General features: G+C 43.4%; 1 non-coding gene and 2 pseudogenes across 1 annotated transcript; 1 reads left to right on the forward strand and 2 right to left on the reverse strand.

Annotated features, from left to right (window-relative positions):
- Nucleotides 1–20,436: 20,436 nt before the first annotated feature.
- Nucleotides 20,437–25,144, reverse strand: LOC123613382 (transcription factor SPT20 homolog pseudogene; annotated as a pseudogene).
- Nucleotides 25,145–63,923: 38,779 nt separating this feature from the next.
- Nucleotides 63,924–64,030, reverse strand: LOC123612332 (U6 spliceosomal RNA). The gene has a single exon (XR_006719547.2). It is a non-coding gene; the product is annotated as a U6 spliceosomal RNA (small nuclear RNA).
- Nucleotides 64,031–69,455: 5,425 nt separating this feature from the next.
- The window catches only part of LOC141576341 (transcription factor SPT20 homolog pseudogene), a 2,967-nt pseudogene continuing 333 nt past the window's right edge, over nt 69,456–72,089 (forward strand).

The raw sequence follows: 72,089 nt of genomic DNA on the forward strand, positions 1-72,089 counted from the left end.
CTGGTGTACAGCAGAGTTTTTTATATATATATATTCCTTTTCCTGTTCTTTTTCATTATAGGCCATTACAAGGTATTGACTATAGCTCCCTGTGCTATACAGTAGGACTTTGTTGTTTATCTATTTTATATATAGTAGTTTTTATTTACAAATCTCAAAGTCCCAATTTGTCCCTCCCCACCCCCTCTTTTCCCCCTGGTAACCATAGGTTTGTTTTCTATGCCTGTGGGTCTGTCTCTGCTTTGTAAATAAGTTCATTTGTGTCCTTTTTTCAGATATAAGTGATATCATATGGTATTTGTCTTTCTTTGTCGGACTTACTTCACTCAGTATGATAATCTCTAGGTCCATCCATGTTGCTGCCAGTGACGTTATTTCATTCTTTGGTATGGCTGAGCAGTGAGGCAAGTGGTTTATAAGTCACCACATGAAAGATCGCTCTGGCAGCTGGGCGAGGAATGGCTTGGATGGAGTGAAAGCAGAAGGAGTTGGGAAGCCTTTGCAGTCAGGGTGGGATGTGGTAATAGTTGAGCAGGCAGGTGGCCCCGGGGTGGTGAGAAGGGGGTGAATGTGAGTTATGTTTGGAGCTGGAGCTGTTTGAAGGGCAGTGGGGTGAAGGATTAGATGAGGGAAAGGAAACAATCAAGATTGGTCCAAATTATTGGCTTAACAAGAGGGTGGGTTTGGGGTCCATTTCCTGAAATGGAGGATACTGGACAAAGACCAGTTTGGCAAATTGAGTTGTTAAGAGTTTCCTAGTAGGGCTCACATTTTGGTGATCTGAACTGGCGTGGAAGGTGTTCAGTCTCTAAAAGGTGGTGTGGAATGAAAATAAGGCTGAAAAGGAGAGAGAGAGAGAGGAACAGAAGTGAGTGTGAGGTTTGCCAGAGATTATTTGTCACGGGCTAATTTATCTCTGATAGAAGGGGAACAAATTCTACTTCAAAGACAGGTCATTACAAACCAAACTGACTTCTTGCAAAGTGCACCATCACAGTGTGTGTCCCCCATACACACCACACAGGTTTCAAAGGTTGTTTGCAGTTGTGATTTGCGGAGAACAGTGGCTCCAATCGGCTGCACGTTGGAGTCTCGTGGAGAGGGCTTTAAAAAGACCACTGTCGAGGTTTCACTTGAGAACCAGTAAATTATACTTTTTGGGAGTAGTGTCAATTATCAGTATTTTTTTGGAAAGCTCTCCTCAGGTTATTCCAACATACAGCAACAGTGTGAAAAACCACTGGTAAAAAGCAATTTAAACATGGCTCGTGACATTTAAAAATGACCATTTTGATAAGCTATTAGCCTTCAAGCAACGATTCTAAACTAAGCAGTACCTTGCACCCAGATAAGGCGCACTTCGTCTAGATTTTCTTGAGTGCTTTTTCGTACCACAAGGTATTTAGTGTGTCCATCATTCATCCACCATTTTTCCAGAAGGAAATCTCCCTAAACTAAAACTCACCATTCAATTCATCTCCAAAATACCAGTTGATGGATGACTTCATGTATTCCTTTTTGGCTGATTGATTCTATTAGAGATGGAGCCAGCACTACCCATGAAAAATTGACAAGCTTTCCTCACCACTGTATCAAATGGAAGCTTCTGGTCGGCCTCACTTTGGAACCGTCAGAGGCTTGCAAAGCAAGCTGGTTTTGTGGTCGAGCGTTTCACACAACTTGGCTCAGGTCAGAGCCACGTTCATGGGAACCCTGCCGCTGCCGGACTATGAAATTTCCTGATTAAGGAAATGAGAGGAAATAAGTCATTAACTAGCACCTACACCCAGCACACCAACTCGGGGAATTCTTTTTTTCTTTCTTCAGGGGAATTAAAAACAGAAGATGCTGCTGTTACCAGCATCCCCTGAAATAAGATGACAAAATCAAAGATGAACATTGAACAGCTGTTTTGGAACTGATTCTGGGAATAAACAGAAAGCTGCCTATGGTTTCGCCACAGTTAAAAAGCAGATTCTCTGTGATTCATCTGAGGTCTATAGCCTGCAAACTGAGCCAAAGAAATGATGCCAAGAAAAGACAATGACAAAGGGAGAGGCTTAATCATCATGACGGTTGCAATTATAATTAAATGTAAACTTGAGAAGAGGATTGCTTCACTTTTAGTAAGAAGGCCAAGGTTTGAGGGGAGTCTACAGCAACTGGATCAAAGGCTGTTGTTCAGTTTCTCTCCCTACTAAGAGAACTCCCCACTTTAAGTTATCATTAATATTTATAAAATACAAGAAGAGAACATAATATTATTTTAATAGCTGGTATGAGAATTCTTAAATGGTTCCAGTTCTTTCTTCCTTTTTCTTTTTCTTTTCTTTTCTTTCCCTTCCTTCCTTCCTTCCTTTCTTCTCTCTCTCTCTCTCTCTCTTCTCTTGCCTGCCTGCCTTACATTTTTAAAATAAGCCTGTTTAGAGTAGAAGTGTGAACAGAACTACAGAGCTGCCTGGCACAAGCCAAGGAAAGGAATTTCTGTTTTGAACCAGAGAGGAAGAGGAAAGGGAAAAGTGAAACAGAAAAAGGGGGGTGAGCATCATGGCTGAAGGTTAGGGGATGGACTGTGTGTCCCCAAACTGTTAGTAAAGTTCTAAACTTCCGAAATGCTTGCGGTGGGAGGCGAGCTGGGAATCTTGTGCAGCATCTGGTGAAGGCGCTGACCTTTGGCAAGGAAAGGAATCAAGAAGACACACAGGAACAACAAATCAGGACCACGAAATAGAGACTTGAGAATTTGCAGAAACTGTGGGGAGGGCTGTGGACTCTTGTTGTGCAACTGGGTGTTTCAGCCAAGCTTACCTTAATCTGCCCCGGCCAGACAGTCTTCATCTGGGATCCATTTGCCCGGAGTGGGAGAAGCTATGTGGCTGTGAAGCTGTGAATGGTTTTTCATTGTGTTCTGTTCCCTGTATCTTAAAGTCATACCTGGAGTGATTAGGAAGTGTCATTGGGGGAATGTGAATCCCTAATGCACCCTTCCCAACTCTGACTGCATCAGGTGTCAATCCAACAGGTTAGATAATATCCATCATCTGACCAACCATCAGTCCACCTATTACCTCAGGAGGCATGTAGCCCCTTCTATGTTTAAGGTGGTGTACTAGGTTTTGGAGGTAAACAAATATGAACAAGACATAGATCCTGATCTCAAGGACCTTAGTCTAGTAATGACAACTGTAATGGGTTGAATTGTAGCCCCCACCCCATTAGGGTGAGCCCTTAATTCAATGACAGCATCCTTAAAAGTGATGAAAAAGGAAAAGATACAAAGAAAAGACGGCCATGTGAAAATGGAGGTAGGGAGAGATTAGACTCATGATGCTACAAGCCAAGGAATGCCAAACGTTGTTGGCAGCCACCAGAGACTAGAAGAGAGGTGTGGAATGGCTCCTCCCTCAGAGCCTTTAGAGGGAACAACTGGCTGATACCTTGATTTTGGACTTCTGACCTCCAGAACTATGAAAGAATGAGTTTCCGCTGCTTTAAGCCGCTCAGTTTGCGATTATTTGTTATAGCAGCCCAAGGAACTGAATACAGCAACTTGTGCTGAAATAGCTAGGCGCCGTTACCAAAAGAAGAGAAAATGACAAGCGTTGGTGAGGATGCAGAGATGGAACATTTGTGCACTGTTGGTGGGAATGTAAAATGGTGCAATTGTTATGAAAAATAGTAGGATCCTAAAAAAATAATAAAACTACCGTGTGATCCAGGAATCCCATTTTTGGGTACAAAAGATTCAAAGCAGTGAAAGTAATCCACCCAAATGTCTATTGACAGATAAATAGATAAAGAAAACTTGGTGTGTATATGTGTGTGTGTGTATACACACACACACACACACACACACACACACACATACATAAATACACACATATATATATCAGCCTTAAAAAAGAAAGAAGTCCTGTCACATGCTACAACATGGATAAATCTTAAGGACATTGTACTGAGCAAAAGAAGCCAGTCACAAGAGGACAAATACTGTGCGATTCCACTTATATAAGGTACCTAAAGTAGTCAGAATCATAGAAACAGAAGTAGAAAGGTGGTTACCAAGGTCTGGAGGAATTGGTGTTCAATAGGTATAAAGTTTCAGTTTTGCAAGATGAAAAAGTTCTAGAGATCTGTTGCACAAGTGTGAATGTACTTAAAACTACTGAACCACACACTTAAAATGATTAGGATGGTAACCTTAATGTTATATATATTTTTAACCACAAAAAATACTTGAATACCAGGAAGAAAGGGGTAAATGCCACAGTTAAGTATAGTAAAGTGCTTTGAAAATTCAGATGGAGAAGAGCTGACTTAAAGACGGTGGGAGTGCAGGGCAGGGAGCAGTTCAGAGGTTTTATGGCAGTGACAACATTTCTGATAGATCTTCAGGGAAAAAATACGATTTTGACATTCAGGGATGTTAGCTGACACAGGGTAGAGAAGAGCACCTGCATGCAAATGACCAAGTTGAGTACCGGAGATGAGTGTGGGGCCCAGGACTGCTGCTGGCCATTACGGTGCCTTTGTGCAGAGTAGAAAAAGATTCTGCTTTCTCCTGGGGCCTGACATGGCAAGCAGAGGGATTTCAGCTGGGGATCTGTTTGCAGCTCAAATTCAGCAGAACAGTATTGGCTGTCCTGGGTCCACACAGCGATAAGAAACTCAGTCGGAGAGAAAGATAATGAGCTTAGTTTGGGGCATGGTGAGTTCGGTGGGTCAGCAGAACATCCAGGCAGAGATAGGAAACAGAAAATGGAAAATGTAGGACCAGTGTTTGGAAGGAAGTTTAGGATCCAAAGTGTAGATTGGGACATCACTTTCATGGCATTAAAACTTTAATAAATTGGTCATCTGGTACCAGTTAACTCCACATATACTATAGAACATTGGTGTGGCCACCAAGGAGGCAGACAGCGCCCTCTGGTGGAAATGTGAAAACACTCATCAATACCATCCACACAGACAAGAGTACATAATTTTGAGCAAACACAATTCAAGAGCATTTTTCTTTGAATAGATATCCTTGCTGCCTGGAGTGCCACATGGGTCAGTTTAGCCCTGCCTGTGGCAGACATCCGGGCATCCTTCTCCTCCCTGAAACTGTATTCCTGCGGAGTGTCTGGGTCCAGCAAGAAATCATGTACACTGTTCACACGTCATTCCATTCTCTGGTGCTGAGGACCGAGCAGCAATTCCAAGAAGCCCTGTTACTCTGCCCCTTCCAGCCTAGAGACCAGCCAAGCTTGGAGACGTAGTGGCTTAGCTCCTTTGTCCCTGGGTCTCACCTGGTCCCTGGGAGGCACAGAGCCCCTTCCAAGAAGAAACTTCATCCACTCCATCTGATCCTCCCGAGGGGAAAGGGGAGAGAATCCACTTACTGGAGGAGGAAGAGAACTCTGATTCTTCCATTCCCTCGCCGAATGTTCTTTCATATTCTACTGCTCCCCGCCCCCACCCCCGGTAGAAGGTGAGTGAGGGAGTCCATTGTGTTGGTTTGCCCTGAATCCCGCCAGAGACCGTCCCTGACACTGAGGGTGGCAGGTAGGAGCAGAGGGCTTGAAGGCTGCAGGGTGCCACTGCTTTACATTTCATATCTAACCCGATCCTCACAAACAGTTCTACAGAAGTGTTATTATTTCCCACTATATAGTCGAGGGAACTGAAGTTCAGAGAGGGCACATAACTTTTCAAAGGTCACACACTAGTAAGAAATGGACCCAAGCAGAACTATTTTCCTAAATGAAATATAACTCACATGCCACAAAATTCAGTGGTTTTTAGTATACTCCCAAAGTTGTGCAACCATCATCACTATCTAATTCCAAAACATCTTCATCACCCTAAAAAGGCATTCTCTACCCATTAGCAGTCACTCTTCATCGCCCCCCGCCCCATCAGTCTACTTTCTGTTTCTGTGGATTTGCCTATTCTGGACATTTCACACAAATAGAATCATACAATACGTGGTCCTTTGTAACTGGCTTCTTTCACGTAGTGTAGTATTTGTTGTAGCCTGAATCAGTACCTCATTCTTTTTTACGGCAGGAAAATATTCCATTGTGTGGATAGACCACATTTTGCTTATCCATTCATCAGCTGATAGACACTTGAGTTGTTTTCACTTTGGAGCTATTATGTATAATGCTGCTCTGAACATTCACGTACAAGTTTTTGTGTGAGCGTATGTTTTTATTTGTCTTGGGTACATACCTAGGAGTGAGATTTTTGGGTCATATGGGAGCTCTCTGTTTAGCTTTTCTGAGGACCTGCCAGACTGTTTTCCAAAGTGAGTACATCATTTCCCTCTCTCACCAGCGATGTGTGAGGGTGCCACTGTCTCCACAATTGCATAAGCAAAACTCATTTTTTTCTTTTTTTAAAATGGAGGTACTGAGGATTGAACCCAGGACCTCGTGCATGCTAAGTATGCGCTCTGCCACTGAGCTCTATCTCCCCCTAAACTCATTTTCAAATTCATTTTCTTGCTCCCTCCCTTTTTCCCTTAAATATGTATTTATTGCTTGCTGTGTACCAGGCACCATGCCCAGCCCTGGGGATTCAGATAAATGTGCCTCTATACTCGAGGAATCCTCAGCCCAGGGCAGACATAGCATATTTATCTTCGCATGGTGTCCCTGCCTTGAATGCTTTGCATGGATGTCCCACCCTCAGGCATTACTTCTTGGAAAATATAAACTGTAAAGTTTATGCTAATTAAAAAAATTTTTTTTTACTTAGAATGACAGTAAATAGCAAATAAAAAGCACCATTCCAAGTTGAGAGAGGCTGTGGAAGGAAGGAAAAAGCTCTATATTTTAGTAGCTCAAATAGCACTCATTTGCTGCTTTTTGAAACAGGCTATCCCACATTTTCATTTTGCACTGGGCCCCGCAAATCCAGGCTCTGCCCCTGGCTGGGTCCTCCAGCAGGAGGGCACTACCACGTTACAGGCAAAGGGTGCGGCCATGGGGAGGGGTGAAGAATTGGGTCCCCGTGTGATTTACCACACCATGCATTCAATAACCTGGGAAATGCGTTATTGTGTGAGCACAGGAGGCAGCAGAGGGTCCTAAGAGGCTCAGATCTTTAACATTTCTTCTCAAGAGTGATAAAGGATGACATTGGATTTAGTAGGAACCGTTGACGCTCTGCAGATTCTGTTTTAAATTTATAAATGAGATAGAACTTGGAGCCAACCGCTAGTTCATCCCTCAACTTCAAACACAGGAAAGGCTTAGCTGGTCTTGCGCGCTGCTGATATCCTTAAGAGGGTTGTTTTGCTAAGGAGACTGTAAGTCACTCTGATTAGATAGCCCCTTGAGCTGTAGGGAAGCCTTGGTGGAAGAGAGAGCATCTGACTTCTTCCCTGTCTCATCCCATTGATATTCTTTCTTGACATGAAACTTCTTATCTGACTTCTATCAGTTTTGTTATAAACGGACTTACAAATTTGGTGGAAAATGCAGGCGTGTGTGCAAGGTCACTTAGCTAGTAACCAGAAGACCTAAGGTTAGAATCCATATCCCCGTACTTTTCCTTTGATTTGGAAAGAGAGTCACTGTATTTTTATAGAGTGTTAAGTCATTTTTGTAAATCTCATTTGGGGGCAACAGATTTTTTTTTTTTTGCCTTTTTTTTCCACTTTAGTTACTGAGATGTAAACGTCCATCTGCCCAAATGTTTAGTGTGTGCAAAAATATTATCATGGATGGTTTTTAAGACTTTGAAAAGTTCTTTGTTGGCAATTCTATTAACCATTAGATAAGAAATGAGAGAAACAAACCCACTGTCAGCTTAACTCAGCTCTTCAAAAGAGCTTCACTTAGGAATATGTGTTTCCATCCCAGAAATGATTAGTGGATGGTTAAATTACAGGAGGAGGCAGAATTAACATTTTGAATGAAAGGGTATATAATGAGAGAGTTTGAAGTGGAAGAAAATTGCTCGCAAATAGAATAGGATTTTGAACAAGAGACAAACTGGCCCAGCTATTTATGTACATTACTCGCTTCAGTCATTATATTTTGGGCTCCTTTTCAGTTCTGACCAGTCTTTCTTAACCTGCTGAAGCCTTAAACTTTACCGTCCAGAGTTACACTGTGAAAAATAAAGCTACGTTGTCCTGAGGTGTGTGGCCAATTTGGTGGCATAGGAGCAGGATAAAGCTAGTCCGTCTGCCTTCTCTCTATCCTTCCTCTTCTCATGACTGGGTCCGTGGGGAGATGCCTGTGCTGAGGGCCTTCACCCACAAGGTCAGAAACAACCTTTAGGTTCTGCGGCCCCGGAGAGCCAGGCAGAACTCTGGCTCATGACTCACAGAAGCTCTCAGAGGCCAAGGGCATCATCTAGGTAAAGCCAGGCAAGCCAGGTCAAGTGTAAGGCTTTTCAGCGTCTTGATGTGAGACAACCACTTTGGGACTTGGTCCTGCTGACATGGTGGTCGTAGAAGTCATTGAAAACTCTCAGGGGCAAAATGCTGGAACATTTTTTTCACTTGTACTTTCATCCCTTACATATGGAGGAAATATTTAGCATCTGCCAGCCAGGGAACGCCTATGGGGGCCGCTCAGTTGTTCTGGCAAATCCACACACCTGGAAGGGTGAGGGGCTCAGGAGTGACCCTGGGCAGTGAGGATGGGCCGGTGGATAAAGACTTGCCTTTTTCGGGGGTCTGTTGAAGATCTGATGAACATGCAGATCTCAGGCAGATCTTCTACAGGCTCTCAGCTGAGTCCCTGTGTGGATGAGCCTTTCTTGCTAAAATGATAACTTTCCACAGTGACCTACCCATGCCCATGCTGTCACCTCAGGACCCAGAAGGAACTGAACCTAAGACCCAGCATTTGCATCTGTTCAGAAAAACGAGATGAGGGAAAAATTATAACTCCATTGCAGGTGCTCTCAAAGGACACTGGCAGACACAAAGCAGAAACAGCCTGTCAAAAACACATGGGAGTCGACTCCCAGGATCTCCTAGGGCATCCATGAATGACCAGATTTATTCCTTGATGACTGATCCAGCTGCTCAAGGGCAGAATGTCCTGACTTGTGTGGACCTGGACCCACAGATGGACATCCTGCAGGCTGCACTTGTCTACCCCTGGCCAAAAGGAGGGACTGAGAAAATGAAAAATAGCCCTGCTGGCAGCTAGGTTGTGATGTTCCCAACTGAAGATAAATAGCGCTCGTGGGAAATAAATAATGTCCAGAGAAGGCCGCTCTGACCATGTTTGGAACTAGAGAGAACCAAGGCCACTCCTCAACCAGGGAAGTGATTAGCAGTCCCTCTCCTCCTCTGACTAACAGGATTCTCTGTAGATCCTTTACCAATGACAATTCTAGCCCCTTCTTAATCTTGCCACCTCGCAAAGGAAAACGAAGATGCCCAATTATTGTGCTGCTTCTGCCTCTTGACAACAGTGAATTCAGAATATGCCCCTGCTTCCTTAAACTCTTCTCAGAACCCCTCACCGCCTGCCTAAATCCTGTAACAGCTCTTCCTCACTTCCTCTCACTCCAGTGCCCTGTGGCTCCCCGGGGGAGTGACTTCTTACTGGCTGCTGCGAGCTAACTGGAGCCAACTGGGTTTTGACTATGGTGAGTTCCTGCGGCTCTTCCCTTGGTGGGCATCTGCACTGGCCTCGCTGCTTGCTGCCATCCGATTAGAATCAGAAGAGAGCCTATGGAAAAGAGGACAAATGCCACTATCTTCAGATGTCTGCTACTTCTTCTCTCCCCTTTCCCTGTCTTTGCCTTCATTAGATGGAACTGATCTGTGAATGACTTCTTTTGTATACATGCAAAATAGCGTGCTAATAGCTCCCTATCTAGTATGCTTCTGAGTCAGTTTGCACTGTGGTCGACATTTTCTGAAGATGTGACAGTAACAGCAGGGTCTCCGTTGTGACTCCATATAGTTGATACCTTAAGTTCAGTATCATATATCTCCCTTTAAAAAATGTCCCTCCGCTGTTTCTTCCGTCCTGGCCTCCGGCTTTCCAACAACTTGCTTGCCTCTCTCCTCTCTACAGCCCACCAGAAAACAAACAAATGCACAAACATAAACCCTCCAAACTCCCAAACTCCAAAACGACATCAAAATCTTCCCATTTTATTAGGCAGAGCAGTTTATCTCACTCAAGCCTCTACCTCAGCGCTCAGCTCTTTTGTAGATCTAAGGACTCAATGAACGAGAATGGAAACTAATCTGAATATCCAGTAATAGAATAGTTAAGTATAGTGTGTCAGCCTAGTGGACTATCTTGCAGCTGTTAAAAGAGGAAACTAAGGCAACCTAGAAACAAGGAAAATAGTTTATGAAACAATTGCTTATAGAAATTAACTATAATACAGTGGACAGTGTGATTACAACTAGGTAGCAGTCAGTATGTGTAGCTCAAGGCTGAAGCTGGGTGCCAGAGGGGTTTACAGGTATGACTCGATGATGTGAGCGGTAGGCCCACCAAGGCTCTATCTGAATGAGGGATAGAGGAACCTGACGGAAAGGACTGGCGCTTGTGAATGGGGTGAGGTCAGCAAGGCCCTGGCACAAAATTTAACAGAGTGCTAAGCAAACGGACAAAAAAACTTCAGTAATCAAGATAAAAATATTTTAATGCAAAAAAATATTTAAAAAATGTGAATTAAGGCAAAACATAATTTTTGATACTATGGTGGACACAGTATCAAAATTTTAAGTGAAGTTTCAACCCTACATTTGCCTGACTCTGAGAGTGAGCACCTCACTTGCCTCAGCCTAGTCCAGCCCTGGTGAGGATAATGACTAGCTGTGTAGGACCACCGGCTGTCTCCCACCTCTAGGACCCAGCCCCCCTGAGAATAAGGGCCACTCCTTACTAACCCCCAAAGGATGGAGAGTCCAGGTGCACATACTTGGTTAGGGAATGGTTGATCAGAGGGAAGACGTTTCCAAATGTCAACTAGATCTTCCAGGGGCTTGGGCTGGGACAAGGAGATACAGCAAATAAAAGTGCCCCATCATGCAACTCTCCATAAAGAGCTCCTCTATGAATGTAACCTAGTTGGGTGACTCATGGAGATTCTTAGAGTGCGAAACGGAGACATGTCTATGAGTCAGAAGCAGCAAAGGACATCACTATAGCAACCTGGGTCCCTGGGGAACCACTGTCCTTGTAGGAGCATAGGAGCAAAGGCTGAAGAGGCATGTTATGTTTGTGCAAAAATGTATGTGGGGAAACCCAGAACCCCCCAAGGAGCCGGGAGGCAGGCATTTAGAGATGGTAATTCTGTATATTCTGAAGATTGGAGGTGGGGGCTGATCTAATTGACGTTCAGTTTTATAATTGTTGTAAACCTATCGAACAGCCAGCCTGGGGTGGCTCATGAAAAATCAGATACTGTATGCAAATTTGCAAGGACTAGAGAGCAGTGGGTCAGAGAAATAGTGTAATGATTGTGTGAAGCCTTTTAAACTTTTTCTTAGTGTTTCTATGTGATCTTTTCAACTAATAAAAAGGAAAATGAAGTAAATATCACATCCCTGAAATTACATGCATAGAATGCAGAACCTGGCACCATAGCCTGGAGTCCAGCAAACTTAAATTATTGTCCAACCCAGGTTCCTGTGCCCCACGCACAGTGAGGCCAAACAAACTGAAATGCTGCAGTTTGGAGCAGAGAAAGGTTTACTGCAGGGTTAAGCAGGGAGAATGGGCGGCTCATGCTCAAAAGGCCTGAACTCCCTGATGGTTTTCAGGGAAGTGTTTTTATAGGTAAAATTTGGGGGAGGCCTGCAGGATGTGTGACCACCCTCTGTTTGCTTGGTGGTGCGGTAACAGAGTGGTGTTCTCGAAATCTCAGTCATCAGCCTTTTGGTTCCAGCCAGCCTGGGGTCCACGTGCTTGAGCTCAGCCTGAAGTTAACATCCTTCCCCTGGGTGGGGCCTTAGTTCCCGTGGAAGAACTCAGAGGAGATACATTGCTATGTATATCCCTGGAGGAGGAACCAGGCCCTGCTTTATTGCCGACTGTTGTTTTTTGACTGCTCTTCCTTAGTTTCTGTGTTCCTTCCTTTCCCTGATTAGTAACTGTCTGAGTTTGCCCTTTGCTACTCAGGGACGATCTAGGAGGCCAAAGCCTTTTTCCTACAAACAAAAAATGGGAGACCTGGAAAGGCTTTGTGCCCGGGAGGGCCCCATAGGTTCCTGCTCAGTTTCAAAAGGACAACATCTCACACGATTATCTGAGCCTAAATATGTGAGGTTTTATCAAGATCAAGAGCTTGGTTTTCCTAATAGTGTCCTTACTAGAAAACAGTAGGGCAAGTCTCTATGACGATAAAGTGCCTGTAGGATGAGGCCTAAAATAAGCATTCTGTATTAAAACAAACTAACAACAACAACAAAAAACCATGGCCATTGATTCTAATGTGTAGGCAAGATTGAGAACTCTTGAGCCCAGTGCTGTCCAACAACTTTCTACAGTGACAGAAGTGTTATACCTGCGCTGTCCGATAGAGGCGCCACTAGCCACACGTGCTCTTGAGCACTGAAACGTGGCACGTGGGACTGAATTTTTACTTTTGTTCGATTAAATTGAAATGTAGGTGTAAACAGCCACAGGTGACTCAGGGCTCTTGTCTTGAACAGCATAGCTCTTGTGCAGTGGTGCTCAGACTTCGGCTGGTGTCAGAGTTCCCTGAGGAACTTGGTGAAAATACAAAGGTCCAGGTTGCGTCCCACTTCAACAAGCCTCGGTCTGTGTCCCTTCTGAGCTTGCCAGCAGATTTCTTCCAGTGTGGCATTTTGCAAACTTTTGAGGCATCTTAGCAAAGTGCAGATTCTGATTCAGTAGGTCTAGGATGGGGCCCTGAGTCTGCATTACAAACAGGCTCACGTGAGATGCCAATGCAGCTGGTCTGGGGACCACACTGTGGTAGCATGGCTCGAGATTTGAGTTGTACTTGTTTCTTTTTAAGGTCAATTCCTGAGTGGATGCTGTCAGCATTTTCAAATGTTCTACTCAGTGAAAGTTTTTTTAAATTGATTTTTAAATTTGAGATATAATTAACCTAACGTGTCAGTTTAAGGTGTACAACATACTGATTTGATGCACTTATTAAATATTGCAGTGTGATGATCACCACTGTAGCTTTAGCTCATACCTCCACCACATCACATAATTATCATTTTTTTTGTGGTGAGAACTTTAAAGATCTAGTCTCATAGAAATTTTGAAGTCTTTAATACAGTATTGTTGACTATAATCACTATGTTGTACATTATATCTCCTGACTTATTCATCTTCTAGTTGCAAGTTTATACTCTTTAATAATAGCTCCCCAGTTCCCCCACCAGGGGAAGAGGTGTTTGGGACATCAACTACTTTTTCACTTCCCTCCCCCTGTTCAGATCAGGCCAGCTACATTTTATCCTCTTGCCCCAATTCCCGACATGTTAGAAATGCCAGCATCACTCTAAAGATTAGGAAGAGGTAGAAATCCCAGGTAAGTGGCATCCTGATCTTACCTATATTTTCTGCAGTGCGTTATTTTTCTTTCATAATTTATTACCTGCTCCAGAAAAAAAAGAGGGCCTCTGTGTGTGTGTGTATGTGTGTAGAGAGAGGCAGTTAATATGCATTGTGAGAGCATTGTGAAAATTGACTAGTTGCCAGAAATTACCATCACTGAAAAATGAAAGCTCTGCACAGTTGATGGCACTGAAATGAGAGTTGACCTGCATTTGCCAATATTTAACAGTTACATTTCCTAGAGATATTAGAAAAAAAATCCCTAGAATTATTGCTGAAACTTGACAATAAATATAGATTCGTGATTAGTCAATAGAAGAGAAAAGGGGATTTTTAGTGGGTCAGAAACAGTACATTGTCTTAACATGGACTGACTTTTTAAGTCTCAGAAAGTTAAATGGATCTTTCAATGGGAAATAATGGGCACCCTCTTTTTCTTTTAATGTGATTTTCTTTTTTTCAGTTCTTTTTTAAAATTTATTTTTCATTTGTGCTTTATTTATTTATTTATTTTGGCAGAGAGGTAATTAGGTTTAGTTTATTTTTAGTGGAGGTGCTGGGGATTGAACCCAGGACCTCGCGCATGCTAGGCACGCACTCTACCACTGAGCTGTACCCTCCCCCTGGCACCCCCTTTTTATTTCCACTACTGGTGTGTTCTACAATGTCACCCATACATCGGGCAGCTGCTCCTTTCTTAACAACACTCCAAGCCTACGAAACTCCCACTTAGATAAAAGAACCTAATTCTGCATTGTGCATCCCAATTACAAGCTGCTCCAAATTGCAGATGCAGAATGGAGGGTGATGTGAAAAGGCCCGTGTCTCCCTCAGCCTGCCTGTGGGGAAGGGAATGTTGTCCCCCAGGTTCTGTCTTCTTGGACCCTGGAGCTGGCCCTGGGTGGAGAGTCTGTCTGACCACTGTTGCTGGGGTCGCCTGTACCTGTATATTGGTTGAGACTTCCAGAAATGATCACTGCCCACCTTCCTGCTCTTCCTCTACTTTCTTGGCCATGCCTTCTCAGCCAGCTTATTCTTTTCCTGACCTGTAAATGTTGGCATCTTTCAAGAGTCAATTCTAGGATTTCTCCTTTATGCATTTAGCTGTTGTGTTGCTCAGCACACACGTTCCGGACACTTGCTTCTTAAACTGTGCCTTCTGCTGTTCCGCAGTGTCCCTCTTCAGTCTCTTGTAGGTCTCTTTCATCATCACTTCCTCCTTTCCTGGTCATAATATTGCCGTTTCTGGTTTTTATGGCATTGGCCTTGCTGTCTCTTCATTTTTTATAGCTTACCATATAACTGTTTTTTTAAACTCATTTTGACATTTTCAATCTTTTGGTAGCACTAAGTCCGTTTGCATTTACTGAAATGACTGGTATACTTGGCTTTATTCCTTTTGTGTTGTATTTATGCCCTATTGTTTGACTTTGATGGTTCTTCTTTTTCCTTTTTCTTATTTTTTTTTCTGGTTTTATTAATTTGCTACCCCTTCTATGTTTTACCCTTATTAATTTGGACATTCCATTGTATTTTTCCATCCTTTTAATGGCAGCTTGTTATTCTCTGGTGGTCTTAATCAATTGCATATTCTGTTACCATTATTTGAAAATAAGACCCCTCAGCTATTTTTCTCACCAAGACTGTCTATTTTCCCCTGAATCCCCTTCCCCAATAAGATGATATTGTTAGACTATTTTAATTTCCCTTCCCCTTCTTGCTCCAAGTAAGAAATTTCAAGTGCTCTTTCTCCACTCTACCGCCATGTTCACCACATCCAATGCCTAGGTTTTTCTGACATAGTTTAGTTCTAAATAATGATTAAAATTGCCTTTGCAGCAACCTCTTTTGTTTTAAGGATCCTTATCTAGTACTCATGTTACATATCCCAAGAATTTGTTTATGATTGATTTAGATTAAACTACATATTACCTATTTTCAGAAATCCAATCATTATCCATTTAATGTCAACTTCAGTATTTCAGGCCTCTGTTTTTGTTCATTTGTTGTTTGGTTAGAATGATTTCTTGAGTATTTTTTTCAAATAGAGCATGGGGTTGTTAAACTTTTTTAATTCTTAAAAAATTTGTTTAAATGTTTTTTATCCTGATGGATGAATGAAATACTGGCTGGGTATGGGATTCTTGGGTTGCAGTCCTTTACTCTAAGTAGTCTCTAGTTGTTATTTCAACATCTTCTAGCTTCTGGGATTTCTAGTGTCTGTGAGTCTGTTTCTGTTTTATCAATAAGTTTGTGTCATTTTTTAATATTCCATATAAAAGTAATATTCTATGATATTTGTCTTCCTCTGTCTGACTTACTTCACTTAGTATGATAATTTCTGGATCCATCCATATTGCTGCAAATGGCATTATTTCCTTCTTTTTTAAGGTGGAGTAATAGTCCATTGTGGGTATGTATGTATATATATCTCACAACTACTTTATCCAGTCACCTGTTGATGGACATTTAGCTTGTCGCCATGTCTTGGCTATTCTAAATAGTGCTGCTTTGAACTTTGGGGTGTATGTATCTTTTAGAATTAGAGTTTTTGTCTTTTCTGGATATATGCCCAGGAGTGGGATTGCTAGATATGGTAACTTTAGTGTTAGTATTTTTACGGAAACTCCATACTGTTCTCCATAGTGGCTGCACCAATTTACATTCCCAGCAAGCCTTTCCCTCCTTCTTAACCCTGTTTTTGCTTGCTATGTCTCCTAGATCTATCCTCCAAGTGTCTTATCTTTTTCTCCTTATAAATTCCATCTTTTTGTATTTTTGAGACATTATGCCTTGAGATATTTTTTCTCCTTCACCCCGATTACTCACTCTGGCCATATTAGTAGCTAGTCTCTCCCTTAATTCATCTAATGTGTTTTTAAGTTTGAAGCCATAGCATCTATTTACAGAAAGTTTGCGATTTTTAAAAAGTTGTTATCTGTCCTCCTCTAGCAGTTCTGTTTTGCTGGGTGCCTGTCCTGTTTTATCTTCTTCCTTCTGTCTGCTGGGAACTCTTAGATCTCTGTTATTTTTCTTTATCTACTGTACTAAGACAATTTGGGTATCACCTGTTGTGCACCAGGGCTTGGAATAAATTGTCATCAGCTTTATTGGGGGAAAGGAAAACTTACAAGGGCAAGGTAACAGGACAAGAGAAAGCACAGGTCCCTTTCCTTCCATCATCCACTAAACCCTCCTGGATACACAGCATGGATTTATGTACCAGTAGAGGAACCTGTACCTGTGTTGCTCTCCTGTTATAGAGTGCACATGAGAAAACAACCTTATCAGTGAAGGGACAGACAAACTGCTTAATTGCCAGGCAGTCTGGAGTTGGACACTGGCTATTTAAAGGAGTTACCTGGGAATTCCACTTGCCAGCACTTGAAGTCTACTGGGGGACACTTCTCCATGTTCCTCCTGTTTGTGCATGTCTTTTGAGCAGAGACACTGACAGCCTTTATTTTGAACTAACTTTCCAAGGAAGTTTGTATAGTGAACAGCCTTAGGAAAGAGAGAGAGTATCTCCCTAACGGAGCCAAAGACAAACGTGTTTGTTACCTGTAATAATAAAGATAATCTCTCTCTCTAGAGCAAAATTTGGGCTTGTTTGCAGCCCTTTAAAAATATTGTTATTTCCTAAGCTTGGGTTTTCCTCCTGTGACACACATCCACTGCATTTGCAGTATTCATTGCACACCTCTGTCTTGTCCCCAGGGGACTTGGCTGGGCAAGTCCTCTGTCTCTGACCCAATATTCTGGTGTCTTCTGCCAGCATCCATGAAATTAAGGCTAACTTGTTGGTTCAGAAGCAGCATAAAATCTCAGACCTTCACAGTTCTCGACAGAGCTCATTAGAAGTGACATGCCCTCCCATCAGAAAGCTGAGTTCAGTGGAAGACTGGCTTTCCCACCTGCTCCAGCCCCAGCTGATTTGTGGTCCAAGCAATCCAGAGGAAGGCCACTTGGGGATAATGCTTATTCAATACAGTGGATGACTGGCCACTACAGGGTGTTTGGTAATTCCTGATCTCGATATGGAGGAAGCCCCAGTCTATGGAAGGGCTGTCTTCCAATGATTTATTTATAAGTATTTTTCTAGGTTGAATTTGTTCTAACACCAGTGCTTAAATATAGAATCTCTAATGAGTAAGCATTTCACCAGAGTTTACTCCTAAGCAATCCCACATGCCCTTTTTCACTTTTAACATTGAAGTCATAAAATATATTTTTCTATTCCTTTCCTAACCAAATAAAAAGGAACATTTTCAACTAAAAAAATAAATATTCTTCTAGGGCAATAACTTTATAAATGGCAGTTACACCTAGCCCTAGGTATTCCTAAACTAGCTGTCTAAACCTACTAAACAGGTTCAGTTTTGTGGTTTAAGACCGTGGGTTCTGGAGCCAAACTACCTGGGCAACAGGCCTCCTGAATTTCAAATCCTGACCCTCCCATTAGCTAGATGTGGGACCTTTGACAAGTGACACAACCTCGGCTTCCTCACTTGAAAATGGAGATAACAACACTAACTACCAATAGGGTCATTTTGAGGAGTAAATGAATAATCCATGCCTTGCAAACCACTGCTTTCCAAGCTGCTGTGATCACCATTCAGTAATCTGGCCACTATGTACAATGTAAACAAACTTGATCATCACCTGTGGTCTTGTTCGTGTAACATATGCTGTTGGAGATGATGCTTATTACCTACTTTTTTTCCAAGGGAGGAGCTTCCCTTAGAGTGAGTATTCCTAACCTGGAGCCCATGGACACTTTCAGGGGACCCCTGAACTTAATGAGAAAAGAAAATGCCTTATGTCTTTATATTCTCTGACCTCTAAGTGAAATGTATATTTGCTACAAATGAATACCAGTAACAAACCATAGTAATATTAACAGTGTCTATGAATTTGTGTCGAATAGAAATCACAGATGTTTTCATATATTTCAGATACATGAAATACAGCAGATACCTCAGAATATCATTCCTGCTCAGCACTGCTTTGAAACAAGGGTAATTAGTAGTCCCACTGCTAAATCTTACTATTTAATGCATTAACAAAGAAGCACATTTATTATTTATCATAAATTTATTTATTTATACTTTCAGGGTTGTATTTTAGTGTAATGGGCTTCCTTTCTAATGCCTCATTATTATATATTATATATTATTATATATATTTAGATATTATATTTACTATATATAATGTAGTATAATGTATTCTTTTCTGCACATAAAAATGTTACTCTGAGAAAGGATCCATAGTCTTCACCAAATGCCAGAGGCCTATTGCCCAGGAGTCAAGAAGCTCTTCATTAGAGCAAAAGTGGCCTTGCTCTGCCCACTCAGTTCCCCCCAGTCAGAGAGCCAGACCCGTGGGGAGGGGTCTGAGGTTCTCCGGCTGTCTGTGAGTGAGTAGAAGAATCTCCCTAATACACGGTGCAGTACTAGGAAACTGGCTTGGCCCAGATCTAAATTATGTCCTTGAATATATGAGCAGCACGTAAGAAGAGGATATATTGACTTCTGGCTGGCTGACTCCTGAATCTCTTTCAAATGGAGATGTCAGTTATTAGCTCCCCTCAAACACCAACATATCGCTAAGTGACATTTCACCCCCATGTCAAGGTCTTCCCAACCAAAGGATGAGCCCAGTGGGGACAGGTCTATGTCTTGCCCTCAGTGAGGCAGTGGAGAGGGTAGTGTGGTAAAGGACATGGTCTGACCCCATAAGGCTTGGGTCCAAATCTGAGAGCTGATACTTCATAGCTGGGTGACCGTGAGCAAATTCTTTAAGCTCCCAGTGACTTGTTTCCTCATCCTTAATTGTGCCTTCCTCACATGGTCCTTGCAAGGACTGAGTGAGTTGAAATGTAAAAATCGAACAGTGCCTAGCAGGTAGAATAAAGGGAAAAAATCCTGTATTTTATAGCTTAGGTGTTTTTCAAAATGCAGTTAAAGCAGCTAAGTTTGACGTTTTCCCTGCAGATCAAATACTGAGGTACTGGACATGAAGGATTATGTTATTAGGTTTTATAGAAAAAGACATTAAACTACCGAAAACACTAATAAGGCTCCGTCCGGGTTGTCTTCTCCCTTGCCGGGAAGAATACTCAGCTTTCTCTAATGAACAGGTGGTTGTGGTGCTATTTCAGGAGGCAACTCACAACAAAAACCAAAGACGATATTGGTATCAGCTGAGAGGTGGCAAGTGGAACCAGGACCTTGGAGACTGTCTGGCAAGGAACCTAACATGATTTTGTTACTTTTAAGAAATAAAAGTGTCTCAGGACAATTGGGAATTTTCCCCAAGACTTTCTCAAAACAGCAATCTAGAATGGAATGATAGCTTTTTAAACTTAACCTTTATAAACAAGTACAAAATCTCTGTGCAGATATGCATACTGGACTTCATGAGCTGGGCAGTGTTTCCTCTCTGGAGTCCTGTTTCCATCATCTCCTTGGTCTGTGTCCTGACCTCTGCCTCGTGGTAGGGTGAGGAGCCACCAAAATCTTGACTCTTCTGCTACTTCCCGTTTTCTCTATTGTGTACCCATCTTTAGAGCTGTAACATTCATTATTCTATTGTGACTTTGTCATACGGGGAATTTAGCTTAAATTGCTAAAGGATAAAATGATATGAATTTTGATTAAGATCTAGATTCTGAAGAGATATTTTACTTTTCTATGGTATCTGTATTCCCCACCCCCACCCCCTACATGGGGCCTATCACAGTAAAAGGTACGTGGGAAGTCCTCCCTACACAGCCGTTTGAATGAATACGTACTCCGCGATTTTATTTCAGGGGTGACACTCTTCCTGCTTCATCAGTGTGGCCCTTGCCACAACCTTCGTTGAGGTTCATTAGAAGGAAACAAAGACCACCAAACGGTAATCTGAAACACAGCTGAATTTACTCGCAGGCCTGGGAAGGGAACACGTTACTCAAGCACAGTTCAGCTGGGGTCTTCGAGCACTACTTGTAAGAACCACAGAGAGGACGGGGGGAGGAGGTACATCCTATCGAGTGAGATTCTGAGTTCAGCTTGGCTCCTGACATGGGGCATAAACTCTTCTTTGCAGCTGGTCATTGCACTGGTTCACTTCGTAAAAGTGCAGGCACCATTCCCGAACATGTCCAGGGTGGGCTACATAAAGCTTTAATGGGATCAGTGTCACCCCGATGGCATATCTGACGTGTTGACTTCAAGTTGCCTGAATCTTTCCTTAACAGGATCGGCAGCACCTTAGTACAGCTGCGTTAACCAAGTAAGAAGCACCGGTTACCCGTCTCTTCTCTCCTCTCTGTTGGAACTGCCAGACCAAATTTCCTTCTTCTCTCAGGACAAAAGGCAGGAAACATACATGTATACTTAGAAAAAATAATTTTAGATAGACAGGTTGTCCTTCAAACTTACAACAGACCAAAATGTAAGAGGCACTCAAACAGACACTGGTACACAAATGTTCACAGCCACATTATTCACAATAGCCAACAGGTGGGAGCAACTCAAATACACATCGGCAGACAACAGATAAAAAGATGTGGTGTACACAAACAAGGGACTGCCGTTCTGCCGTAAAAAGGAATGAAGTACTGATACGCGTTACAAGGTGGATGAACCTCGAAAACATTATGCCAAGAGGAAAGGGCCAGACAGAAGAGGTCGCATAGTCTTTGATTCCATTTAGAGGAAAAATCTAGAATGAGGAAGTCCCCAGAGACAGAATGCAAATTGTGGTTTCCAGGGCTGGGGGAGAGGAAGATGGAACTGGGTGCTGAATGGGTGCAGAGGTGGCTCTTGAAATGAGGAAAAGGAGTTGGAAATAGACAGAGGCGGTGGTTGTACAACATTGTAAATGCAGGAAATGCCACTGAACTGTACACTTTAAAATGGTTGTTTCTTATGTGAATTATATCACAGTAAAAAAAAAAAAAAGGGGAAAAAAGGAAAACAGAAAAGTTCAAGGATCTTTTGAGTCCCAGGGAAACGAGAAAGAAGAAAAGAAGAAATGAGCGAACAGGGAGAACAGTTGTGATGACCAACCAGGGAGGGAAGGGGGGTCCACTTTAGAATCTAACAAGGCTGAGGACATCTGACAAGTGAACAAATACACTCATTTCCAGATGTTTAGCTGCAAATAACCCAGAGTTCTACAAACTGTAAAGGATTTTATAAACAGAGAAAACAGCTTGTCCCACAAGCACCTTCTCAAGGCCAGTGACTGCAGCCTGGAGGAGACCTGGGCTCTGTGGGTCACCGAGCGCAGATGGAGCCTCTTAAAGGGCTGGGGACCACCACACAAGCAGGCGCCTCTAACCCATCCCGCCTATTTGGAGATTTCCCATGGCCTCAATATAAGTGACAAGCATCATTTTGGGGGCGTTTTAGCTTTTCCCCCCCAAAACAAATGTGTAAAAATCGCATATCATACACTGCAAAAAAAACTTTTAAGTGAAATAAACAAATACCGAAGTGCGTTCTTCTGAAAGATGTTTCTAATACCTCATAGGTCACTTCAGTATATATTGTGTATGGTGAAACCATTTATAAAGAGCTGTGACCTTCCTGTGGCTACAACCCAGTGGACCTCGGTGACAGGACGCTAAGTGAGATGAGCCCGTCACACAAGACAAATCCTGTAGGACCTCAGTTCTATGAAGTATCTAAAGCACTCAGTCTCAGAGACACAGAAGACAGAGGGGTGGTGGCCAGGGACTGGGGACAGGGAGCAGGGGAGCTGGTGCCACTTGGGGAGAGAGTTTCACTTTTGCAAGAAGAAAACAACCCCAGAGATCTGTTGTACAACAGTGTGAATCCACTTAACACTACTGAGCTGCACTTAAAAACCGGGAAGACGGTAAATTTGACGTCTTTGTAACCTCTCTAAACATAAAAAACACTCATTTTGTTAAAGTGATACTGATTTTGACTTTATTGCTACTGCAGTTTCATTGCTTTAGAGAAACGCCAGGCTTCAGGAGTTTCAACTGACCCTAGTTTGGATCTGGTTACACGTGAGAACATAACAATAAAAATAACCTCTGTCAACAACCACCACCAAAAAATGACTTGGGTGAAACAATCCCAGTGTATTACGCCATTTCCCGGTTTCTAAGTAAAACTCATGGGGTGGCGTTTCTGGATAAAGTCTGTACATCTAACAAGGTGAAATACCGACGCATTAAAAAAAAAAAACCACCAAATGAGGCTGAAATAATTAATTTGGTCGATGCTCCTGTGCTGTGAAAAAGGGAGAAGGTAAGGCAGGACTCAGGACTTGGGAGAGCCTGGCGGGCCTCTATTCACTGCACCTTGTGACTGGCCGGCCGTCTGCTGGCCGGGCGAGGGCTGAGCTGCCGGGGCCGCCGGGGCCGTTGGCGTGGCTGCCGTGGCCGTGACCGTGGCCGCAGCCACCTGGCACTGCACGACCCTCCAGTGCAGCTGCAGAGCAGCGGCGCGCCGGGCCCTCTGCTGAGGGCGGTTGGGCCTAGGGGGGCTCTGGCCGGAGCCCGGCTGAGACAACACAAGTGCCTGGGGCTGCAGGAAACCCTGCGGTCTGCTGCGCTCCAAGACCACGGCTCGCGGCGCAGGGAGGGCTGTATTTGGACCCACCGAACTCTGTGCCCTCGGACCCTGTGACGCTGGCAGCGGGGGACCCGCGGCGGAGGGATGCTGCCCTGGCCGCTCTGGGATCAGCTGGTAGAGCCGCTGGGGCGGCGGCTGCTGGGCCCCGCGCTGGCTGTTCCAGAGCACGGAACCGCGGGGGAGCTGCACCAGGGCCAAGGGCCTGAGGCCGCGAGCACCTTGCAAAAGCAGTTGAACCTGCCTTGGAGGAGGAGCAGCCCGCGGTGCACTGGGTGACCCAGCTCGGGGAGGAAGGTGGCCCCGCGGGATCCCTGCGGGCTCTGTGGCCCCGGTGGCGGAGCTGCTCCCCGAGGCCTGGCCTCCGCGACCAGGGCCCGCCACTCTGGTGACGCTCAGGCCGGCGCAGGGGGCCGCCATCCCGGCTGCTGCGGCGGCTTGGGCGGCGGCGGCGGCGGCAGGGATCCTCCTCTGTGATGGGGTGGCGGCAGGAAGCGAAATAACTCCATTCAGCTCCACAGAGGATTTACTCGGTGGCTCAGGAGCAGGGGCTGGAGACAGAGACGCAGGAGAGCTACCCGCCTGCAGCGAAGTAAAACGGTCACCCCAGGAGCTCTTTCCTGGGTGCCAGGGAACTCTCGTGGGGGGAGGGGGAGGTTTGGCTCCCCTGCCCAGCACTGAAGACTGAACCCACCCAGTCTTAGGCTGTTCTGCTTCTTTCCTTGGAGAAGGTTGCCTGAGACCGGCTGAGCCACCAGAGCCAGGTGACATCTGGCCTGGACACTGGGCGCTCTCCTGGACCAGTTCCTCCAACCCAATGAACACCCTCCTGGCATCAGTCTTTAGACCCGACACGAAACTCTTGGAATGGCCATCTTCAGGGGAGTGGGGGGGAAACAGGCCTCTCTCCCATGGGGCTTCTTTACCAGACCTTTTTCCCAAGGAAAGGGAATTATCAATTGGCTGCCTGACGGTCAGCTTTGTGGCCTGGGACTGAGGGGCAGCCTCATATCCAAATACAGAACCATCTTGTACCTCATGGGCTGGCCGGACCGCTGGCTGTGAGTCATCATGTGTGACAGGCTTCTTACTTTTAGCGTATTTCTCCACGTCCACTTCAGAAGGTACTGCCAAGTCACAGGGTCTCTGTTTCCATGTATCTACACGATTTCCTGCTTTAAAATTTTTGAGGCCATAATGCTCACCTGTTTTACTTTCCCTTATTTTTTTGCAAGAAGCCAGTACTCTTAGCTCTGGAGGAGGTGAACAATGATATAGCTCCAGCTGCCGATTCAGAGACGCAGAAGAAAACCTCTTGAAGCTCCTTTTCATGGGGAGAGTGTTCAGCTTTTGCTTGTTATAGAGCATTCTGTTGGCAGTGCAGGCTACTGATATGGAAGGGTCTAGACACAGTGGTTCAGCTGTGGCTAAGATCAGCTGGCTCTCAAGCAAAAGTTTGTCCTCTTGGGTCCATTTCTGGTTATCGCTGGCTATGGCCTCTACATCACAGGCTAAAGTCTGCATCGTGGGACGTAAGAGAATATGCCTGCTTTGGTAACCGGGAGGTTCCCTGTTACTGGACTGCCTGTAGTCCCGGATTTCAGCTATGACACACCCATCGTGAAAAACGTTAACCTGAGACTTTTCCAGGAGATCCACCAAAACAGGGGGTAATTCTTCTGCGTCCAAGTATTCGAGTAATTCCCCTTCCTCATAAGGCAGCCGAATGCTCTCCGAAAATGATCCATTTTTTCCCTTGAGCATCAGGGAATAGCCCTCCTTTCCTGGGTACAGGTTGACCACCAAACATGGCAACGACTCTCTCCGAACAAGCTTCTCTAACAAGTTCACGTTGCTTCGCAATTCCTCCGGAATGGCAGGCTCTTTTTCACATTCTTCAACGTAAATGTCATAAAGTTTTTCCGAGAGAGATGTTTGCCCACTAGATGAGTGTTTCCTTTTCGGGGGTCTCTGTTGGGCACTTTCAATGATGTACTCCGCACGATCCAAAGCTCTTTCTACAGCTTGCTGCATTGTGGTACAAAAGAGGGGCCCTAAAAGAAGAGACAACGTAAGTGCATCGATGACCGGGCTGAAAACCTGTCGGCAATACGGATGTACAGTCTTGCAAACGCGGCCACTCTGCAGTGGAGCGCCCAGCCTCACCTCAAAATGGACAGCAAGAAACCTGCTCCCAAAGTAGCAGCGCGCAAAATACTTGCGATCTGGAGAAAGACCGAAATGTGTGGAAGCAGCCACCGCAGTGGATCTCGCCTCGTGGCGCTGCAGAACGGCCGGAAGTGGATGTGGAACGCTCACCCTTCCCCCTCCTCCCGCACGCCCCGCAACCCTGCCTCCCCGCCCTGGCGCATCCGTGTGTGCGCATGCGTGGTTCGCAAGCTAAGACTTCCGGTTTTCCTTCCCCGGTGCGAGGCCCGTGGCCGGCGCTTCCAGTCCTAGTCTCCGCATTTCCGCTGAGGGCTGCCGGCTGGACATTCTTTTCATATGACCTTGAAAGCATGCACCCCAACGCACAAGCAGCCAGCGAGAAAATACGTGAGTTTTTGCTGAGGCTTTAATACGCACCGGTTTTCTCGGAAATTCTGTTGCCGACAAGGTCCTGGAAGGTGGTCATTTCTTCTCTGCGCGATCACTTCACCAAGAATTATTCCTTTGGGGGGGCTCTCTTGTTTGTTCTCAATGGCAGGACTACTCGTGGTGTCCGTCACCAGTTTAACACACCTAGAGAGTCCCCATTTGTAGCCCTTGCCTACATGCAGGCTCGCTGTATTTGGTGCAAGCATCAGAATTCTTCACTGAATCGCCCAGTGATCGGCCTAGCGGTTTTCATAGGGATGTGCAGGTAAGACGACCTTCTTTTCCCGAAGTACTTACCTTTTAATTGCCTGTGTATCACAGAAGGGGCTTTACCGTCTTTTTTAAAGTATGTGGTAGGTAAGTTGTATTGTCTACGATTTACAGTTCAGGATTAAACTGTTTGTTTTAAAAGGTGGTTGGCCTCCGATACGGTTGAGAACTATTGTTCCAGGTGATGGCAGTGCAGTTTAACTGGAGGCCATAGCTACAGGCCTAACGGTGGGTGGAGGGATAGGATGGAGTCCTAGATAGTTTATGGGCCATTGTTCTCCAGTAATATTGTTGCCTTGAGATCGGCCAGCCTCTTTGGGCAGGTTTTTAAAAAGAATCTCTTGATGTTTAGATGCAGACATAATGATAATAGAATATTCACAGTGAAGAACCACAAATGAGAGGACCCCAAGACAAATTCGTGAAACTCCTGAATCGTAGACTACTATACAATAAATGTGTTTTCTCACCAATAGCAATTGTGATAATTACATATTACAGTAGATACAGTCTATTGAAATAGCATCAGAAACTCCTTGACTAAGAGTTCCTGAAACATGACCCTTGCTCAGCAATAGACAGGCAAGAATCATTTTCTCCTGGCATATCAGTTGCCTTTGTATACAGTCATCCCTCAGTATCGATGGGGAACTGATTCCTGGGCCCCTCCGCCCCCTCCAGTGGATACTAAAATCCAAGGATGCTCAAGTCCCTTACAGTAGGCCCTCGGTACCCTCATGCCCCTGTTCTCCATCCGCAGATTCCGTAATATTCGATCTGGGGAGGGTAGAAACCGCGCATGTGGAACCCGTGGATAAGGAAGGCCAGTGGACCTGTGGATGCCTCAAGGGGGCCTGAAATCAGTTTAGTGTCTTAACTCTTTTAAGCATCCTCTGTCTATCTTTTTTCCCCTCCACATACCCAGATTTAGGCTAAATGTAAAACTGGATAGTTAAACCATATTTTGCTGTCCAGTAATCCAAATAGCCAATGTTAATAAAGCCCAAATTAATGAGGTGAACATGAGCTCTGTCCCTCACTCAAAGCACTGCCTTACTCTTCCAACCTGCATAGATGAACTTAACTGCCTGCCAGACTTGCAGGCTTCTCACCAACCGTGATCCCCTTCTCCTTCTGTCCTCAGGAATTTGCTGTGTGTTGGGTCTGGAAAAGGATGTCTATACCGGGATTCCATGTAGGTGGGGAAGCCAATTAAAAAGGGAAAGCTCTGCTTTCTTGTGGATCTGAACTAGACTCTGTTGGAGGAGAAGAGGCCCGCTGGACCCGTGTTTGAGTCAGGTTATCCTCCTCAAAAGTAAGGAAGTCCAAGACTTCTGCTGGCTGCTCCTGGCCTGCAGACTAGACCCCCTAGCTTCTCAGCATGATGACGGAGGTGGGCTGGGACAAGGGTGAGGCACCCGGGGCCTAGGGCACAAGGCTGAAGGAGACACTCCCTCTCGGGATGGGCAGGTCCCATCAGGGTCAGGCCCTGGGTGCCTCGTTTGCCTCACCTTGTCCCAGCTCTGCAGACGGGCCCCTCAGCACCTGGTGCTGCCTCCTTCCTACCTCATCTCTCTCCTGTCTTTCCCACGCTTTCTGTGCTCCGAGCATAGTCACCACGCCACAGACAGGCCCACCCTCCAGGCTCTGTGCCCTCTCTGCTTCGTCACGTGCCAGTCTCCACCTGTCACCTCAGAAGTCCCTTCCTGACTTCCAGCAAGCTCACTGCTTCTCTCTGCTATTCTGCCAGAGCACACATGCCATATGCCTCATCAGGGCCAGGCTTCACCCTGGAGAGGGATCGAGTGTTGGCGCCATTCTCCACACCCAGCCGCTGGATTCCCTGAAGGCAGACACGCTGTCTTGTCCGTCTTTGTCTGGTCACCAACTTGGTCATTACTTGGCAGCAGGTTGGTACAAGAATGAAGGAAAGATTGACCCCATGTTCTAGTTACTTCAGCTCCAGGCTCGTGTGAAGTAACTATTTTATCCCCTTTTTAGAGATGAGAAAAGGACCCAGAGCCAGGTCTGCTGACCGTGGCGCTGTATATACTGTCCCGGGGTGTCTGAGCCTTGGCGCTGGTGACATGTGTTGTGTGGGCGGCGGGGGACTTTCCTGTGCACTGTAGGATTTTAGCAGCGCCCTGGCCTTACCCACTAGCTGCCAAGGCACTCATCCCAGTTGTGATAACCAAGCATGGCTCCAGATACTGCCCAGTATGCCTCAGGGGGCAACATCGGCCCCCTGGTTAGGAGCCACTCAGCTACGCTGCTCTGTAAGCCACGAGTGACATCCAGCTGCAGCCCCTAAGCTGACGTCCCCGGGTCCCCCTCACTCAGGAGAAAGGTGTATCTGCCCACTGTGTCGCGGGAGGGACTCGTAGTTCACTTGTTGTGTTGACTGTGTCTTGGGTTGGGCTCCCCGGAAGTAAACCCTGACAAGAGGATTCGAGGGCAAGGAGTTTCTTTGGGAGCTGATCCCAAGAGACAGTGCTCAGGGAAAGGGCAGCTGAGTCAGGGGTGGGAAAGAAGGCAACAAAAGGCACATTCCTGAGCAGAAGACTGCGGTGCACACTGCCCTGCCGGGGAGCTCCGGGGGACAGCGCAGAACCAGCCTCAGGGGGTCCACCCTAGAGGCAAGGGAGCTGGGGTATTGATCCATCCACTCCTCTGTCGTTGGCTGAGGACAGTCCCGAGGGCATTGTTCCCTGTCAGTCTGGGTTGCCACATACGAGAGCCACTCGTGCTGATGTGGCCTGGAACGCCCTCCTAGAGGGTGTCGTGAGTGCTTGCCGGGACAGTCTGTCCGCATGTCCCGGGTGGAGATACCGCCGGGAGATGGGCAGGGCGCTGGCGTCATCCGCTACACCTGTGACTGAAGCCGAGCGGGAGAGGTGGGCCACTCCTGCTTGACGGTGTAGAGAAACGAGCCGTGGAATATATCTAGGCCTATGGAGAAGTCAAACTGCGCTGTCCAAGTGAGATGGGCAGTTTCATGTGAGTGTTTTGTCAGCTGTTAAAGCCCACAGGGCCACAATGGAGGGTGTGGCCCACTCCTGCTCTCCACAGGGGGGACCCCCAAGGCCGTCTGGCCACAGGCGCGCTGGACGAGGCTCTGATCCTGGCTGTGGGTGCTTTCCGGAGAGCTCTAGTTGGCCTGGTGGTGCTTATCATGGCCCCGCCTTCCGCTGCACTGAGCTCCCTAATTGCCTGGTCTTTGCACACGATGAGGGTTTTTAAAAATTACTCTCAGTGCACACTGTCCTTGGAACCTTCCAAGCACATTAACGAGCCCATTGGCTGATGATGAGGACTCCGACTGCTGCCCTCCTGCACAGCAGGTCGACATAGATGCACAAGCTGAGAAAACTCACAGCCAGATTAAGATATGCTAGAGGAGGAAGAGAACTGAATGAACTGCAAGGTCATTTACCTTAATTTACAATAGTAAACTGGTTTGTTTCTACCCTGAGTTCTTGGTCTAGGTTTTCACCACCTGTCTCCTGCTGCAGCTAATTAGAGGGAACTGCCAGAGTCTTAGAACTACAGGGATCAAAGATTAGGGAAGTCTAAAGCCACTATTTGCTGATCTTATCTCGGATTAACGCTCCATCACTGGTGGTGGGACTTACTGCTTTCATCCCATGATCAGGGCCCAGATTCAGTAAAGCAATCCCAGTGAACATAGTAGCTGTGAGAGTGTTGTGAGCGAAGGTCACTCCCACAGCCTGCTACGTCATTCTTTGCTGCCACATCTACTAGCTGTTTATTGAATCTAAGAACTTCTCAGAGCCTCCTAGTGTTGCAGTACATATTTCTTTTCCTCTTTCCCCCTTTTCCTTTTCCTGAACTCTATCTCAGCCTTCCCTTTCTTTCACTTGCACATCTTTTTTACCATTTCACTGAAAACTAAGTGAAATTGAATGTTTTCCCGGTTTTATGGCTCTGTTAAAACTTCCATGCTACTCCCTGAGATAGTCATACCCCGAGTCAGGGTTTCTCAGCCTCTGCTTGTTCACATTGTTATGGGGGGCTGACCTGTGCAATGTAGGGTGTTTAATTACATCCCTGGCCTCCACTAGACGCCAATAGCAGCCCTGTCCCAGTTAAAACCAAACATGTCTGCTGATATGGCTAAATGTTCCTGGGGGTCAAAATTATCCCCAGCTAAGAACCACCACCCCATGGTATCACAAAATAACTAGGTTTGGAGAAATGAAGCAGTAATCCACAACTATGAAACACTTCACACCTTAATTTCTAGGACAGCTGAAATGATTAGATGTGACTTTTCAGTGTTTTTGGTTTTTTGCTGCAATTACTGTTAAGATTGGCCCTGAATTATCTTGCTCATGCTCTAAATTTTCCATTGGACCTGATGAATAGTCTCTGGCCAGTAGGAGAGATGCAAACAAAAATATTCAATCTTTAGACAGGAGATTTTCAAAAGTAAAGTAGCAGAGATTTTTTTTTAATTCATCTGCTTGATAATAGTCACTAACCATTTCCAAATGTTCTAGTTTTATTCACTAATTGAGAATTTTTGCTCATTTCAGTAATTTTCTTTGATCTTCATTCAGTATTTGCTTTTCAGGGTATTTTCTCTGCACTTTGTCTTGTTTTCTTAATGTCAGAGGGTCCCTGGACTCACTCCTTCCACTACTTTTCTCTGTTAACAGTCAAACCTTCAGTGACTTCAGCTAGTCCCATGGCTTTACATACCTTCAATACACGTTTTTCAATTTATGTCTCCAGCCTGAACCTCTCCCCTGACGTATAGATTCATAACATCAAACTTCCTATTCAGAATCTCTACCTGGATGCCTAATCGGAATTTTAAATTTAACATGTCCAAACCCAAGTCCTGATCTGCTACCCAAACTTGTTCCTTTGGCAGTGAAACAGTGTTCTCGGCTCAAAAAACACGTCTGTCTTGGCTTCATACTTGAACTTTTGAGTCAGAGTTTTTAACGAGGAGAACCATGGATGGGTTTCAGAAGATCTTTGAACTTCCTAAAATAGTAGATGAACTTCAGATCATTCCTGAGAACTTGTTTGGGTTTTTTTTTAGGGGGTGAGGTGGGAGGAGAAAAAGCATAGGGTGTCTGAGGGAGGTGAGAAAATTAATCCTACTGAGGGTACACAAGAGACTTGGGCCAAGAAGACATATTTCACGTACCTAACAACTTTGTCGTGGAGGGGAGGAAGAGTCACCACCCACGAAGAGACCACTGTGGGTGTGCCACGTGGATGGGTGGGACAAGCTGAGCCAGCCTGCGGGACTCACAGCCTATGACCAAAAAAACAAGTTCCCTTTGGGATACTGTGCACAATAAAATCGTGAAGGGAGTTAAAACATTCAATCCAGCTGTTCAAGAACAGTCTTTGCCTCCCTAAACCCTGAAAGCCAGGTGCCACTTCCCAGCTGTTTCCTTTCATAGTTTTTCTGCTTTTCTGAGCCCTCAAGGGCCTGTTGATGAGTAAAGAATGTGGAGATCAAGTGTCCATTCGGAAAGGGTAATTCAGGATCAGCACAGGTCCCCGTTACCGCCTCTTCTGCCTGCCCAATGCACCCATCGCCAGGTGCGTTTTCTTTGGGAAGCCGCAGATGTAACACTAAGGGCTGACGAAAACCGTCCTAGAATTCATTTTAGAAAGAACTGCTTTCTCAGAGAGATCTCTTCAGTTTGTTTCCCCCAATCCCTGCACACTTGTCTCCCCATCACAAAAGTGTCCACTTGCTCTGCTTGTTCTGGCTAGTGATGTCAGCATTGGCGGTGAGGAGTGTTTGGAATTTCTTTCATTAATCTGAGAGTTGTCTTCCTGAATTATAGCAGGTGATCTAATGCAGAATCATCACACTAGTCGCTCCATAAGTAGGTGCCATGTAAGACAGGTGATTCCCGGTTTACAGACAAGGAAGTAGGTACTGGGAGACTAATCAGGATCATCCTGTCTGGCGACGGTTGGAGTCAGCCTTTAGAGCAGAGGTTCACACCCGTGGCTGTTCATTAAAGTCACTTGTGGAAATTTGAAAAGAAGCAACACATGGAACCGCCCTGAGACGTTCTGTTCCATTGCTCTGGGTGGTGCCTGGGCATCCTTCACTTTGAAAAGCTTCCCAGAGGTTTCTGATGTGCAACCAGGATTGAGAACCAATACTTTAAGGCTTCAGTCTCTTCTACTAGCTCTATTTGCCTCTTCCAGACAGCATCTGGTCCAATGGCCCAGTTTTACAAATGAGAACACCGAGATCCAGGGAAGAGGAATGATTTTCTTAAAGCATCAGAACTAGAACTAACCATTAAAAAAAACACAACTTATAAATCTTCTTCCCCTCTACATCAGCTAAATGCAAACTTGGCTGAGCATAAGAATACCTGATTGCTTCTCAAAAATAAAAACGCCCAGGTTCCTCCCTTGGGTGTTATTATTAAGTAGGTCTTAATGTTAAGTATTATTAAGTGGTAGGGTCTAGCATTCTGTAATTTAATAAGTATCCCAGTGATTAATATGATCTGGCCAATTTGTTGATTTTGAACTAGTGTGATTATTGATATTTTCTAAGTGAAAGAAAATCTTAGTTCTTTCATGGTGGTACAAAAACCCTCAAATTTCTTCTTAATGATCTTCCCCTGTAGGAAGAAGTAAGAAAAAGTAATGACCCTGCTTTATCCAACTCTAGGCTTTAATTACAATCCTGTAATTCTTACTTTGTTTGGTTGTTGTTTTAAAATGAAGTGGGTAGTTCTTTACTCAAAAGAACGTGGATATGCATTTCAATTTGCAGTAAGGTGTGAGCTGAACTCAAACGGTTATGGCTTCGGGAACAGAAAATAAACTGTTTACTACTATGACCAATTATAATGACACATGCCGCTCTGCTCTCTGCCCCAAGTTTGGTGGTTTCCAGGCAGGAAGGGGAAAGCAGCTGTAGTCTTAGGTGGCCCAGCTGAATAGTGCAGCCCAGTGACCATTTGTCTTAGGACCTGTGACTGAGCACATGACTCCAAAGGAATGCCCTTAAATTCCACTCTTCAAGGCAGCTTTACTAAGAGATGCAGTGGAAAGAGTCCTGGAATCCAACTCTGAAAACCTAGTTTCTGAAATACTGTTATTGTGCTCCCACCTACTTGCTATATGACCATGATCAAATCATGTGACTTCTACGAGTCTCACTTCCACATCTGTAAAGAGAGGACAACGATATCCATTCTACCTATCTAGTGAGGGATAGTTGAGAATTATATTAGCTAGTGTATTAACATTTGCCTCATTACAAATAATCACAAACCTCTGTGGTATATGACAATAAATACTTATTTTTCATAGATCTACAAGTTTTAGCTAATCTAGGCTGGGCTTCCTGTGCAACTCTGCTGATCTTGGCTGGACTCAACATGCCTGGGACCTGAATGATCCCAGCAGGGCTGGACAAGGGTGATTAACCCAGACATAGCCTTTTGATGGAAATGGCACAGGTGCTAGAGAACAAGTTCCATTGTGGAAGCACTTTTACAAACCTCTCCTGTGTGTGTCAAAGCAAATCATGTGGATGAACTGAAACTTAAGGAGTGGGCTTATATATACCCCACCTTTTGATGGAAAGATCTTAAAGTCACATAGGATAGTGGGAAAGATGAAGAAATTGGGTTATTCATGCTGTCTAACACAGCTGATGCTTATAAAATGCTATGCAAAATAAATGTAATGAAACTTCTGTGATCCAGAATGATATATAAATTGACCATATGTGAAATAACTAATTTGTAAGTAACTTTTATGGGTAGAAGAGAGTATAACTCAATTTATGTTCCAAATATTCTCTATTTTAGTAGGTTTGTAGGTAGTGTTATATATAGTGCCTTCATAAATTATCATGCTACCTAATTGGTAGTATGGTACACACGTTTGTCTTATTTATTTATTTTTTATTGAAGTGTAGTCAATTTACAGTGTTGTGTTTGTTTCTGATATATTGCATAGTGATTCAGTTATACATATATATATTCCTTTTCATGTTCTTTTTCATTATAGGGTATTATAAAATATTGAATATAGTTCCCTGTGCTATACAGTATAAACTTTTTGTTTATCTATTTTATATACAGTAGGTAGTATCTGCAAATCTCAAATTCCCAATTTATCCCACCCCACCTCCTTTACCTGCTGGTAACCACAAGTTTGTTTTCTATGTCTGTGAGTCTGTTTCTGTTTTGTACATAAGTTCATTTGTGTCATTTTTTTTAAGATTCCATGTGTATGTGATATTATATGATATTTGTCTTTCTCTGTCTGATTCACTTTACTTAGTATGATAATTTCCGGGTCCATCCATGTTGTTGCAAATGGTATTTCATTCTTTTTAAGGCTGAGTAATATTCCATTGTATTGTACCACGTCTTCTTTATCCAGTCATCTGTCAATGGACATTTAGGTGCTTCCATGTCTTGGCTATTGTAAACAGTGCTGCTATGAACATTAGGGTGTGTGTATCCTTTCAAATTAAAGTTTCCTCCGGATATATGCCAGGGAGTGGGATTGCTGGATCATAAGGTAACTCTATTTTTATTTTTTTAAAGAATGTCTATACTATTTTCCATAGTGGCTGCACCAAATTACATTCCCACCAATAGTGTAGGAGGCTTCCCTTTTCTCCACACCCTCTCCAGCATTTATCATTTGTGGACTTTTAAATGATAGCCATTCTGACCAGAGTGAGGTGATACCTCATTGTAGTTTTGATTTGCGTTTCTCTTCTAATTAGTGATATTGAGCATCTTTTCATGTGCCTGTTGGTCATCTGTGTCTTCTTTGGAGAAGTGTTTATTTAGGTCTTTTGCCCATTTTTAGAGGTTGTTTGTTTTTTATTATTGAATTGTACAAGCTGTTTGTATATTCTGGAAATTAAGCCTTTGTCTGTCACATCATTTGCAAATCTTTTCTCCCTATACATAGGCTGTCTTTTCATTTTGTTTATGGCTTCCTCTGCTGTGCAAAAGCTTATAAATTTGACAACAAGGTCCTACTGTATAGCACAGGGAACTGTATTCAATACCTTGTAATAGCCTATAATGAAAAAAGTATAAAAATAAATATAATATATGTATGACTGAATCACTATGCTGTACACTAGAAATTAACACAACACTGTAGATTGACTATACTTCAGTAAAAAAGGGACATAGTAACAAATAACTGGAAAATTTTCTAAAAAGCTTGTAAGTTTGACTAGGTCCCATTTGTTTATTTTTGCTTTTATTTCTATTGCCTTGGAAGACGGACCTAGGAAAACCTTGCTACAATTTATGTCAGAGAATCTTTTGCCTATGTTCTCTTTTAGGATATTTATGGTGTCCTGTCTTATGTTTAAGACTTTAAGCCATTCTGAGTTTATTTTTGTATATAGTATGAAGGAGTGTTCTAGTTTCATTGATTTACGTGAAGCTGCCCAGCTTTTCCAACACCACTTGCTGAAGAGACTGTCTTTTTTCCATTGTATATTCTTGCCTCCTTTGTTGAGGATTAATTGGCTGGAGGTGTGTGGGCTTATTTCTAGGCTCTCTATTCTGTTCCATTGATCCATATGTCTGTTTTTGTGCCAGTACCATCTAGTTTTGATTACTGTAGCTCTGTAGTATTGTCTGAAGTCTGGTGGGCGAGGGTCGGGGGATGTTATTCCTCCAGCTTCATTCTTTTTCCTAAGTATGCTTTGGCAATTCTGGGTCTTTTGTGAATCCATATACATTTTTAGGGTTATTTGTTCTAGTTCTATGAAAAATGTCATGGGTGATTTGATAAGGATCACATTAAATCTGTAAATTGCTCTGGCCATTTTAACAATATTAATTTTTTCAATCCAAGAGCATGGAATATCTTTTCATTTCTTTAAATCATCTTTAATTTCCTTTATCAATGTTTTATAGTTCTCAGAGTATAATTCTTTCACCTCCTTGGTCAGGTTTATTCCTAAGTATTTTTTTTTTGATGTGATTTTAAAAGGGATTGCTCTTTTAACTCTCTTTTCTGATATTTCATTGTTAGTATAAAGAAATGCAACAGATTTCTGTATGTTAATCTTGTAACTTGCTACCTTGCTGAATTCGTTTATCAGTTCTAGTGGGTTTTGTGCAGAGTCCTTAGGGTTTTCTACGTAAAGTATCATGTCATCTACATATGGTGACAATTTTACCTCTTCCCTTCCAATTTGGTTCCCTTTTATTTCTTTTTCTGGTGTGATTGCTGTGGCTAGGACTCCCAATACTCTGTTGAATAGGAGTGGTGAGAGTGGGCAGCCTTGTCTTGTTCTCGAATTTAGCAGGAAGGCTTTCAGCCTTTCGCTATTGAGCACTATGCTGGCTGTGGGTTTGTCATAGATAGCTTTTATTATATTGAGATATGTTCCCTCTATACCCACTTTGATAAGAGTTTTTATCATGAATGGATGTTGAATTTTATTAAATGCTTTTTCTGCATCTATTGAGATGATCATGGGTTTTTTGTCTTTTCTTTTGTTGATATGGTGTATTACATTGGTTGATTTGCGTATATTGAATCATCCTTGTGACCCTGGGATGAATCCATCTTGGTCGTGGTGTGTGATCTTTTTTATGTGTTGTTGGATGCAGTTTGGTAATATTTTGTTGAGGAATTTTGTATCTATTTTCATCAAAGATAATTGGCCTGTAATTTTCTTCAAGTTTAAATGACATAATTGTCTGAGAGAATTTTCTCTTTTCTTCTTGATTAAGATCTTGAATAAAGCCAGTTGTGTGCGTCAGAGGTTCATTTCACAGTCAGATTTCAGGGAAGGAGCAAGATCCATTCAAGATGTGCATGGAGTATCATGATATGTCAGGAAGTAAAGAAGTAATCAGAAAAATGATAAGGACGTGCCACAAGTACAGAGGAGCCGGCTTCAACGGGCTTCTGCTGGCCACATCTTAGACAATTTGAGCACCAAAATAATTAATTACAGTACTGATTTATAGGCCAGTGGAAAAAACGGGTAGATAAATGGATAAATGAGGGAGAAGCGTGGTGGGCTTTTGCTTATACGAAGGGCTTACTGGTCAATATGGAAGGAGTTGGAAGATTATCATTTTGTAACCATCATAATAAAGCCTGTATCAGGCAAGGATCCTTAATGGATACTAAATTTAGGGGAAGTTTTGACAGATAGGATATTTCCATCAGTGAAGGAAGGATGGACATCATGTAGCTGACGATTTGAGGGAAGCCCTCTGCAGACCTCCAGAGTTCAATCTCCATGCAACACTCACCTCTCTGGTCCCCTGCCCTGGGAATCCTAGCCGCCTTGGCCTCTCCAAATTCTCAACTATGTCTCCTCATTTCAGGAAGACTTGGAGTTTGGTTTGGGTTTCCCCTTCCTGCACTGAGGCTTGAAAACTCATTCCAGGCAATAAACATAGGCAATTACAGGTTTCACCTTGTTTAAGGAAATTACTCGACACCAGGGAAATAATCTCACAAACATATCAGGTGGGAAACGTCTTGAAGATCACGCAGAGTTGGAAATAGTTCATCTTCCCAATAGCCAGACTGAAGAACACTTGTAATTTATGGGCATTCAGTAGAATGTTTAGAAGGGTATTATCTCAGTAGTGGGATCAAGCTAGGCCTAGATTAAAGGCTGCTTTGGTCTAATTCAGCCTAACCAAGCTGAAAGGCAAGACTTGAAAAAATCAAATTATTTCCAAGTAACTTAACTGCATCCCAGAGGAAAGCTCAAAATTATTTACCAAAATTACAGAATATTACAAAAATTACTTTTTAAAAATCCAGAACTTAACAATGGACCCAATGTCCGGCATCCAGTCCATCTGTGACTGTCATGTGGTTATGTAAGAGACTATCTCTATTCTTAGGAAGTACACTGAAATATTTAGAGTTCAAGGGCCATGATGTATAAAATTTGCAAAGATGGAGGGGGTGGAATATGGGTGAATCTGGGCAAAGGATATACAGGGTTCTTTGTACAGTTCTTATTTTTTTACAACTTTGTAAATTTGAAATTATTTCCTAGTAAGTTAATTCAAAAAAGAAATATAAAAATAATGTTTCTTGTACCTTGGAAACTAGCATAATCCTATTTGGATAGTGCTATGATGGGGCTCAGTCTATCCAAAGGAACACTATAACTTTTAATTATCAATGGTTATGGAGAATTCAAAATAGCATTTAAGAGGGATCCTGCAAAGGCTGCAAGTTGGGGCGGGGAAAAAAGAGAAATTTAACAAATAGCTATTTGTTACCACAATGGGCATTTAGAAATTCTTTAAGTGTTGGTTTTTCTCCCTCATCAGCCAATTCCTATATTTTGCTGAAGTGAGGGATTTTCCAACTGACTTTCTTCCAACCTGTTCTGACATTCCTGGGTATCTTGCACTCTGGATGCATGGAATCTAGAGGCTTTCCAACCTAAGTAACGAGGAAATCCGACTTACTGTGCAAGGAAGGAACAGATCCTAGTGTGAGGCAACCAGCCACAGGGAGATCTGTTCCTGGTCTCAGTGGAACACAGTAGCTCCAAGTGGAGCCAACAGTTCTCTACAGCACTTGATGCTACAGCATTTGCACATGTTCAGTCTAAGTTGGGGGCATATGAACCTTCAGTTTGATGGGAACTGAATTTGTCAGAGCAATAGGAAATAGAGAATTCTGCTTCCTTCTCTTCCTGGGTAACTCTTGAGGTCCTGCAATATGGATCGAATGTTCTGTTGAGGTCTTCACTGTTCTTACCCCGTGACCAGTTGGAATTATTTTTCTACATCGTGTGATTCTCTGCTGCAAGACGAAAATCCCGAACTTTGTGTTGTAGAAAGGTGATGAATATAAATTCCCTGATCAATTTGGGTTTTGTGGCACTGGTAATATCCTAGCATTTGGGCTTGAGAGAGAGGAGGTGTTACCGATTTTTAAGTGAATGGAATAGCCCCCATTTCTGATATTTGGGAATAAATTTGACCAAAAGAAATCAATTATTAGTGTGTATGTGTGTGTGTGTGTGAGAGAGAGAGAGAGAGAGAGACAGTCCCTGTCTTTAATAGCCCTGAAACTTACCCTCTGAGATGTCTAGAGAGGTATTCATTGAACATTTTTCTGTCTCATGGTGTCTATTGATTTGCTTTAATATGAAACTTCTATTCCCATGTTCGGTCTTTCCTAATCAGAAACATTAAGCAAGCCTAAAGTATTTAAGTAAATTTATTTTGGAAAACCATGAAATTTATTCTCACCCATAACTGATGAAAATTTATGATTTAGACAATCTCTAAATGTCCCAAAAACCATACACAAAAATCACTGACTAAAAACAAAAAGGTCAGCCTGGCGAGTAAAGAGAATGTCAAATGGCAGTTACGGGATTCTATTGCTGCGTCAAGCCCAGTGGCTCTCAACTCCTGCTGCACATTAGCATCATTTGGGGAGCTTTAAAAAAGTCCATGACTCGGAAGCCAAACACTGGATCGATTAAATCAGGATCTCTGGAGGTGGCTGGGGCATTAGCAGCTTTTAAAGCTCCCCAGTTATATGTGGAACTTAAAAAATAAAACAAACTCAAATATAACAATTATATATAACATAACAGAATGTAACAAAGCAGAAACAGACTCACAGGAGAAAAAAACAGTGGTTACCAGTGGGGAGAGGAAAGTGGGAGGGGCAAGAGAGGGGTAGGGAATTAAGAGGTACAAACTACTATGTATAAAATAAATAAGCTACAAGGATATATCGTACATCACAGGGAATATAGCCAATGTTTTATAATAACTGTAAGTGGAGTATAACCTTTAAAATTGTGAATAACTATCTTGTACACCTGAAACATAGAATTAAAAAAATAAAGCTCCCCAATTGATTCCAATATACGTGCAGCAGCCAGTGTTGAGAACCACTGATCTAGAGTGGTATCTGATTTTCACCTTCATTGTGAGGCAGGTGTTTCAAAGAAGAAAACCCAGGGGATGATTTTCAGTTGTTCTGCATACATATATCGGTTATGGCTGTTTGGTCAGGCTATAGCCCCAAATTCCATTCTGTGCCTATAATCAGTGTCATCTTCATAGATTACATTTTTAAAAAAAATTGAAGTGTAGTTGATTTACAGTGTTTCAGGTGTACAGCAAAATGATTCAGATATTTATATATACATATTCTTTTTCAGATTCTTTTCCATTATAGGCTGTTGTATTTATTCATTCATCAGTTGATGGACATTTGAGTTGTTTCCACCTTTTGGCTATTATGAATAATGCAGCTATGAATCATTCATGTACAAATATTTGTGTAAACATATGTCTTCATATACAGGAATATACAGGCAGACCTTGGAGATATTGCAGATTGGGTTCCAGACCACCACTATAAAGCAAATATCACAATAAAGCAAGTCACACAAATTTTTTGGTTTCCCAATGCATATAAACATTATGTCTACGCTATACTGTGGTCTACTAAGTGCCCAAGAGCACTATGTCTAAAAAAAGCAATGCATATGCCTTAATTTTAAAATATTTTATTGCTAAGAAATGCATTATCTGACAACACAGGGTTGCCACAAACCTTTAACTTGACAAAAAATGCAATATCTGCGAAGTGCAATAGAGCAAAGCACAATAAAACAAGGTGTGCCTGTATCTTGGAGCAGAATTGCTCCTATGGTCATTCCAAGTTTAAACCTTTGAGGAAGTAGCAGGTTCTTTTCCAAAGTAGCTACACTATCTTACATTCCCACCAACAGTGTATGAAGGTTCCAATTTCACCACAATCTCACCAGCTATTGTTATTATCTGTCTTTTTTTTTTTAACATTTTTTATTGATTTATAATCATTTTACAATGTTGTGTCAAATTCCAGTGTTCAGCAAAATTTTTCAGTTATTCATGGACATATACACACTCATTGTCACATTTTTTTCTCTGTGAGTTATCATAACATTTTGTGTATATTTCCCTGTGCTATACAGTGTAGTCTATTCTACAGTTTTGAAATCCCAGTCTATCCCTTCCCACCCTCCACCCCCCTGGTAACCACAAGTCTGTATTCTCTGTCTGTGAGTCTATTTCTGTCCTTTATTTACGCTTTGTTTTTGTTTGTTTGTTTGTTTTTGTTTTTGTTTTTTAGATTCCACATATGAGCGATCTCATATGGTATTTTTCTTTCTCTTTCTGGCTTACTTCACTTAGAATGACATTCTCCAGGAGCATCCATGTTGCTGCAAATGGCATTATGTTGTCGGTTTTTATGGCTGAGTAGTATTCCATTGTATAAATATACCACCTCTTCTTTATCCAGTCACCTGTTGATGGACATTTAGGCTGTTTCCATGTTTTGGCTATTGTAAATAGTGCTGCTATGAACATTGGGGTGCAGGTGTCATCCTGAAGTAGAATTCCTTCTGGATACAAGCCCAGGAGTGGGATTCCTGGGTCATATGGTAAGTCTATTCCTAGTCTTTTGAGGAATCTCCACACTGTTTTCCATAGTGGCTGCACCAAACTGCATTCCCACCAGCAGTGTAGGAGGGTTCCCCTTTCTCCACAGCCTCTCCAGCATTTGTCATTTGTGGATTTTTGAATGACGGCCATTCTGACTGGTGTGAGGTGATACCTCATTGTAGTTTTCATTTGCATTTCTCTGATAATTAGTGATACTGAGCATTTTTTCATGTGCTTTTTGATCATTTGTATGTCTTCCTTGGAGAATTGCTTGTTTAGGTCTTCTGCCCGTTTTTGGATTGGGTTGTTTATTTTTTTCTTATTGAGTCGTATGAGCTGCTTATATATTCTGGAGATCAAGCCTTTGTCGGTCTCACTTGCAAAAATTTTCTCCCATTCCGTAGGTTTTCTTCTTGTTTTATTTCTGGTTTCCTTTGCTGTGCAGAAGCTTGTAAGTTTCATTAGGTCCCATTTGTTTATTCTTGCTTTTATTTCTTCTAGGAGAAAATTTTTGAAATGTATGTCAGATAATGTTTTGCCTATGTTTTCCTCTAGGAGGTTTATTGTATCTTGTCTTATGTTTAAGTCTTTAATCCATTTTGAGTTGATTTTTGTATATGGTGTAAGGGAGTGTTCTAGCTTCATTGTTTTACATGCTGCTGTCCAGTTTTCCCAACACCATTTGCTGAAGAGACTGTCTTTATTCCAGTGTATATTCTTGCCTCCTTTGTCAAAGATGAGTTGACCAAAAGTTTGTGGGTTCATTTCTGGGCTCTCTATTCTGTTCCATTGGTCTATATGTCTGTTTTGGTACCAATACCATGCTCTTTTGATGACTGTAGCTCTATAGTATTGTCTGAAGTCTGGGAGAGTTATTCCTCCAGCCTCTTTCTTTCTCTTCAGTAATGCTTTGGCAATTCTAGGTCTTTGATGGTTCCATATGAATTTTATTATGATTTGTTCTAGTTCTGTGATGAAATATGTCCTGGGTAATTGGATAGGGATTGCATTAAATCTGTAGATTGCCTTGGGCAGTGTGACCATTTTAACAATATTGATTCTTCCAATCCAAGAGCATGGAATATCTTTCCATTTTTTAAAGTCTTCTTTAATTTCCTTCATTAATGGTTTATAGTTTTCTGTGTATAATTCTTTCATCTCCTTGGTTAGATTTATTCCCAGATATTTTATTACTTTGGGTGCTATTTTAAAGGGGATTGTTTCTTTACTTTCTTCTTCTGTTGATTTATCGTTAGTGTAAAGAAATGCAACTGATTTTTGAACGTTAATTTTGTAACCTGCTACCTTGCTGAATTCTTCAATCAGCTCTAGTAGCTTTTGTGTGGACCTTTTAGGGTTTTCTATATGTAGTAACATGTCATCAGCATATAATGACACTTTTACCTCTTCTTTTCCAATTTGGATCCCTTTTATTTCTTTCTCTTGCCTGACTGCTGTGGCTAGGACTTCCAGGACTATGTTGAATAGGAGTGGTGATAGTGGGCATCCTTGTCTTGTCCCAGATTTTAGTGGGAAGCTTTTGAGTTTTTCACCGTTGAGTACTATGCTGGCTGTAGGTTTGTCATATATAGCTTTTATTATGTTGAGATATGTTCCCTCTATACCCACTTTGGCAAGAGTTTTTATCATAAATGGGTGTTGAATTTTATCAAATGCTTTTTCTGCATCGATTGAGATGATCATGTGGTTTTTGTCCTTTCTCTTGTTGATGTGATGTATTACACTGATTGATTTGCGTATGTTGAACCAGCCTTGTGTCCCTGGGATGAACCCCACTTGGTCATGATGTATAATCTTTTTTATGTGTTGTTGGATTCTATTTGCTAAAATTTTGGTGAGGATTTTGGCATCTATGTTCATCAGTGATATTGGCCTGTAATTCTCTTTTTTTGTAGTGTCTTTGCCTGGTTTTGGTATCAGGGTGATGGTAGCTTCATAGAATGAGTTTGGGAGTATTCCCTCCTTTTCAATCATCTGGAAGAGTTTGAGAAGGACTGGTATGAGTTCTTCTTTGTATGTTTGGTAGAATTCCCTGGTGAAGCCGTCCGGTCCTGGACTTTTATTTGTAGGGAGGTTTTTAATTGCTATTTCTATTTCCTTTCTAGTGATCGGATTGTTCAAGTGTTCAGATTCTTCTTGATTCAGTTTTGGTGGACAGTATGTTTCCAGAAACTTGTCCATCTCTTCTAGGTTATCCAGTTTGGTTCCATATAGTTTTTCATAATATTCTTGTATGATATTCTGTATTTCTATTGTATTTGTTGTAATTTCTCCATTTTCCTTTCTTATTTTGCTAATTTGTGCTCTCTCTTTTTTCTTCTTTGTGAGTTTGGCCAGAGGTTTGTTGATTTTATTTACTTTTTCAAAAAACCAGCTTTTGGTTTGGTTGATATTTTTCTATGATCTTGTTAATCTCTACTGTATTTATTTCCTCCCTGATCTTTATAATTTCCTTCCTTCTGCTGCCTTTTGGGGCTTTTTGTTCTTTTTCTAATTCATTCAACTGGTGGGTTAAATTGTTTATTTGAGATTGTTCTTTTTTGAGGAAGGCCTGTATCGCTATAAACTTCCCTCTTAGCACTGCCTTTGCCATGTCCCATAGATTTTGAGTGGTTGTGCTTTCATTATCATTTGTCTCAAGGTATTTTTTAATTTCAGCTTTGATTTCCTCATTGACCCATTGTTTTTTCAATAACATATTGTTTAATGTCCATGCTTTCCTTTTTTTCTCCTTTGTTTCTCTGCTGTTGATTTCCAGTTTCATGGCATTGTGGTCAGTAAAGATGCTTGAGATAATTTATATCTTCTTAAAATTGTTGAGGTTTCTTTTGTGCCCAAGTACATGATCGATCCTGGAAAATGTTCCATGTGCACTTGAAAAGAATGTATATCCTATTTTTGGGGGGTGTAATGCTCTGAAAATATCCACCAAATCTAGTTTTTCTATTGTAGTATTTAATTTCTCTGTTGCCTTGTTTATTTTCTGTCTGGAAGATCTGTCTAGTGATGTTAATGCAGTGTTAAAATCTCCAACTATGATTGTATTCCCATCAATATCCCCCTTTATCTCTGTTAGTAATTCTTGTATGTACTTAGGTGCTCCTATATTGGGTGCATATATATTAACGAGTGTAATATCCTCATCTTGTATCCCTCCTTTAATCATTATAAAATGTCCTTCTTTATCTTTCTTTATGGCCTTTGTTTTAAAGTCTATTTTGTCTGAAATCAGTACTGCAACACCTGCTTTTTTGGCTTTTCCATTTGCTTGGAATATCCTTTTCCATCCTTTCACTCTCAATCTATATGTGTCCTTCTCCCTAAAGTGGGTCTCTTGTATGCAGCATATTGAAGGTTCTTGCTTTATTATCCAGTCTGCCACTCTGTGTCTTTTGACTGGAGCATTTAGTCCATTAACATTTACCGTAATTAATGATAGATGTGTGTTTATTGCCATTTTGAACTTATCTTTGCAGTTGAATTGGTATATCCTCTTTGTTCCTTTCTTCTTCCTTTTGTGGTTTGGTAATTTTCCTTTGTATTATCATGGGTTTTATTTAATTTTTGTGACTCCTTTGTAAATTTTTGGCTTGTGGTTACCCTTTTTTGTAAATCTATCAACCCATTACTATAACTGTTTTTATTAAACTGATAGTAACATGATCTCAAACCCATCCTACTGTTAAAAAAATTTAAAAAAGAAAGAAAAAAATATTCTATATTTCCCTGCCTCCCTCTCCCACTCTCAGTGATTTGTATGTCTTCTTTTATAATTTCATGTTTACTTTATTTGTAATTCATGAGTTATCACCTTTCCAGTTGTGTGTTTCTCATTTCTGTAGCATCCTGCTGCTTTTTCTATTTAGAATAGCCCTTTCAATATTTCTTTTAGCATGGGTTTAGTGTTGCTAAACTCCTGCAGCTTTTTTTTGTCTGTGAAACTCTTTATTTCTCCTTCTATCCTCAAGGATAGCCTTGCTGGATAAAGGATCCTAGGCTGCATCTTTTTTTCATTCAGGGCTTTGAATATATCTTGCCACTCCCTTCTGGCCTGTAGTGTTTGTGTAGAGAAATCAGCTGAGAGCCTTATGGGGGTTCCCTTGTAACTTACTCTTTGCTTTTCTCTTGCTGCCTTTAGAATCATTTCTTTATCCTTGACTCTGGCCATCTTGATTATGATATGTCTTGGTGTGGGTCTATTTGGGTTCTTCCTGTTTGGGACCCTCTGAGCTTCCTGTACTTGGATATCTGATTCCTTCTTTAAGTTTGGGAAGTTTTCAGTCATGATTTCTTCAAAAACCTTTTCAATCCCCTTTGATCTTTCTTCTCCTTCTGGGACCCCTATTATGCGAAGATGGGACGCTTTATATTATCCCATAGGTCCCTTATGCTATTTTCATTATTTTTTATTTGCTTCTCTTGTAGTTCTGAATGGGTGCTTTCTATTGCCCTGTCTTCTAGATCACTAATTCGTTCCTCTGCATTATCTAGTCGGCTTTGCACAGCTATTAGATCATTCCTCATCTCTGTCAATGAGTTTACCCATTCTACTTGGCTCTTCTTTATAGCTTCAATTTCATTTTTGACATATTTTATAGCTCTAAACACTATCTCTTTTAATTCCTTCAGCAATTCGATCACTCCTTTTTTGAAATCTTGATCTAGTAGGCTATCGATGTCTATTTCATTGATCCTTCAGGGGATTTCTCTTGTTCTTTTAATTGGGAAAGGTTTTTCTGCTTCTTCACCTTGCTCATACCTCTTTGGCACTGTGGTTTATGGAGTATCAGTTGTTTATTTTGGTCCTTAAGGATTTTATCTATCTAATGCCTATTTAGGAATAGAACTTAGGAAAAAAAGAAAAAAAAATAAGAGAGAGAGAGAAAGAATTTTAAAAGAAGGGAGAAAGAGGGTTTGAAAACAGTGTATAATGAATAATAGAAGAGTGAGTTGAAGCAGAGTATTAATCGGGTTGAGACGTCCTTTTAAAACCTTCACAAAAAAAGGAGGGGGAGATGAATAGATGTATTTGAAACCTGTGTCTAATCAATAGCAGGACATCAAAACCCAAGAGAAATAGAAATGAATTAAGAAGTAAAAATTAAGAGAGTAATAGAAAATAGAACAGGTAAAAACAGATTTAAAAAAAAGGGGGGGGGGTGGTTTGTCGGTGTTCTCCTGGAGTCTGTGTGCTTTTACTGTGAAGTCTTTCTGTCTTCGTCCTGTTTTGGAAGCTCAGCTTGCTGTTTTCAGAGGCCCTCCGTTGGCGCCCTCTTCTGTGCTGCTCCCAGCACCTGTCGGCAAGCAGATCGCGCCTCCTCCTAACACTGGGTCAGGTGCAGCTCTCTGCTGTGGGCGGGCGGGTCGCTGCCCCTCCGGATGCCGCAGTCAGATGTTGCAGACTGGCCGGGTAGGAGGGCGGGTCGTGCCCCCTCCCAGCTCCTCGGTCAGGGGCTGTGTTCCTGCCAGAAAGGCGGGGGGCCGCTCTCGCTCTACCTGCGCCGCCGGTAGCTCCGCTGCTCTGTGCGGCTGCGCGCTCCGCCCTGGTCGGCGCTCAGCAGGTGGGCTCGGGGAAGACCGAGGGACAGCCCTGTCCCTGCTCCGAGCCAAAACCCAGCTCCCTGTTTGTCTTTGTGGAGCAAGTTCTCTGAGGGACCAGGATGGAAGGATCCTATCTGCCCCGGGCTGCAGGCCAGTCTCAGTCTGGCCTTTGAGGCTGCTAAGCCCTTCGGTGCGGATGCAGGTTTCGCCCCCGCTCCCGCCTGGGTGCTCAGCGCCGGAGGATATGGCGGCTGTGCCTGAGCCCCGCCTCTCTTCCCCCGAAAACTTTCCGCGGGTTTTCAGAGATGGGGGTGTGCACCCTTCCCCCGAGAGCACATCAACCTTGCTGTTTTATGGAGGGCCCAGGCTGTTCTGCCCTGTGCACCCACAGCCACGGCGCGCAGCCCCTTGCGTTCCCCTGGGGCTGCCTCCGTGCAGCCACTTCCGTCCTCCGCCCGGCTTGTGCAGCCTGGCCCTGCCCGTGGCTGCCGGCCCGCGTCTCAGGCTGGGTGTCGGGGGGACGCTCTGTGCACGTTTAACTTAGTTCTGTTAGTCAAGGGCTGCTCTGTAGAGATCCGAGCCTCAGAGGCTCCCCCTCCGTCCCGCTGGCCTCTCAGTTGGAGAGGGGAGACCCAGCGAGCGAGCGCCAGTCCTCCTTTGCCGCTCCCTCCCCGCGGGACCCGTCCCGCGCTGCTTTGCCTTTTGTTTTCTTTTTTCCTTTTCTCCTACCAGATTTTTGGCGTCTTTATCTTTTGAAGAGGGCGATGTTCTGTCGGAGTTCCACAGGTGCTCTGGTTGGCTGAGTGGGTCTGTAGATGTGGGTCTTGGTGTATTTGTGGGAGAGGGTGACCTGCGAGCGTCCTTCTACTCCGCCATCTTCTCCCTCCCCCTATTATCTGTCTTTTTGATCATAGACAACCTAGTGTGATGAAGTGGTATCTCATTGTGGTTTTGTTTTGCATTTCCCTGCTGATTAATGATGTTGAACATCTTTCCATAGCTCTCTGCTTCATGCTTTTCTGTTGGCTTGAATCCTCTCTTCCACCTTGGTCTGCATTCTCGGTTTGCTGGGAACTTCTACTTATCTTTCAAGATCTGGCTCAACCATCACATTCTCTCTGAGGCCTTCCTTGACCCTCCCAGGTAGAACTAATCACTATCTCCTTTGCACCCATGCATGCTCTGCAACACTTACCACCTTGTGTTTTCCAGCACATAGGAATGAATTCCCCCACACCATTGACTTTGGGCTTGATCATATAACTTGCTTTGGCCAATGGAACATGGACATTTATGACTTATACCACATCCTAACAGAAGCTTTCATGCCATTCTTGATATGGTTTTGTTCCCCTTTTTGACCTTCTGCTTTCCACTGTGAGAACAGCTCTCGAGAGTATCTGCTTTTCAGGCTGGGTTCCAGAATGAGAAGACACATAGATCCAAGTTGAGCCCAGCAGAGCTCAAAGGTCCCCAACAGAATTCTGCCAAATTATAGCTTTTTGCTACTCAAAGTGTGATCCATGTACCAGAAACATCTGCATTTATAGTATTTATAATATTTATAAATATTTATAGTATACAAGAAGCCAGATGCAAAAGGCTAAATATTATATGATTCCATTTATATGCAATGTCCAAAGTAGGCAAATCCATAGAGACAGAAAGAATATCCATGATTACCTAGGGTGAGAGGGGATTGAAGAAAAATGGGGAGTGACAGCTAATGGGTAAAGGATTTCTCTTGGGGCTAATGAAAATGTTCTAAAATCAATTGTGGAAGTGGTTGTACAACTTTGTAGATATACCAAAAATCATTGAATTGTACACTTTTGTAGGTGAATTGTATGGTATGTGAATTATGTCTCGGTAAAACTGTTAGCAAAAAATGCTCCACATGGTAAGGCATGGAAGCACAGGAACATAGTGTATTCCAAGAAGCTAAGCAGACTAGCATAACTATTACAGAATGGAAGGCAAGTAAGGATCAGATCATGGAGGACCTGAGGGCAGCTTGGAGCAAGAACATTTTAGGAATATTAATTCATATATGGAGACTGGTTTTGAAGAAAAAGGATGCATTGAGGATGGGTGGTTAAGATTATTGCAGTAGATCCAGTTCATGAGGGCTGAGCCAAAATGATGGTGGGTAGTTACTTACAAAGAAAAGAGAGAATCCAAGAGATTTTTAAGAGGTCAAAGTAACAGGATTTTGTGATGATCAGATGAGTGAGCAAGGAAGGAGGAAAAGATTTTTCTTACACATTTTTGTATCCCCAGCAACTTAACATGTCTGATATAAAACAGTACCCAATAATATTTGGTGAATTAATGAATGAATGAAGTGGATGGTTACATTTTCAGAGTTTCTGTTACCAGATAGAGAACTTTGGGGACACAGCAAGCCATTTTTTGGGTGAGCTCAGGACTGTAACATTTAGAGAAAGGATACTTTTGTATGAAGGGAGTGGCTATTTCAGGGAGAGAAAGAAAATAATGGTAAATCCAAAGGTACGCTTCATCTCTCTCAGTTTTGCCTAGGGCCAACCTGCTGTGTGCCTGTGGAATTTTTTTTAATGAAGAATTTTAAAAAGCCAGTAACCTCCATCTGACTCTGGTGCCTTCAGGCCTTTGTACTCATTAGCCAAGTAGACAGAATCTACTCCCACATGTAAGACAGAATGCAGTATGCTTTACAGTATGTATTGATCAGGGAAATATTTTACGGAGGCTCAGTGACTCAGTAAGGTACTACCACCAGAAACCACTTAGATAGTTTTGTTCTTCAATCCATTTCCTCCTGGTCAGCTATGGCCGCCCTACTCCACCATGATGCATCCTTAGATGATAAAGCTGGAAGATCTAGCTTACATATACTATAGCTTGGAGTTAAGAGTTGTGACCTAATTTCTAAGCAGAGCAGAAGAGTCCTCTCTAGAGATGGATTACATGCAAGGAGATGAAATGTTTATTTTGTAATAACAGGATGCCTCCACAGAAGACTACGCTCTATATAGTGATTGAAGAACAACAACTTTTATATGTAGATTTGTGGCAGGGCCTGGGGGTCGCACTTTTGCTTCATTCTGAGCCATCGTCAACCTATTTGTTATGACAGTGTGACTTCCTATGGGCCTCCTTTCCCTGCTTCAATGAGATAACCTTGTGGATGTGTAATGGAAAATTCTGCATTTGCCTAGTCTTTGAAGTATTGACAAGGAAGTCCTGGGTCTAAGCATGTGGGCAGTAGTTGGGCTTACTTATGGCAACAAGAAAGGATGGAAGGAGTATCTGCGGGTCCCCCTAGAGACCAGTTGCTAATTAAAGCGATTGAAACCAAGCAGGCCAGTCAAGAACCAGTTGTAGAAGAGGTGACTTTTGACCAGGTAAGCCTTCTGAAGAAATATTTCTTCTTTCTTTTTTTTAATCAAATGGTCTTTAGTTAAAATAAACTACCACCAGCAAACTTGGAATGTGAACCAGGGTTTGGATCTGAGGAGTAGAGAAAAATAACATTGAGTCTTTTTTAGAGCTAAGATTCTGGTTCAAGAACCGGTGACCATCTAGAAAGACCTGTCTCTCAGTGGAATCATCCTGTCTGCCTTGGGAAATGAAACCCCATCTGGAGCGACCCTACCCTAGTTTGGGCTATTCATGTCTTTGGGACTCCTGAGATGACCCCTGACGTGGGTCAAGCCCCAAGGGCTGTGATCTGGAAGCTGTTTTCACATTGAGTGTGCTCTTTGGACGCCCAACAACTACAACTATACTTACTGCTCTACACCCATCGTTTCTGAGCTAATACAAGGGATCAAATTGGCAAATCAGACTTAGAAGAATCACTTGTTTTACCCTACATCAAGCTTTTGTAATAATTTCAAGGGTACAAGTAATCATGTGCACAGAAAAAGCAGAGAGAAGTCAGGGACTACCAGTGCAGCTCTCCTGGCCCTCCCCCCACTTCCCCCCTTTTTTTTTTTCCACATTAAGACATACCAGCTCAGATTTAACATATAAGGTCTCTAAGCAATGTGTGCTGTCACCACTTAGAAGAAAAGAGAGCTACTTTGGTGATGGTATGCCTCCATTTTCTACTCTGATTTTTATATAGCTTACATTTTCCAGGGGGCCATGCCCCATAAATACATGTGTTCCAGGTTTGTTTACCACAAACAATGCCAGACAAACCAAGTACATCCTTCTAAAAGTATTCCATAGATAAAGACTCTCCTGCTTGTTAATACAATTAGAGCATTTGCTAGGAGGGCTGTCATTAGCATGGGTGCGAGGAGATTTGACGGGCTCACATTTCTTTCCTTCCTGGGGAGTCAGTCCTCCCATAGGAGAGCCTGGATTGCAGTCTTCTGCTTTCCTTCCTGGATTCCAAGGGACAGGAGTGGGAGGCAGAGAGCCTTCTGTGTCTGTTTATGGCTGCCTACATTATGGAAGGTCTGGAGGCATTGGGGGAAATGGGGGTTTTGAAATTGGACGTCTCGACAAATGAAGCTCAAATCTCAGTCCTTCCCCTTTCTTTACTTTAAAGAAGTTATTACAGCTCAGTCACTTCATCTGAAGAATGGGAGTGTTAGCTACCTCACTGGTTTGTTGTTAAACCTACATGAGTCTTTTTGTGTGAAAGTATTTCTTAAACCATGATGAGCTATGACTGTGTACCGTAGTATTACTGCTATCAGTGAATGTCTACAGCCTTTTCTATTTGGGTGTTCATCTGTGGCCTATTCCGAGGTTGGTGGCTCTGGACTCTGAGTGCAAGACCTATTAGTGGTTAGAGCTTGGTGTCGGCATCATGGCATCCTGGATGACAGGAATCCTTTATTTTGAAAACCTAACATGGATGCTGGATCCACTTTTATAGCACATTTTCCATTATATTTCTTCTCACAGCCTGCAATTATATATTTGTATAAAAACAGTAACAGTTAACATTATTGAGCACTTACTACACGCTAAGTACTCTTCTATGCACTTTAAGTGTAATACCCATTTAATCCTCCCAACAACCCAAGGAGGTCATTATTTCTTCTTTACAATGATAGATTTTAATGATTATAGAAATAAAGTTGTAGTATGTGTTCAAAATGTTTTGTTCTGTTTTGATCAATTAGTAATAGATTGTGAGAATTTTTCTCACAATCACCATGACTGTCTTTTAAAAAGTTGTTGGACTTTTAGGCTGTCTCTAATTTTTCATAGGGATAAGCAAAACTATAAAGAACATTTTTGTGCATAAAAATTCTGTTTATCTAAATCTGTCTTTTGTTGCTATAGTTTTTTTCCAACTTCTAATGGATATTACATACATATAGTAAAGTTCACATGAATGTTTAGCTCAATGAATTTTCACAAAGTGAGCACGCTCGTGTAACCAGCACCCCCAGAAGAAACACAGTATTACCTGAACCTTAAAGGTCCCCTCATGTCTCCTTCCAGAAATCACACCATCACTCCCCATCAAGGGTAACTGCTATGCTGACTTCTGACCCCACAGATGTCATTTTGCCTCTTTTTGGACATAAATGGAATCATACAGTGTGTACCGTTGTGTTTGGCTTCTTTCATTCTACATTCACCCATATGGTGTGCAGTAACAGTTGCTTCATCCCAAAGAGGGTAGGTATTATTAACCCTACTGATTATAAAACTGAGTCACAGAGAGGTTAAGTGAACTTGCTCAGAATAGCAAGTGGCAGAGCTAGAATTTGAACCCAAGTAGTTTGACTCCACTCTACTAACCATTATGTTATACTGCTCCTCATAGCTATTTCTTTAATGTCCATCTCCTCCACTGTACTGTAAGCTCCATTTTTAACCCAGCGCTTAGCATTTAGCACATATCAGATCATCAATAAATCTTTCATGAATGAATGAGTGAATGAATGAGTATCCGATAGGCCTGCTTCTACAATTCAGTGTTTTTGCCTAGGCTGCCAGAAGTACGTGAGGAGATTCTGTATCTTCCTTTTGTTCACCTTGATTATGAGCATCTTCTCAGAGTCACTCCCACCACCTGTGGTCACAACCTCATGTCATCCATTCTGTAGCAGCTCCCTGTTGAGAAAGATTTGCTTCTGTGGAGCTTACAGTACAGAAAAAAATGAATCCAGGCAACAAAATCCCTGTCAAACCTAAGTAGATAAATATCTTCCCTAAAATTGGTAAATCTTTTATAGAAATATTAATATTCTCCATGGTGTCCTAAATAAAAAAGTTGAACGTGACAATGAATGATTTCAAGTGGGCATGTGTGCAGACAAGAGTTAACACAGCAGACCCAACTGCGATCCTTTGAAAAGCCTACTTATAAGGTTGGTTATTGACTGGCATCTGGGGAGTTAGATTTGGGGGAGGGTTCCCACTCTTAACTGATGAGACTGGCTTACTGTGCCTAAACTCTAAAAGCAATATGGTTTATGCTGAACTCCTGCTTTTCTTCTGAGAGTCTAGAATTTTTATACATGCTAGGCAGAGGTTGTCTGTGAGCAGCCTCCACTTAAAAAACCAGCCTCCAGTAGAAGAGAAAGTCCTATGAGTTCTAGTGAATCATCAAATCTGGGGGTGGTCTTGGGTGCCTCCCAATGCAGGATTCATTCTTTTCTACCTTGTCCACTTAATATAGTCTCCCTTCAGCTATGGATCATTGTTAAAGAGAAATACATTCAAGACCTTCATGACAGGCCTAGGGACCACTGCAATAGGGTTTTCCAATGGAAGAGAGACCGGATTCAACTACAAATACAGCTTGGGTGAGTGGGAATTTATAGCCAAGGAGCAGGGTAGGGGTCAGTGAATAGGAAGTTTGTAAGAGAAAACATCAGGGGTAAGGGGGGTTCTAGCCAAACTGACCTAAAAGGACTCTCTACTGAAGACAGTCCAGGGTGACCAGACATCACCTGGGGGATTGCAGAGGATGAGGGACCGGATCAGATACTGCGGGTAATCACATATCGAAGGTAGGGGGTTCTGGGTAAAATGACTTAGCAGGGTTCTTGCCAAAACTAGATTTTACAAGAAAGTGTGCAGATGGGCCTTGGAGAAGGTGCAGGAGACTGACTAGAATTTGGTAAGCAAAGAATTTCTGTCATCATCAACTTTTAATTATGGGGATGTTCCTGATCACAGTGACAAAACCTGGGTTTAATATAATAGGAAGTTTGCATAATCCTGAGCCATGAGGATATCAGAAATTGCAAGACAGCACATGGTCTGGGCCCCACTAAAGGGAACTGAGCAACCACTTACTGTAAAATTGGTCCAAATCAGCAGAAGAATGGCCTGATGATGAAACTGTGACTGTTTGCAGCCTATATATAACTCAACTGCATTATCGGGGGTCAACGTAACAGACTTGATGGGTAAACACAGTTCCTAAAAACCACAACCAGACTTGTGGTTCAGTGAATGGCCTGTGCGCAGCTTCATTACAATGAACCAACCTTGAACTGACCAGCTTGGTCTTGTTCAACCAATTCTTTGTGAAACTTTCTAGCTGTGCTTTTGTAAGTCTCACCCTTGTTTTGGTCTGAGAGGATCTCCATGGGGGCTCTTCTCCCTTGTGTAGTTCCTAAATGTAAGTACATCTTCAGTACTCCAACTGTCTCTGAATTATTATTTGACAGTTTGAAGACTCGATCCCATGGGATCTAATCCTGCTATATTTAATCAGGTTTTCCCTCTCTTGTCCAGAAGTAAACTCACCTTAATACTGTGTCTCAAAGTCTTTATATTTCCTTTATCATCAATCACCCCAAAGGTTGTATAGAGGGAAGCCTGCGATGATCTGAGTCATGCAGATATCACTGAGGGGAAAAATCAAGGAAACCACAAAGATGAACATACAGAACAAAAGAGAGGAAGACAAAATCCAGAATTGTGAAAAAACTAAAGGTGTTCTTTGCCACATCTGAAGAAAAAAGCTGTTTGTCTAGGACCCAAGAAAATACTGTATGGAGGGATAAACATTTCCTATACCCTTTTATTTTCAGTACCTGAGGCCTGCTAATTAAATTGACAAAAGACTAACAGGAGAAAAGGTTTATTACATTTGCACATGTAGGCCTCAAATAAAAGGAAATGAAGACCCCAAGAAGCACTAAGATCCAGGGGCTTATATTCCATTTTAACAAAGGGCAATACATTTGTGGAGAAGTGAGAAGACAAAGAAAAAGGGGTTTGGGCTTCCAGGGGCAGTCAGCTGTGGGAAGATAAATATACGGGAGAAACAGGTGGAAGATAAAGGCTATTTAGTAAGATTTGTTATGCAGACCTAGCTCTGGGCTGAAGTTCTGTCTCAGGTGATGATGGTTGTTTTCCTCTTCCTGGAATGGGAGAGGGGAGGGGGAGCACTTTTGCAAGGGGAAATTTATGCTCTGCTTCTAGGCAGATAGGGGAGGGGGCAGAGAGCTCTTTCTGCATTTGCTGCTGCTTAACTGCCTTTAGCTCAAAATAATCCTTCTGTCAAGGAGCATATTTAGGGGTGGCATATTCTGATCCCTGTCTGCTTATGACACTCCTGAAAGGCTATTTAAATGATAGTTTTACATTTACACCCCTTAAAATAAATGATCCTTAACTTAAAACTCCCTTGCTAAAAAACTAGGTAACATTCTCCATTTCCCCATCCCCAGTGTATTTGTTTGGTAAAGGTCTTGAGCACCCCACCCAAGACCCACTTTTCTTTATGTTTATTCTGCTTCCCCAAGCTCCTTTACACTGTCTTCAGATTTCACATCCCTCCACCCAAAACTTGCCCTGTCTTCCAAATGGCTGGAGTTTCATGAAGGATTTGAGAGCCCAGGAAATAGCATAAATTCCTTTCAGTAAAACAATAGATTTTAATGGTGAGAATGTTGTTTTCTGGGGCCTGAAAAGCAACCACAGACTTCCTTTGTGAGGCAAAAGCAGTTTAAGATTCCAATTAAGGACCTTTCTAGTCCATCAGCATATGAATGGATAACGAAATTGTGGTGTGTATGTGTACAATGGGATATTATTCAGCCATAAACAAGAAGGAAATCCTGCCATTTGCAACAACATGGATGGACCTTGAGGGCATTATGCTAAGTGAAATAAGTTCAGACAAAGAAAGACAAATACTGTACAATTTCATTTATATGTGGAATCTTAAAAAAAAAACCCAAAACAAACAACCCCCCCAAACTCAAAGAAAAAGACATCAAATTGTGGTTACCAGAGGTAGGAGATGGGGAGGAGGTGGAATTGAAGGAAAAGGGTCAAAAGTTACAAATTTCCAGTTATGAGATAAATGAGTACTAGGGATGTAATGTATAACATGATGATTATAGTTAACATTGCTGTGTGGGATATTTGAAAGTTGTTAAACAGTAAATCCTAAGAGTTCTCGTCATCAGGTAAAAAACATTTGTTTTCTTTTTCTTTTGTACCTGTATGGGAAGATGAATGTATACTAAAATTATTGTCGTAATCATTTTGTATAGACCCTGCTCAGGCCCTAGCCCAGCCAGGCTCTCTGCCTCAGCGGGGGTGGGTTCTTTTTCCACTCGGGTTAGAGCAGAGGAATAAGGAAACCCAGCTGAGATGGACACAGCACAAGCTTTATTCAGTGGCCAAAGAATGGAGAAGCGAGAACTAAGTTCACTGATCAGCTTCTGGCCTATGTGGTGAGAGGGATTTAATTTTAAAGAGTAAAGACAAAGAGAGGAGGAGTGAGGCTAGCGATGGAGAGGCATATGCATTAGTTACTGGGGGAGGGGCAGGGCTTTTTCCCAGGGCGTGGGGTGCCACTCCCTTTTTATCCTTTTTTGGTCCTTAATGTCCTGGCTGCTGTGTCATTTAACATGCTAATACAGTAAAATCAGTGAATAATGAGACTCAGTGTCTTTTGGAGGTCAGATTGGTTGCCATGTTGGTCCCAGCTGTTTCCAACTGGTTTTTTTTTTTTTTTTGTAGCTTCCTTTCTTATCTCTGAATCCTTGAACTTAAAGATTTACGTTCACTCCTACAGGTTGGGGTTGCGGGTTTTGAGCAAAGACCTGGAGCAGCTCTGGCAACAGTTTCACAATATAGGTAAGTCAAATCATTATGCTGTCCACCTTAAACGTATACAGTGCTGTATGTTAATTATATCTCAATAGAACCGGGTGGGGAGGGGAAGAGTTTACACTCTGCAAACAACACACACACACACACAGAGAGAGAAAGAGAGAGCCTTTCCTTTGTAAAATGTTTCCATTGTTGTCACCCTCCCCTACCACTTTACCACTACATACTTTTGCATCTATTTGGTTTTTGTTTAGAGCTGCCTTGAGTTGCTTATATAAATGGAAGAACCTAGTCCTCAATCCTAATCCCAGGGCTTTCCTCTAGCTAGGAATTTACAACATTTATTTTGGTGCTTCCTTTCTTTTTTTAATTCAACATGTAAGAAATGTTTCTTGATCACCTAACTGTGGTACAGTCATTAGAGATGCAAAGGTGAACAAGAAACAATCCCCATCTTTGAGATGCTTCCAGGAGAGGGACAAAAGAAAGTAAATAAGCAATTAAGATAGTATGTACAATAATGGGGTAAGCACAGTCATGTTACAAGAGCACATGTGTGGAAGGGGGAGCGCTTATCTCAATATTAGGCTCTACCAAACAGTCTAAAGCAGAGAAACTTGCTTTATTTCCATTTTTCAAGATCACTCTCATGAAGACCACTATATCTGACTGACCTAGTTCATTGAATTCTAGTACATCATAGATGACTTCTTCCATGACTCCCAGACCAGTGAATAATGCCAGATGCAATAGTTCGCAGTGGCTTCTTAGCCCACAGAGCTCCCCTAGTTCTACTCATCCTTTCTCCTTGTTAGAGATAATTGTGTCAAGGATTAAAACTCCTCCGTAACAACCAATCATACTTTCTTTTCTGAGACTTTGAAAAAATGTTTACAGAGATTAAAGACAGAAGATGCCTGATTTGACCAAGGCAGTGGCTCTGAACTTGGAGCACACATCAGAATTCCTGGAGAGCTACGTTTTAACATAGGTCATTTTAACGTAGGTCGCTGGACCCACTTCTAATCCTAGAGCTTCTGATTCAGTGGGTCTGAGGTGGAGTCAGAGCATTTGGGCTTCTAACCAGTTCCCAGATGCTGCTGCTGCTGGTGGTCCTGGCGTCACACTTTGATGTGTGATGGACCAGAGAAAAGAGATGTGTTCATGTCAGAGCCCCTGCTGAGTCTTTATATTACTAAAAATGGCTCTCAGGGTAGACGGCTTGTTGTTCCCCAAGAGCACGTAATTGGCTTATTTCCTACGTACCATTGGCATCTGGGCAGGAGGTAGAAGTGGGGAGGAGAATCAGCTTGGCCAATTATAGAATCTAATTTTGGGTAGAGCGCCTCTTTGCAAGTCCTATTGCTTTGGGCAAAGTTTGTCCTCTTTAATCAATTAAAATCTATTGTTGAGAATGATTTTCTGTCCTTGGGACAGATGTTTATTTTGCCCAGCATTTACCCACTGGGGACTGGAGCAGTAAAGGGGTGCAGTTTCATCCCACCCTGATGGAGAGAGAACTCAAAAGGATTTGACATATCACACCAGAGATCCTGGGCTGTTCTGCTGGACTTAGGGAATGTACTGCTTGAGAATTATAGAGCTTTCAGCTATGCCTAAAAATGAGTAAAAAGGTGCTGCTTTAGGTTGGTTCCCCAGAAGAAGACCTTGAGATGAGGATTTGTATGAGTGATTTTTTAAACATAAGTGCTTCCAAGGAGAACTTTAAGGGGATCAGAGAAGACAGATTGGGAAGGGGAGGCACCCTGAGGGGGCGATCTCAGGCGAAGACCCAGCCTCAGCCTGATCCTACGAGGGAGCTCTGGAGTATAAGTCATGCCTCTGAGTTCGTCCCAACTTCAGGCCAGGGAGCTGGGCTCTCACACTTCTGTACCTGCTTGTCCCTGGCTCTGCTCTTCAAAGCGGTTCCAATAGCCTAAGGGTACCTTCCAAAAAGAGTCTCAAATGCAGACCATTAGTAGCGAAAGCACACAGAAACCAGGAGAGGAGCATGTAGAAACTGTAAATGGGATCCAAGGAGACCTGGGTGGAGCCCAAAGAGTGCCCACCACAGAAGGTGATAAACGCCAGCACAGAGCTAACCCCTGAGGGCAGGGGGTGGAGTTTCCCTGCGGTGGAGTGAAAACTGTACCCTGAACACATTTGGAGAAGGCAGCCCTGTCTCTCTCTCTGGAAGGGACAGAGGAAAGTGGGCCTGGGAGCGAGGCTGAGAACTGGAATGTACTGTCACCCACCCTCCTCAATGAAGGGTTTGATGTCCTTTGTTCTTTTCCTTTGGACTATGAGAGAATTTGTATTTAGCATCTAGTTAAAAAGTATTTTCTCATTTCCCATTTTCTACCCTGTAATATCATTAAGCTTTCCCAACTGGTCGAAGTCTTACACATTCTCAGCTGCTGTTGTGGGGGCAGGGGGCTGGAGCAGGCCACTACAGGGAGAGCAGCCCACCCTCCACTACAGGGGTAGCCCAGGGCAGGAGCTCACAGAGCAGAGGAGGAGGTGCCAAGTGAATGACTCTGGAGCAGACAGATGACAAACCTCTGTTCTCCAAATATAATAGCGAAAAAAAGTCACATTTGAAGAGAGCAGGGAGAAGTTAATCCTTGGGTTACACTTAGAGTTTAAGTGTCACACCGGATGTGAGAGGTTCTTACAAGAGATGATACCTTCATACCTTGGAAAGACTAGATTGTTATCAAAATGGCGATGGCACAAGGCATTGACTCTCTGAGACAGATGAATAGATAATGAACGATATTTCCAGAAAAATGTAGGCCAGAAGTCATATCCAGCTTTTGTATCTGACAAAACTAAAATTATAGCTGGGGTTATCATCTTTCCTTAGTAATGCATTTCAACTGTAATTTGGTATTAGACAGTGTTATATATTTAGTAACATTAGTCAGCCTTATTAAAATGGATCTGATGACACAATTTTTTTCTTTTAAAAATCTATTAAGATGTTACTCTTTTCAAAATGCAGGGTGACTAAATCGGAGGTACTTTGTCTATAGAAATTTCTTTGGGTAAGGTAAAATAGTGACCTTGAATATATACATAATTTTAATGTAGAAATGTATTATATAAATATTACAATTATATATATATATATACCAAAGCCTATTTTCTCTTATATTTACCATATATACCTCTTATGTTTATATATGCTATTAAATAGTATTTACATATAAAAATTTAGAATTTATATATAAAATTATAAAATATATACACAAACATATACAAATAGAATTTTGTTTTTCTGAGTGCCAAACATACTTTTCATTTTCTGAGCTACATTTGGTAATTCTTGTAAAAACGTGCAGTCTCTGGACTGGTTTAGGGATTAGACTGTTGTGGATAATGAAAAAGGCTTTTGGTTTTAGCCCTTGTCTTTGGAAATGCTTCTAAGTGGCAGCATGAGTCCACTTTCTGACCTCAGCAGCTGTGGTTTAGTGGATGTAACTGAGGCTTTGAATGATGATGCTGAATTTGCTTTGCTTCTGGACCCTGACCCTGAATGTTGTTTTCATTCTAAGTCTCCTGGCAAAGAATACCTTTTGGATCTCCTCATTTTCTTGTGGTTTTCCCCTTTCCTGTGTTTTGAGGGTCAGCTCATTGAGGTTCTAATGAACTGTAACCCTCATCTGAGTAAGTGCTTCTTCACTTTGGGAAGAATTAGAAATAGGAAGAAAAAAATAGAAGCTGTGATTCCTGAAGTCCACACTAGAATATCTGCCATTTCCCATGTAAATGTTAGGAAGCCCCGAGGCTTCTAAGCAGCACATTTTAATTTCAGGGGAAAGATAAAGTTTGTCTTCTAGGAAAAACCCAAGCCAAGAGGCCTATTTTGCTCACGGGGTTATTTCCATGTGTGCTTCTCCCAGACTACTGCTGATTGCATCAAGGAGGAAGAGGCCACCAGCTCCCCATTTTCCCCTCAGAGGACTGCAGGGGAATGTTCCATTTCTTCAGGCCTTTTGGCCTGGTCACTTTCCCAGCACATCCACTGCCAACTCCTTTCTGACCTCAATTCACAGTTTACACTCAACAAATCCAGCTCCCTGCCCTGGGTGTAACCAGAGACAGGATAATGCCATGACGTAAACCAAGATTGTGTAAACTGAGTTTTTTTTTTAATGTAAATGGAGATCACCTGCTCTTTAGCTCCGTTTAGTTTTGTAGAATTACAGTGGCTCACAGTTACTGAGTGCTTGTGGTGTGCAGTGTTTGCATGCCTTAATCTCTCAAAGCCCGCTATAGTCTCAGTTTTACAGATGAGGAAATAGAGACACTGAAGGTTTGAAAACTCATCAAGGCGCACATAACTGGAGCGAATCCAGGAGTATGAAACAGGCCTGTCTCGTTTCAGAGCCCGAGTTCCTACCACTATATTGTTCTGGTTGGGTTTGTTCTGCATTCCCCAAAGACCTTAAAACTCTTACTTAATTTGTTTCTGAGATGTGAGATCATGGAAACAAAGCATTTTATAAAATAAAATTAAAGGAGGATGACATTAGATGTTCTCGGAAAGGCTGCATGCCTCTTTTAGGTACATCTTTTCTCCCCCTCAATTTCAATCAGATACTAGACGACCAGGTAGCACTCCGTTGTTAGAGAGGTATGAAGTTCCACAAACCTAGATTCAGTGAACTACAGGCAGCAGAATACAGGTCTTCCCTAATTCTCAACACTATTCATCACATAAAACATATATTCATTTTCTAGTGCTGCTATAATAAATTACCAGAAATGCAGTGGCTTAAAACAACACAAATGTATAAACTTACAGTTCTGGGATGCAGAAGTCTGAAATGGATCTCACTAAGAAAAAATTAAGGTGTTGACAAGGCTGCGTTCCTTTTTGGAGACTCCAAGGAGGATTTGTTTCCTTGCCTTTTCCAGCTCCTAGAGGCCATCTGCATTCCTTGACTCATAGCTCTTTCCTCCATCTTCAAGGCCAGTGGCGTAGCATCCCTCCCTCCTTCCCTTATAAGGACCCCTGTGATTATACTGGGCCTACCCAGAAGATCAAGGGTAGTATTTTCATCTCAGGCTCCATAGCTTAATCATACCTGCGAAGTCTCTTTTGCACTGGAAGGGAACATAGTCACTGGTTCCAAAGAGTAGGATGTGGACATCTTTGGGAGGACTGTTATTCTGTCCACTGCGAGTACCTAGTTATATGCAAGGAATCGTGCTGTGCCCTAGATAAGCAGTATTGAGCAAAAATAGCAGTCCCTGCCCTTAGAGTAGTTTACAGTCTAAGGAATGCCACCATTCCCCAACTTCCTACAATATTAACCCCCCTAGAAAAGATTGTGAATTACATGTGATAATATCATATAAGTCATCAGAAGCCACTAATCTCTTAAAGCTAGTGATTCTGGGTCAAATTCAACTCTTTCCTTGTTTTCAACTGCTATAACCAATTACTTGTCAAGCCTCAGTCTACCTGAGAAATGACTCAAGTATGTCCTTTGCATCTTCACTAACATTGACCTCATCAGTTGCCACTGGGATATTGCAGTCACTCTCTAACCTGTTTCCTGCCACCAGTCTCACCCCATTCTAGTCCATTGTCCTCACCATGGTTCCAGTTAACATGCTAAAAGAAGTTATTCTTTCTCTTCAAACTGTTTATTAGTTCCCCCACTGTCTTAAAGAAATAAAAGGGTTCTGAGGCCATCAGAAGGGTGGTGGTGAGGGAAAAAATGGCTAACCTTTAATGAGTTCTGTGTCACAAGCATTTTTCTATATGGATATGGTTTATATGGGTTATGTCACTTAAACTTCAAAACAACTAAATGAAGTAGACATCATCATCATAATCATCATCTTCTTCATCATCACCCCAATTTATAAATGAATAAACAGGGGCACAAAAGAATCAAGTAACTTTCTCAAGGACAGACAGATAATTAGTGGAACTAGGGTTTAGACCTGACAATCTGTAGAAATTGACAAGATAATTCTAAAATATATGGAAAGACCAATGGACTAGGATAGCCAAAACTGTTCTGCAAAAGAACAAAGTTGAAGCTTTATGACTACCCGATTTCAAAACTTATTATAAATCTACAGTAATTAAGACATAGTAGTATTGGCACAAATATAGACAAATCAGTGAACCAGAATTGAGAGTCCAGATATAGGGCTTCACATATATGGTGAACTGATTTTTTGCAAAGGTGGGAAGGCAATTCAATGGAGAAAGGACAGTCTTTTCAACAAATGATCCTGGAGCACTTGGATATCCATATGCAAAAAATGAACCTTTTTCTCTTTTATTGAAGTATAGTCGGTTTACAATGTTGTGTAATTTCTGGTGTACAGCATAGTGGTTCAGTTAAATATTTATATATATATGTATATATATTCCTTTTTATATTCTTTTTCATTATAGGCTATTACAAGGTATTGAATATAGTTCCCTGTGCTATACAGTAGGACCTTGTTGTTTATTTATTTTATATATAGTAGTTAATATTTGCAGATCTCAAACTCCCAATTTATCCCTTTCCACCCCTTCTCCTCAGTAACCATAAGTTTGTTTACTATGTCTGCGAGTCTGTTTCTGTTTTGTAGATGAGTTCATTAGTGTTTCCTTTTTTCTTTTTTTAGATTCCACATATGAGTGATATCATATGGTATTTTTCTTTCTTTTTCTGGATTACTTCACTTAGAAGGACAATCTCCAGGTCCACCCATGTTGCTGCAAGTGGCATTATTTTATTCTTTTTTATGGCTGAATAGTATTCCATTGTATAAATATACTACCTCTTCTTTATCCAGTCACCTGTTGATGGACATTTAGGTTGCTTCCATGTCTTGGCTATTGTAAATAGTACTGCTATGAACATAAAAATATGGAATGCTTCATGAAATTGCATGTCATCCTTGTGCAGGGGCCATGCTGATCTTCTCTGTACTATTCCAATTTTAGTATATGTGCTGCCAAAGTGAGCACTGAAAAATGAACCTTGACTTATACCTCATACTTTATACAAAAGTGAATTCAAAATGGACAATAACCCTAAATATATAGCTACCTACTATAAAACTTCTAGAAGAAAACATAGGAGAATGTCTTTATGACTTTGGCTTAGGCACAGATTTCTTAAATCTGGTACCAAAAGCACAATGTAGAAAAGAAAAAAGTGATCAATTAGACTTTATAAAAATTAAGAAATTCTGCTCTTCAGAAATCACTGTTAAGAAAATCAAAAGATAAGCTACATACTGGAGGAAATATTTGCAAAACACCTTTCTCCTAAATGACTTGTATCCAGATCATATAAGAACTCTCAAACCTCAATGATAAGAAACAACCCAATAAAAAACAGGCAGAATATTTGAAGAGACACATCAGCAAACATATAAGAGAAAATAAGCTCATAAAATGATACTCAACATCACTAGTCATTAAGGAAATGGAAAATAAAACCACAGTGAGATACACCAGACACTTATTGGAATGGTTTAAAACAAATCAGTCAATACCAAGTACTGGCAAGGATGCAGCACAACGAGACTCTAAACATTGCTGATGGGAATGCAAAATGGCACAGCCACTTTAAAAAACAGTTTGAAGCTTCTTACAAAGTTAAACTTAAACTTACCACATGACCCAACATTGCCAAGTCTAGATGTTCACTGAAGTGAAATGAAAACTTACGTTCACAGAAAATCTTATTTGCAAACGTTTATACTGATATTGTTCATAATCACCCCAAACTGGAAGCAACCCAGATATCATTCAACTGTTAGATGGGTAAACTAACCCACTATAGCCACATAATGGAATACTATGCAGCAATAAGAAGGAACAAACTAATAAAACATGAACCAACATGGGTGGATCTTAAATGTAGGTATGTTAAGGAAGCCAGTCTTCAAAGCTATATGATTTATGACTCCATTTATATGACATTTTGGAAAAGCTTATCTATAGGCACAGAAAACATCGATGGTTGCCAGGGTCTCTGGGTGAGGGAGAAATTGACTCCAAATTTGCAAGAGGGAATTTTTTTCCACATTGGAACAATTCCATATCTTGATGGAGGAATGGGCGCATGATTGACAACATTTTTCAAAACTCAGAGAACTGTAAATTGAAAAACAGAAATTTTCCTCTGTGTATATCATTACAAAAAAAAAAGTCTTCATTGACCTCAATGAGTATGGAGCAAACCAGTTTACTATTGTAAATTAAGGAACTAATGAACTATTGCAGTTCATTCAGTTCTCTTCCTCTAGCATATCTTAATCTGGCTGTGAGTTTTCTCAGCTTGTGCATCTATGTCGACCTGCTGTGCAGGAGGGCAGCAGTCGGAGTCCTCATCATCAGCCAATGGGCTCGTTAATGTGCTTGGAAGGTTCCAAGGACAGTGTGCACTGAGAGTAATTTTTAAAAACCCTCATCGTGTGCAAAGACCAGGCAATTAGGGAGCTCAGTGCAGCGGAAGGCGGGGCCATGATAAGCACCACCAGGCCAACTAGAGCTCTCCGGAAAGCACCCACAGCCAGGATCAGAGACTCGTCCAGCGCGCCTGTGGCCAGACGGCCTTGGGGGCCCCCCCTGTGGAGAGCAGGAGTGGGCCACACCCTCCATTGTGGCCCTGTGGGCTTTAACAGCTGACAAAACACTCACATGAAACTGCCCATCTCACTTGGACAGCGCAGTTTGACTTCTCCATAGGCCTAGATATATTCCACGGCTCGTTTCTCTACACCGTCAAGCAGGAGTGGCCCACCTCTCCCGCTCGGCTTCAGTCACAGGTGTAGCGGATGACGCCAGCGCCCTGCCCATCTCCCGGCGGTATCTCCACCCGGGACATGCGGACAGACTGTCCCGGCAAGCACTCACGACACCCTCTAGGAGGGCGTTCCAGGCCACATCAGCACGAGTGGCTCTCGTATGTGGCAACCCAGACTGACAGGGAACAATGCCCTCGGGACTGTCCTCAGCCAACGACAGAGGAGTGGATGGATCAATACCCCAGCTCCCTTGCCTCTAGGGTGGACCCCCTGAGGCTGGTTCTGCGCTGTCCCCCGGAGCTCCCCGGCAGGGCAGTGTGCACCGCAGTCTTCTGCTCAGGAATGTGCCTTTTGTTGCCTTCTTTCCCACCCCTGACTCAGCTGCCCTTTCCCTGAGCACTGTCTCTTGGGATCAGCTCCCAAAGAAACTCCTTGCCCTCGAATCCTCTTGTCAGGGTTTACTTCCGGGGAGCCCAACCCAAGACACAGTCAACACAACAAGTGAACTACGAGTCCCTCCCGCGACACAGTGGGCAGATACACCTTTCTCCTGAGTGAGGGGGACCCGGGGACGTCAGCTTAGGGGCTGCAGCTGGATGTCACTCGTGGCTTACAGAGCAGCGTAGCTGAGTGGCTCCTAACCAGGGGGCCGATGTTGCCCCCTGAGGCATACTGGGCAGTATCTGGAGCCATGCTTGGTTATCACAACTGGGATGAGTGCCTTGGCAGCTAGTGGGTAAGGCCAGGGCGCTGCTAAAATCCTACAGTGCACAGGAAAGTCCCCCGCCGCCCACACAACACATGTCACCAGCGCCAAGGCTCAGACACCCCGGGACAGTATATACAGCGCCACGGTCAGCAGACCTGGCTCTGGGTCCTTTTCTCATCTCTAAAAAGGGGATAAAATAGTTACTTCACACGAGCCTGGAGCTGAAGTAACTAGAACATGGGGTCAATCTTTCCTTCATTCTTGTACCAACCTGCTGCCAAGTAATGACCAAGTTGGTGACCAGACAAAGACGGACAAGACAGCGTGTCTGCCTTCAGGGAATCCAGCGGCTGGGTGTGGAGAATGGCGCCAACACTCGATCCCTCTCCAGGGTGAAGCCTGGCCCTGATGAGGCATATGGCATGTGTGCTCTGGCAGAATAGCAGAGAGAAGCAGTGAGCTTGCTGGAAGTCAGGAAGGGACTTCTGAGGTGACAGGTGGAGACTGGCACGTGACGAAGCAGAGAGGGCACAGAGCCTGGAGGGTGGGCCTGTCTGTGGCGTGGTGACTATGCTCGGAGCACAGAAAGCGTGGGAAAGACAGGAGAGAGATGAGGTAGGAAGGAGGCAGCACCAGGTGCTGAGGGGCCCGTCTGCAGAGCTGGGACAAGGTGAGGCAAACGAGGCACCCAGGGCCTGACCCTGATGGGACCTGCCCATCCCGAGAGGGAGTGTCTCCTTCAGCCTTGTGCCCTAGGCCCCGGGTGCCTCACCCTTGTCCCAGCCCACCTCCGTCATCATGCTGAGAAGCTAGGGGGTCTAGTCTGCAGGCCAGGAGCAGCCAGCAGAAGTCTTGGACTTCCTTACTTTTGAGGAGGATAACCTGACTCAAACACGGGTCCAGCGGGCCTCTTCTCCTCCAACAGAGTCTAGTTCAGATCCACAAGAAAGCAGAGCTTTCCCTTTTTAATTGGCTTCCCCACCTACATGGAATCCCGGTATAGACATCCTTTTCCAGACCCAACACACAGCAAATTCCTGAGGACAGAAGGAGAAGGGGATCACGGTTGGTGAGAAGCCTGCAAGTCTGGCAGGCAGTTAAGTTCATCTATGCAGGTTGGAAGAGTAAGGCAGTGCTTTGAGTGAGGGACAGAGCTCATGTTCACCTCATTAATTTGGGCTTTATTAACATTGGCTATTTGGATTACTGGACAGCAAAATATGGTTTAACTATCCAGTTTTACATTTAGCCTAAATCTGGGTATGTGGAGGGGAAAAAAGATAGACAGAGGATGCTTAAAAGAGTTAAGACACTAAACTGATTTCAGGCCCCCTTGAGGCATCCACAGGTCCACTGGCCTTCCTTATCCACGGGTTCCACATGCGCGGTTTCTACCCTCCCCAGATCGAATATTACGGAATCTGCGGATGGAGAACAGGGGCATGAGGGTACCGAGGGCCTACTGTAAGGGACTTGAGCATCCTTGGATTTTAGTATCCACTGGAGGGGGCGGAGGGGCCCAGGAATCAGTTCCCCATCGATACTGAGGGATGACTGTATACAAAGGCAACTGATATGCCAGGAGAAAATGATTCTTGCCTGTCTATTGCTGAGCAAGGGTCATGTTTCAGGAACTCTTAGTCAAGGAGTTTCTGATGCTATTTCAATAGACTGTATCTACTGTAATATGTAATTATCACAATTGCTATTGGTGAGAAAACACATTTATTGTATAGTAGTCTACGATTCAGGAGTTTCACGAATTTGTCTTGGGGTCCTCTCATTTGTGGTTCTTCACTGTGAATATTCTATTATCATTATGTCTGCATCTAAACATCAAGAGATTCTTTTTAAAAACCTGCCCAAAGAGGCTGGCCGATCTCAAGGCAACAATATTACTGGAGAACAATGGCCCATAAACTATCTAGGACTCCATCCTATCCCTCCACCCACCGTTAGGCCTGTAGCTATGGCCTCCAGTTAAACTGCACTGCCATCACCTGGAACAATAGTTCTCAACCGTATCGGAGGCCAACCACCTTTTAAAACAAACAGTTTAATCCTGAACTGTAAATCGTAGACAATACAACTTACCTACCACATACTTTAAAAAAGACGGTAAAGCCCCTTCTGTGATACACAGGCAATTAAAAGGTAAGTACTTCGGGAAAAGAAGGTCGTCTTACCTGCACATCCCTATGAAAACCGCTAGGCCGATCACTGGGCGATTCAGTGAAGAATTCTGATGCTTGCACCAAATACAGCGAGCCTGCATGTAGGCAAGGGCTACAAATGGGGACTCTCTAGGTGTGTTAAACTGGTGACGGACACCACGAGTAGTCCTGCCATTGAGAACAAACAAGAGAGCCCCCCCAAAGGAATAATTCTTGGTGAAGTGATCGCGCAGAGAAGAAATGACCACCTTCCAGGACCTTGTCGGCAACAGAATTTCCGAGAAAACCGGTGCGTATTAAAGCCTCAGCAAAAACTCACGTATTTTCTCGCTGGCTGCTTGTGCGTTGGGGTGCATGCTTTCAAGGTCATATGAAAAGAATGTCCAGCCGGCAGCCCTCAGCGGAAATGCGGAGACTAGGACTGGAAGCGCCGGCCACGGGCCTCGCACCGGGGAAGGAAAACCGGAAGTCTTAGCTTGCGAACCACGCATGCGCACACACGGATGCGCCAGGGCGGGGAGGCAGGGTTGCGGGGCGTGCGGGAGGAGGGGGAAGGGTGAGCGTTCCACATCCACTTCCGGCCGTTCTGCAGCGCCACGAGGCGAGATCCACTGCGGTGGCTGCTTCCACACATTTCGGTCTTTCTCCAGATCGCAAGTATTTTGCGCGCTGCTACTTTGGGAGCAGGTTTCTTGCTGTCCATTTTGAGGTGAGGCTGGGCGCTCCACTGCAGAGTGGCCGCGTTTGCAAGACTGTACATCCGTATTGCCGACAGGTTTTCAGTCCGGTCATCGATGCACTTACGTTGTCTCTTCTTTTAGGGCCCCTCTTTTGTACCACAATGCAGCAAGCTGTAGAAGGAGCTTTGGATCGTGCGGAGTACATCATTGAAAGTGCCCAACAGAGACCCCCGAAAAGGAAACACTCATCTAGTGGGCAAACATCTCTCTCGGAAAAACTTTATGACATTTACGTTGAAGAATGTGAAAAAGAGCCTGCCATTCCGGAGGAATTGCGAAGCAACGTGAACTTGTTAGAGAAGCTTGTTCGGAGAGAGTCGTTGCCATGTTTGGTGGTCAACCTGTACCCAGGAAAGGAGGGCTATTCCCTGATGCTCAAGGGAAAAAATGGATCATTTTCGGAGAGCATTCGGCTGCCTTATGAGGAAGGGGAATTACTCGAATACTTGGACGCAGAAGAATTACCCCCTGTTTTGGTGGATCTCCTGGAAAAGTCTCAGGTTAACGTTTTTCACGATGGGTGTGTCATAGCTGAAATCCGGGACTACAGGCAGTCCAGTAACAGGGAACCTCCCGGTTACCAAAGCAGGCATATTCTCTTACGTCCCACGATGCAGACTTTAGCCTGTGATGTAGAGGCCATAGCCAGCGATAACCAGAAATGGACCCAAGAGGACAAACTTTTGCTTGAGAGCCAGCTGATCTTAGCCACAGCTGAACCACTGTGTCTAGACCCTTCCATATCAGTAGCCTGCACTGCCAACAGAATGCTCTATAACAAGCAAAAGCTGAACACTCTCCCCATGAAAAGGAGCTTCAAGAGGTTTTCTTCTGCGTCTCTGAATCGGCAGCTGGAGCTATATCATTGTTCACCTCCTCCAGAGCTAAGAGTACTGGCTTCTTGCAAAAAAATAAGGGAAAGTAAAACAGGTGAGCATTATGGCCTCAAAAATTTTAAAGCAGGAAATCGTGTAGATACATGGAAACAGAGACCCTGTGACTTGGCAGTACCTTCTGAAGTGGACGTGGAGAAATACGCTAAAAGTAAGAAGCCTGTCACACATGATGACTCACAGCCAGCGGTCCGGCCAGCCCATGAGGTACAAGATGGTTCTGTATTTGGATATGAGGCTGCCCCTCAGTCCCAGGCCACAAAGCTGACCGTCAGGCAGCCAATTGATAATTCCCTTTCCTTGGGAAAAAGGTCTGGTAAAGAAGCCCCATGGGAGAGAGGCCTGTTTCCCCCCCACTCCCCTGAAGATGGCCATTCCAAGAGTTTCGTGTCGGGTCTAAAGACTGATGCCAGGAGGGTGTTCATTGGGTTGGAGGAACTGGTCCAGGAGAGCGCCCAGTGTCCAGGCCAGATGTCACCTGGCTCTGGTGGCTCAGCCGGTCTCAGGCAACCTTCTCCAAGGAAAGAAGCAGAACAGCCTAAGACTGGGTGGGTTCAGTCTTCAGTGCTGGGCAGGGGAGCCAAACCTCCCCCTCCCCCCACGAGAGTTCCCTGGCACCCAGGAAAGAGCTCCTGGGGTGACCGTTTTACTTCGCTGCAGGCGGGTAGCTCTCCTGCGTCTCTGTCTCCAGCCCCTGCTCCTGAGCCACCGAGTAAATCCTCTGTGGAGCTGAATGGAGTTATTTCGCTTCCTGCCGCCACCCCATCACAGAGGAGGATCCCTGCCGCCGCCGCCGCCGCCCAAGCCGCCGCAGCAGCCGGGATGGCGGCCCCCTGCGCCGGCCTGAGCGTCACCAGAGTGGCGGGCCCTGGTCGCGGAGGCCAGGCCTCGGGGAGCAGCTCCGCCACCGGGGCCACAGAGCCCGCAGGGATCCCGCGGGGCCACCTTCCTCCCCGAGCTGGGTCACCCAGTGCACCGCGGGCTGCTCCTCCTCCAAGGCAGGTTCAACTGCTTTTGCAAGGTGCTCGCGGCCTCAGGCCCTTGGCCCTGGTGCAGCTCCCCCGCGGTTCCGTGCTCTGGAACAGCCAGCGCGGGGCCCAGCAGCCGCCGCCCCAGCGGCTCTACCAGCTGATCCCAGAGCGGCCAGGGCAGCATCCCTCCGCCGCGGGTCCCCCGCTGCCAGCGTCACAGGGTCCGAGGGCACAGAGTTCGGTGGGTCCAAATACAGCCCTCCCTGCGCCGCGAGCCGTGGTCTTGGAGCGCAGCAGACCGCAGGGTTTCCTGCAGCCCCAGGCACTTGTGTTGTCTCAGCCGGGCTCCGGCCAGAGCCCCCCTAGGCCCAACCGCCCTCAGCAGAGGGCCCGGCGCGCCGCTGCTCTGCAGCTGCACTGGAGGGTCGTGCAGTGCCAGGTGGCTGCGGCCACGGTCACGGCCACGGCAGCCACGCCAACGGCCCCGGCGGCCCCGGCAGCTCAGCCCTCGCCCGGCCAGCAGACGGCCGGCCAGTCACAAGGTGCAGTGAATAGAGGCCCGCCAGGCTCTCCCAAGTCCTGAGTCCTGCCTTACCTTCTCCCTTTTTCACAGCACAGGAGCATCGACCAAATTAATTATTTCAGCCTCATTTGGTGGTTTTTTTTTTTTAATGCGTCGGTATTTCACCTTGTTAGATGTACAGACTTTATCCAGAAACGCCACCCCATGAGTTTTACTTAGAAACCGGGAAATGGCGTAATACACTGGGATTGTTTCACCC

The sequence above is a fragment of the Camelus bactrianus genome, chromosome X (genome assembly GCF_048773025.1).
Source record: "Camelus bactrianus isolate YW-2024 breed Bactrian camel chromosome X, ASM4877302v1, whole genome shotgun sequence".
NCBI lineage: Eukaryota > Metazoa > Chordata > Mammalia > Artiodactyla > Camelidae > Camelus > Camelus bactrianus.